Genomic DNA, 72,089 nt, shown 5'->3' with positions numbered 1-72,089 from the left:
CTAAACAACAATGTATCTCTGGTCTTGTCAGGACTGAATGTGTTGGTGACCTGTTTTGCAACAACACACAATCATTTTTTTTTAAAGCTGCAAGTCTGCTCTGGGTTTTGAAGAATAGAGGAGTTGAGTTAGTGAGGGCATTGGCGCCCGCCAATTAAGGCTATGCTTCTGCTGAAAACTCACAAAATGGTTTCCTCTCCACTGAGCCTGGCTCTGGAAATAACTAGTCATTTGCATAGCCCATGGCAAACATAATTCCCTAATAGTTGAAGTACCATTTCATTTCTATGCAGAACTGAGTACACAATAACTGCTGCCTATTGTCAGAACGAAATCCCATCATCAATACTATGTTTTCATGATAGATGAGATGTGATATATTCTATATTGTAGCCACAGTGGCTTTGAAAATAAAGAAGGTCAAATCCCAACCCTGGTGTAGAAAACCTGGATTTAAAATGTCTTGATAATTATTTTAATGGAGCAGCATCAGCTTCAGGTCAATGGATCATAGAATTGTAGAGCTGGAAAGAACCCCAAGGGTCATCTAGTCCAACCCCCTGCAATGAAGGAATCTTTCACCCAGTGTGGGGCTTGAACTCACAACCCTGAGATTAAGAGTCTCATGCTCTACCAACTGAGCACCAACTGCAGGTGCTTGTGAGATTCTCTTTACATATTGGCCACAAGTCTTCCAAAATACAAAGTGATCTGCTTGTGCTTTGGAGATAATCTAGAGGAATAAAATATATTTAAATTAGTTTTTCAGCAGATTTTTCATAGGGAAGAGGGAGCCAGAATTTTTGTGTAGCTTATATTGAGGTATGCCTGGCAACATCAGGATTGTCTGGGAATCTAATTTAAATTGGAGATTAGGGTTGTTTTTTTAAAAAACTGATCTAACAATTAAACTGGATTAAGAGCGCAACTCTAAATAGAATGGGTGTTCAGTTCTTTAAAGAGTACAGTAATGAAGCAAGTCCTGTTTTATCTTATCTATCACCCACCTTTCTGGCTAACAGGCTCCACAGCAAGGCCCTCTAGCTGAGACTAATCTATGATGGTTGACTATTCCAGATGAGGCCAGAGATGGAGACTTACAACATCTGGGAGACAATAGGTTCCTCAGCTCTGTTCTTCAAGGAGAAGGCTAACATCAAAACAATGCTAAAAGCAGCCATTAAACCAAACTATAGATTCCAAACAACCCACCATGGGCGTAGCCAAGATTTTTCTTGGGGGCGGGGCATGCCTTTTGTTAGAGGAGGCAGAGCCTCAGTTTGCTATGTATTTTATTGATGGGGGGGCACAGTTGCCCCTCCTTGCCTCCCCCTGGCTACTCCCATGCAATCCACTGAACTTAATGAATTAACCAGCAGTCAACAAAGGCAAACAAGAAGTCAGCAGAAATTTAGCAAGAAATAAAAATAAAAAAATTGAAATAACAGTGAAGAAAACCACCTCAAATTTAGGAAACCTTTCTCCTAATTTCTCTGAAGTAAAATATCTGTACTGAAATCCCAGCAAGAATGGGTTAGAGCAAACTTTCCCTGGGAGGGAAGGTGCTGTTGCACTGAAATTCTACTTGCAAGCTTCCCAAAGCAACTCGTTGGCCACTGGGAGAACAGAATCCTGAACCAGATGAGCCTTTCTTTGGTCTGATCCATCCGGATGCTTCTTACATTCTTCTGCTCCAAAGCCTTGGTGTCACTGTGGAAAAGGCCTCATCCTTGGTGACTGCAAGATGTTTGAAGGTCTCTTAAACTGTATCCAAGGAATGACCTCACCAAGTGCCAGTCTTCCCACAGAGTGTGAGCAGAGTGACTTGCCAGCAAAGTAAGCTCCACTGTTTTCGCAGAGCGACTGTATCACTGATTTTTATGAGGAACGGCTAAGGGAGCTGGGCATGTTTAGCCTGGAGAAGAGGAGGTTAAGGGGTGATATGATAGCAATGTTCAAATATATAAAAGGATGTCACATAGAGGAGGGAGAAAGGTTGTTTTCTGCTGCTCCAGAGAAGCGGACACGGAGCAATGGATCCAAACTACAAGAAAGAAGATTCCACCTAAACATTAGGAAGAACTTCCTGACAGTAAGAGCTGTTCGACAGTGGAATTTGCTGCCAAGGAGTGTGGTGGAGTCTCCTTCTTTGGAGGTCTTTAAGCAGAGGCTTGACAACCGTATGTCAGGAGTGCTCTGATGGTGTTTCCTGCTCGGCAGGGGGTTGGACTCGATGGCCCTTGTGGTCTCTTCCAACTCTATGATTCTATGATTTATTTGTCCCAATAGCACAGATTGTTCCACAGGTACAATGCTAATCTGACTTGGTATCCTGCCACTGAGAGGAGTCAAGATTCTGGGATGGTTGCTACTTACACATTGCCAAAAATGAAGAAATGCTTTACCAACATTTAGAAAAAAAAAAGATATGACAAAGAGTTGCATAAAAATTGTATATATTAATTTATGTGCATATTTACTCATTCATTGTGTTCCTGTTTTTATCTATGGTATCTAGAATATTTTTTAAAATTGTATTTTATTGACTTTTGTACAATCTGAATGGTACAATAAAGAGAACATATTGTCAAAATATGCATGATGAAGAAGGACTGTTGAGTAGAATTGCTGTTTCTCATCATTCATTCACTTTGAGCTTCGAGAAGGAGCTATACAGCAAATGTGTGCTTGACCTTATGGTGTAAAACAGTCTGAATATAAAATGAGAGTTACCTCTTTTTATAAATGTAATTTCTATTTTTCGTGTTGGCTTGCATGGATATGAAACACCATTCTTCCTGAAATGAATGGTGCTGTACATAACTGCAATGTGCTCATATTGTGATGGGGGTGGGGGAGGTTGATTGCTTACTATATACAAAATACAAAATAATTTGCAGTCAAAGGAGAATATAGATATTTTGTTGTAGTGACTGAGTTAGAACAGGGACCAGCAAACTTTTTCAGCAGGGGGCCGGTCCACTGTCCCTCAGACCTTGTGGGGGGCCGGACTATATTTTGAAACAAAACAAAAAAAATATGAACGAATTCCTATGCCCCACAAATAACCCAGAGATGCATTTTATATAAAAGCACACATTCTACTCATGTAAAAACACGCTGATTCCCGGACCATCCGTGGGCCGGACTGAGAAGGCAATTGGGCCGCATCCGGCCCCCGGGCCTTAGTTTGCCTACCCATGATGAGGTGAGTGAGGCTGAGAGTCAGTGTGGTGTAGTGGTTAAGAGTGGTAGACTCATAATCTGGTGAACCGGGTTTGCGTCCCCGCTCCTCCACATGCAGCTGCTGGGTGACCTTGGGCTAGTCACACTTCTGTGAAGTCTCTCAGCCTCACTCACCTCACAGAGTGTTTGTTGTGGGGGAGGAAGGGAAAGGAGAATGTTAGCCGCTTTGAGACTCCTTCGGGTAAAGCGGGATATCTGCTTGGCAGGGGGTTGGACTCGATGGCCCTTGTGGTCTATTCCAACTCTATGATTTTTCTGTCCTCCCCCTTGTGTGTGGGGTTGCACAATGTTTAATGAGAAAAGGTGCTTGCTTTAAGGGTTTCTGAGCAGGAATATAGAGAAGTGGGGCAAGTGACAACATGTCTACACCTAAAAGTGTGTGGGCAACATCTTGTGATCTATCGGATGTATGGCTGGAGAGACCTGGGTTCAAGATAACAAGCAGCAACAAGTCCCAGGGTATCTAGAAGGGCACAGCAGTGGGTTACATATGCTCCAAGTGTTTCTATATATCTGAGACAGTTCCTATTTCCCCCTTGTAAGCCTCTTCTAAGTTTCTCAGTATTCTGCCATTGTGGGATGTGTTATTAAAGAGTTGCAAGTGTTGTGTCATTGCTCCGGATTCGGTTTCCTTCTCAGGGTCTCTAGAAGTCACATTTCTTGAGTGGTGGTGGATGCATCTGGTGTACATGTATGATGACTAATGTACCATGCAGTGTGCAGCTGCCATATAACATGCTACAGCTGGTGAGGTTTTATTTTGAACAGTGGCTAATGGGTCGCAGGGCAATGAATCACATAGTTCTCATCTTTCACTCAAAAACACATACCAGCCTGGGTTTTCAAACAGTGCTGGGCAAGCTATTGCAGAGTTAAAATCAGGCTACAAAGGAACAGTAAATGTGTGGGGTTTTTTGTATCTGCGTGTATTTTAAAAAGGAGCTATGTGGGACCCTCACCTGGAAAGGGGCCACATTGTTGGTGGGGAGGATTGAATTGTTTCCCACTGCATGTGTGGTCTCGATTACCCCCTCTCCCCCAAACCAACAGCTTTGCTCATGGGACAAAAAACAGGTGGGAGGGGATTTCTGTTAGGACTTCACCATGGGGGGAAAACAGGCTGCAGTGTCCTGTAGAGTTCCAAGTGTGCATGAAAGTAAACAGGCCTGGACCAACTCACAGGATGCCTCTAGCAATACAGAAGGGCTCAGGTGTTTCATAAGGCAATAAAGGACCAGGACAATGTTAGGCATCTTTGCTGGTCCCATGTACCCCATCTTCCCGTACTGGATTTGGGCCTGTTGAAGAATCAGCCTTAGCTTTCAGTTTTGTGGCTTTGTAGAGCTCGTGGCAACATGAGATGGCCTTATCTCTGATCTTAAAATGCCAAGTTTTCTGATAACTGGATCAGTTAATCCTGCCAATCAATTTTATTGTGGGACACACTCACCCATCTGAATTCCAGGGTTGTGTGAGAAAGGCCCCTCCCCACCCAGTTTCCCTGCACTGTGGATGGTTGCCAAAAGTGTTTATCATGTCATCACCCCTTAATGCTGCAAGATATAATCAGTAGTTAACCAACATACAAAAGAAAGTCACACCTTTTAACTGGTGGAGATGTGAGTTGTGGACATGTTTATTTTCGTCCTGGTGCATTACCAAAGAAGAAAAAGCTGATGGTTCATAAGGGCAAATGGGACATTGTCCCAACAATTTCAGTCTGCCCTCAACCAGCCCTCACCTGCCTGCTTGCTTACAATGAGTCCAGACTGCTGGCCTTTCAGTATTGCCACCATTGATGGAGGTTAGCTTTTTTCCATTAATTTGCAAGTCACTTTGCATTTTCTTCAGTCTCTCCCAAAGGCATCTCAACTAGGATGAAGCTTTTGTGAGTAGGCAAGTATTTGACAACACGCAATATCACTGATTTGAAATCAATCAATGAATCTGTTGAAAGGCAGATGACATATCAGTTAAGTGGCTTCTTTAACAGCTTCTTCACAGCCTTGCAGGCTGAGGGGGCAGTATTTTGAATGTTCTTTATGATGGCTTGAAGCTGCTACCTTTTATTCTCTTGCTGTTTCGTGATGAGGGAAGAGAAGTAGCCGTTCCTAGATCGTGCTTTGATCTCTCTCCCTCTCTTCAAGATAATTTCTAAAGTTAATAACTTTTCTGTGAGGGGGAAAGGAGGAGAGTTGCAAGTTTGAGACAAAAGCAGATTGAAGGCAGGACCCCCTTTGGAAGGACATCAGTAGGCGACCAGGTGAGGCAAGCCATTCTGGGAGGATGCATGAACTGAATAGACAGCTGAAGACCAGTCACTGGAGACCATGAGTGGGAGAGTTCTATTGTGCTCATGTCCTCCTCCTGATTGGCCACTGTGGGAAGCGGGATGCTGCATCAGATGGAACTTTTCACCTGGTCCAGCAGGGCTCTTTTTATGTCCTCATGAGCATGTTTATGAAGTGATGAGGACAAAAGGGAATGGAGGAGGCTGTGGCGAGATGCACTTAGAGGAGAGAATGAAAGGCCTCTATTACACATCGTTGTCTCTTTCCCTTTAATCTTAATTTATGGGGAGCTGCTTGATGTCAGAGAAAAAAGGAACTGAAAAAGAAAAGAAAGATCGTTGTGCTCTTTAAAACCAGCACTTAGTCGTAATTAGACACGTCTATATTTTAGGGGTTTTAGCCTGCAATGAGCTTTTGTGGCGTTTCAGGCTTTCAAAAGTTATTACGAGAACTGCAAAGCATGGTGTAGACCAGAAAAGGGGGGGGGACCCACAGATATGGTTAAGAAGCATTTCTGCTGGTTGTGGGTTCAGTGCTATTTGGCAGAGAGGGTTGTTCCAATGGGCATCACAACCTCTGTCATTCTCGGTGGCTTAACTGCACTGAGGTCACACAGGCCCTAAGCAGCTTGGAGAGAAATGGGTGAATGTTAAAACAGGGACTTGGGAGACCTGAATATATACCGTATTTTTCGCTCTATAAGACGACCAGACCATAAGACGCACCTAGTTTTTGGAAGAGGAAAACAAGAAAAAAATATATTCTGAATCCCAGAAGCCAGAACAGCAAGAGGGATCGCAGCGCAGTGATCCCCTGTCTGTCCTGGCTTATGGGATAGCCACACACAGCCTTTCCCAGGCAAAGGGAGCCTTCATCCCCTGCCCGCAAGAGGCTGCATGTGGCTAAGCCTCCCCCAAGAGCTGCACTCCCTTTAAAGAGGACGCAGAGTGTGTGCGCGGCTCTTCGGGGCTTTTCCCTGAGGAGGGAGTCCGAAGAGCCGCACACACGGTCCACAGTGCCTCCCACCTGCATTCGCTCCACAAGACGCACACACATTTCCCCTTACTTTTTAGGAGAAAAGTGCGTCTTATAGAGCGAAAAATATGGTAAATGCCCATGCCAAGCAGAAACGTTTAGTAAATCAAACCACTCAGTATTTCATCATTTTGATTTTAAGAGCTTTTTTTTTGGGGGGGGGGTAGGTCATATTGAGCATTCATTGGAAAGGCAATGTTTGGTTAAAAATGATAAAAGTATTTTGCACCTACCTTGGGATTTTTTGAATGACACTAACACTTGTCCCTCCCCTTAGCTGTAGGAATGTTACTTTTCCCAGGCTCTAGTGAGCATCTCACGCTGAAACAGGGGTGCCAACTTGAATAAAATATTGGGGAGGGGGAGGTAAGCCCTGCCCACATAACCAGTCACATGATGTGGCACAGGCACACCATTTGAATGGCAATGCCCATCAATTTGGGGGGTGGGAAGACTGCCCTCCTCAAATATTTTACTGGGTAGGGCGGACAGAAGGGACCTTGGTCTCTAGGAGTTGGCTCTTATGTGCAGAAACATAGTAGTGAGCTCTTCCCAGCTATCAGGAGACCACCTCCTGAGCATTTGTTGAAGGAGCGTCTCCACCCCCATCATCCAGCCCGGACACTGAGATCCAGCACTGAGGGCCTTCTGGCGGTTCCCTCATTGTGAGAAGTGAGGTTCAGGGAAACAGGCAGAGGGCCTTCTCGGTAGTGGCGCCTGCCCTGTGGAATGCCCTCCCAGCAGATGTCAAGGCAAAAAACAACTATTTTACTTTTAAAAGACACCTGAAAGTGGCCCTGTTTAGGGAAGTTTTTAATGTCTGACACTGTATTGTTTCTGATATTTGGTTGGAAACCGCCCAGAGTGGCTGGTGAGACCCAGTCAGATGGGCGGGGTATAAATAATAAATTATTATTATTATTATTGTTCCTGCCATCAACCAGCAAGTCTTGATTATTAACTCGTCATCTGCCTAATACAGGCTTCCTCAACCTCGGCCCTCCAGATGTTTTTGGCCTACAACTCCCATGATTCCTAGCTAGCAGGCCAGTGGTCAGGGATGATGGGAATTGTAGTCTCAAAACATCTGGAGGGCCGAGGTTGAGGAAGCCTGGCCTAATAAAACTGCTGGCCATCACCTTTAACAAAATAATGACACATATGGCACCGCAACCATGCAATCCAGTTTTTGGCATTTCTAAGCCCAGCATTGTTTAGACCAGTCGTTGGTCCATAACTGCTGCATTGAGGCAAATATGCAAGCCTTCCTATACCTTAATGCCACAGAGAGATTTATATTTCCTCACACTACCCTTGGCAGTGTTAAGTGTCCATCTGGAAATCTTCCCACTCCTTCAACCAGCTGAACTCCAAGAACAGACTAGCTGCTAGGATTTGGAATTAATCTCTCTGCATTTCTCTTCACGAAGCAGACTCACCCTCCTTCCAAGCCCACATGTTCCTCCTGCCATGGACTGCAAAACCCCTCTGGATAAGAACAGGCAAGAGCTGGAAGCCCAGATGTGCCTGCTACAGTCAACATGTGCTGTAAATTTTCTTTTACATGTACGCAGCCCATATTATACTGCCTCCGGCGTGATTGCTGGGCAAGTAGAATCCAATTAAAAGTAAGAAAGAAAAAGTTTCATTTCCTTATGCTGAGTCGTGTAATATCAGACACCTCATCTGTACTCCTAGGTAGATTGCAGTGCTAAGCAATGTGGCTGCCTGCCTTGCTCCTTTTGCTAACCTGAAAGTGAGTGCTGGCTGCTTACATTCCATCCGTATTAGCAGCTAGATTTCCTTCTGTGCATGGCAGGGTCAGGAAGGAAAGCTCCCTCCAAGTGCTGGATTCAAGTGCATGGGAGGTGTTTGATTATGTACTTAAATATTTATAATCCACACTTTCATAAAGTATATAAATGTGGATTATAATATAGATTTATTTTCGGACTCAGATGTAATGGAGAGACATGGTTGGGTATCACCAGTGTACTGATGAAACCTTGTTCAAAATCTCCCATTGTCCGCTTGCGAAGGCTTTGTATTAAATTTGTGTTAAATGGCATTGGGGACCAGATAGTGCCCTGTGACACCCCACAGACGTAGCAGTAATAATAATAATAATAATAATAATAATAATAATAATAATATGTTTATATGCATCCCATCTGACTGGCTTGCACTACCCACTCAGGGTGGCTTCCAACAAATTAAAACATCAAACATTAAAAACCTTCCTAATTCTGGGCTGCCTTCAGATGTCTTCTAAAAGTCAAATAGTTGTTTATTTCCTTGACATCTGATGGGAGGGCATTCCACAGGGTAGGCATGACAGGGAAAGCCCTCTGCCCAGTGGCGTAGCGTGGGGGGTGCAGGGGGTGCCGGCCGCACCGGGCGCAACATCTGGGGTTAGGGTTAGGGGGCGCAAATCCACAGGTTAGGGGGCGCAAATTACTTGCCTTGCCCCGGGTGCTGACAACCCACGCTACACCACTGCCTCTGCCTGGTTCCCTGTAACCTCATTTTTCACAATGAGGGAACCGCCAGAAAGTCCTTGTAGCTGGATTTCAGTGCCTGGACTGAACAATGGGGGTGAAGATGCTCTTTCAGGTATACAGGGCCAAAGCCATTTAGGGCTTTAAAGGTCAGCACCAACACTTTGAATTGTGCTCGGAAATGTACTGGGAACTCAAGTAAATCTTTTAGGACTGGTGTTGTATTGTCCCAGCTGCCGTTCCCAGTCACCAGTCTGGCAGCTGCATTCTGGATTAGTTGTAGTTTCCAAGTCACCTTCAAAGGTAGAGTGCATTGCGGTAGTCCAAGTGGGAGATAACCAGAGCATGTACCACTCTGGTGAGACAGGGCACAGAAAGTGTAAGCACCAGGGGGGCAAACAGCACCCTCCCAATGCCACTCTCTGAATATGACCCTGCAGGCCTGACTCAGACAGGCATGGGTCCAAATAATCAGTCCCACCTAGAATGTCCACAACTATACAGCCACGGCCCTCTCAATCACCTTCCCCAGGAAGGAAGGATTTGAGACTGGGTGAAAGTTGTTGCAATCCATGTTGCATGGTTAAGGAGACCTGCCTAGCCTCCAACATTTCTCAGATGAAAATCTATACATGCTCATTGGAGCTATAGGGAATGGGCCAGGGGGCTGAGCTCTCTGTGTCTTGTTCTGGGCTTTGGACCTACTGAACTTATTTTGCTTACAGGGCAGCTGAGCATGCTGTAAACTGCAATGTTGCTGCGATGCCACTCACCCACAATCTCAATTTTCTCAGAGACCTACACCAGCATATGCAATTTATTTTGCAAATGCCATGCACCTGTGCCCTGAATTTATAAAACAGGAACATAGGAAGGTGCCTTATACTGAGTCAGAAAACCACTGGCACATTTAGTTCAGAATTGCTTGCACAGACTAGCAGTGTCTGTCCTGGATTTCAGGCAGGGGTTTCCCACAGACTTGCCTGGAGATGCCGGGGATTGAATCTGGGACCTTCTGCACTCAAAGCAGATGCCCAGCCACTGAGCTATGGCCCTTCCAGGCAACACCTCTAGGCCCACATGCAACACTATTATTTTCATGCCAAGAATGGCTGCATGAGGCCCCCTACTAGTGTTGCACACTTCTGAAAAATCGTTCTGCATTCATGTATCCCTCCTGCATTGAATAGGGAAGCTTGTGGACTTTGCCAGGTCTGAATTCCTAGACAAACCTGCCTGGCCCACATCTTCCACTCTTCCCCACTCTTGAGTCTTTTGATATTGTCGGGACTATAACTCCTGCCACCCCTGGCCATTAGCCATACCAGCAGGGTGTGGTGGGAGCTGGAGTCAAAGGTTGAAGGAAGTCTGCCATAAACTGATGTGTTGATCAGAATGGAGACAATACTAGGGCTAGATGGCCCAATACTCTGCTCTGATATGAGGCAGTTATCTGTGTTGCCCGCTAACAGGGATAGCTGGAGCATATGCAAATGTCCTGATTTTGGCATGCCTGTTACACTACCCAGCGGCTTGCCCTCCTGTCCCCGTTTGTAAAAATGGAATGTGTCCATGGGCATGTGGGTGGATGACTATATGAATGCAACCACCATGCAGAAATTGATATTCTTTGCTTTAAAGAGGTCTAAAGTAGGGAAGTGAGTCAGAAAGAGCTTACACTATATGCACATGTGCAGATGCCTCAGAGAACTTGTGGAGTAATGTGGCTATGGATATGGGCAGCATTGCTGAATGAAGTCATTTGGCAGAGGTTTTTGCATGGGCAGAAGTGAGCACAGATGGGACATGGGATCAGAGCCTGTTTTGGAGTTGATGAGCACTCAAAGCTGCTGCTTGTGGGTCAGAAAATTAGGCCCATTACACACACACACACACACACACACACACACACACACACACACACTTCATTTCATCCCGTACTCTCTCTAACTCAAGACTGGATAAGTCTTTGTTCTCACTGAAGTGGTAAACCTGCATTTGTCTTGTGCCACTTGAAACCTGGAATGCTTAAGTTATTTGCTCCTTGTAAATTCCAGTTCCAACTGACTAGATCCACACCTCAAAGACAGAAGTGAAGCTTGGAATGCAGATATCCTTCAGATTTTGCACTTCTCTGAATTTTGCAAGTTTGCAATGCAGTTCTTAATAATAATAATAAATGTACTCAAATACAAATTTTAGCATAATATACCTATAGAAATGCATGTTTTGAGAGAAAATATTGTTGTTGTTTAGTCATTTAGTCTTGTCCAACTCTTCGTGACCCCATGGACCATTGCATGCCAGGCACTCCTGACTTCCACTGCCTCCTGCAGTTTGGTCAAACTCATGCTGGTAGCTTCGAGAACACTGTCCCACCATCTCGTCCTCTGTTGTTGCCTTCTCCTTGTGCCCTCCATTTCCCCCAACATCAGGGTCTTTTCCAGGGAGTCTTCTCTTCTCATGAGGTGGCCAAAGTATTGGAACCTCAGCTTCATGATCTGTCCTTCCAGGTTTGATCTTCTTGCAGTCCAAGGGACTCTCAAGAGTCTCCTCCAGCACCATAATTCAAAGCATCAATACTTTGGCAATCAGTCTTGTTTATGGTCCAGCTCTCACTTCCATACATCACTACTGGGAAAACCATAGCTTTAACTATACGGACCTTTGTCGGCAGGGTGATGTCTCTGCTTTTTAAGATGCTGTCTAGGTTTGTCATTGCTTTTCTCCCAAGAAGCATGCGTCTTTTAATTTCGTGACGGCTGTCACCATCTGCAGTGATCATGGAGCCCAAGAAAGTAAAATCTCTCACTGCCTCCATTTCTTCCCCTTCTGTTTGCCAGGAGATGATGGGACCAGTGGCCATGATCTTAGTTTTTTTTATGATGAGCTTCAGACCATATTTTGCGCTCTCCTCTTTCACCCTCCTTAAGAGATTGAGAGAAAATACAAGTATATAAATTCTATTTCTTATTCTATTTCTTATTCACCCTTCACCATAAGGTCTCAGGGTGAGTTATAGCAGTTTAAAAACACAACATTAAAAGTTTAAAAGAAATTACAGTCACAAGAATGGATCTGCAGCAGTTGAGCTCAAGCAACCATTTTTAAGGGATAATGAACATGCAATGTGTATCACATGTGCACCTATCCAAGTGTACCTCCTTATGGCTCAAAAGGCCCCCCCTTTGCTTGCATTTTATGTATGGGCACAACAATTTCACCCGCCCTCACGACTACACATTCTAATCAGATCTCTAGGCTGTTTTGTGAATGTGCCTGAATGTCTGTGCATTTCTTATTCTACCCTTCTCCAGACAGCCTGTTAATATTCATGTTGCTTCCTCTATCCCATGATATTTAAGTAAAGTTCAGAAAGACACGACTCCTATATAAATCTCCCAAATACTGGGATGCTGAAACTCATCTGACATGATTCACTTTCCTGCAGCTTAGTTCTGGAGATATGTTGGTCCAAAGGAAGCAGTAAGAACTTTCAATCACCATAAGGAAATGACAAATGTAATATCATGCATGTCAAGTGTGTAACAAAAACAAATTGTTCACTGGCCCTCCAGGCTTCTAATCTCAATGTCCTTTTATTCGATTTACAGAGTTTAGGTGGGGGAGGAAAGGACAAATAGAGGGAAAGCCGGTATGCTCAGCACAGGGCCCCATCTGCACTATACATTTTAAACCGTATCATGCCACTTTAAACACAGCACTTTGTCTTAGAGTTGCTGCAACACAACACCCAGTCCAGACCTTGTGCAGGGTAGAAACGAATGCTCTCCACCACCAGAATGAGTTTCAAAGCTTTACTGGAAACAGTCTTAAAATAGTTACAAAATAAAGGCTGCAATTACAAAATAACACATTGCTCTTAAACAAGCAAACAACACAGTCTCTTTCTTTGGACTTAATTCAGTTCAATAACTTTCCTTTCTCTGCTCCCAGAGAGAGAGAGAGAGATTCTCAGCAACTTGCTTGTTCATCAGGTAACCCCCAGGTTTCACCTGCCTGCTGTGAGAGATCTGCAGCTCAAATTTCCAGGATGAGTAATCAGATAGCCTAAAGACTTAAATGGAAACATCCAACCTTTTCTGTCACATTTGCCAGAGTCTTCACATGCCTTATCTGCATGGTTTTCAGCATTCATGCATATCTAAACATGTGTGAACAGTTCCCAGCTCTTTTCATTAAGCTATAGACCACCTGATCAACACAATCCAGATTGAAATCTCTCTGCATTTGATGAAACCTGGCATAATTTTAACGAGTTATTCTCAAATAGTCTTTCATAACATCTGCTGCTAAGTCAAGTTTACCCAGGTTTATGCTCTTTTTTACTTGTCCCAGTGGCTGAAGATGGGTTACAAATAGAAGCTCATTTAATTCTAAGGCAACCTGAGGGTATACAATAGACTGAGACACAATAGGGAAGGACCATATAGGTATAGCTCAGTTGCATAGCACCTGATTTTCAAGTTCAGGATTTGGTTGCTGACTCCTAGCCTGAAAGCCTGGAGAGCAACATCCAGGCAATAGCAGATAGACCAGCAGATAGACCAGACTTCCTATCTTCCCAATGACTTGATCAAATACGCCTGAGGATATTTATATCTGAGCAAGGACTTGATCTTTAGAATAAGCTAACGGAACAATAAAGGAACTGAACAAAGGAAGTCCTCTCATGCCTACCAAGAAGTCAAACAAAGTCATTAAAAATGAGACCTGGACATGCCATGAAAGCTCTGTTTGAAGGACCCTGGAGTTATCGACAGGTGAAGCTGAAACCCAGGTCAGAGGTTGCAATATTTTTTAATGTGCTTCCCTCTTTCTGCAGACACCAGTCAGAATATGTCAGCATTTCAGTGTCCATTTCCCAAAGTCCCCAAGAAAGCAGCACTATGTGCCATATTCACAGTCAAAACCTATATTCTTAATATTTTCTCTGAACTATATTGCATTCCCCTTTCCTCAAATGATATTCCATTAGCAAATAAGGGCTGAGCAGGCAGCAAATGGCCAGTGAGACATTTCTAAGTAGAAGAATGACACTCAGACCATATTACCCTCTAGGAAATGATTTGCTCGGCCCAGCTAACCAGACACATCGGAAGGCAGTGCCCCCAGAGACTAAAGGAGATGTTCCAAACCCATTCTGCAAGCCAAATCACAGTGCTTCCCTAACAAAAAACCTGAATGTTGCCTTCCTGCCTCCTGAATTCCCTAAATACTTTCTGCCTGGCTTCAATTCCCTGTTAAACTTAATAATAATAATAATAATAATAATAATAATAATAATAATAATAAAGTGTCATTCTAAGGTTGCATCTGTACTGCGCACAAGTGCAGCTGAGGGCAGATTCACAACACACATTTAAAGCATATCCAATGCATGTGACCTCACCAAAGAATCCTGGGAACTGTAGTTTTCCCCTCACAGAGACACAACTCCCATCACCCTTAAACTACAGTTCCCAGCATTCTTTGGGGGAAACCATGAGCTTTAATTGTGCCTTGAATGTGCTTTAAATATGTGACATGAATCTACCTTTCCGCGCTGTGCATTTAAAGCAGTATCATACCGCTTTAAACAGTCATGGCTCCCACCCCAGGAAACCTGGGAAATGTAGCTTGTTAAGGGTGCCGAGAATTGTTAGGAGACCCCCATTTCCCTCACAGATCTACAATTCTCAGAATAGTTTAATGGTCAATCTCTCTTTCCAGGGAACTCTGGGAACTGTAATTCTGTGAGAGTACTAGGGGTCCAAAGGGTTAATGATATAAGTTTAACGAGCAAAAAATGTGGGGATGAAATGAGGGGAGAATCTTGCATGCCACCCCGATTTCCTTGGAGGAAGGCTGGAACACTACATACTTTTGCAAGTGTTACTGCTACTAATATTACTCTGCTTACTACTGTTCATGGTTGAACTATGTCACTCCCTCCCCCAAGTAATAATACCACTCTCCTCTGCCTTGATCAGACCCCACCTGGCATACTGTGTCCAGTTCTGGGCACCACAGTTTATTTTATTTATTTCACTTTATTATTTTGTTTGCTCAACACACAACAAAAAAGACAGAATAAACCATAGTGAAAGTACCATCAGTCGCACCTTACATAGAGAAATAATAAAGATTACACAATCTTCTTTATAAACCCGACTTCCCATCTACTCCATAGATCAAATTTCCATTCTTTACTCCCAATACATGTTTTTACTGACATCTCGAATCATGTTCAAAATATGTTAAATCGTATAACGAGTTAACGATATTACTGGAGTTATTCAAATGCCACTACGGATTTTAGATCAGTGTTATTAATTTTCAAATATATTTTAAATACTTCCCATTTTGATGGTACCTTGGGTTACAGATGCTTCAGGTTACAGACGCTTCAGGTTACAGACTCTGCTAACCCAGAAATAGTACCTCGGGTTAAGAACTTTGCTTCAGGATGAGAACAGAAATCGTGCGGTGGCAGCGGGAGGCCCCATTAGCTAAAGTGGTACCTCAGGTTAAGAACAGTTTCAGGTTAAGAACGGACCTCCGGAACAAATTAAGTTCTTAACCCGATGTACCACTGTAAATTCTTTCCTTGGTTTGCTCTTTAATTTTTCAGATAAACTCTGTAATTCAGCGTAATCAATCATTTTTTGGATCCACTCTTGTCTTGAGGGAACTTTATCACTTTCCCACATTGTAGCTATAAGAACCCTCACCACCACTGTTGCATAGAGAAAAATATCATTAATTTTTTTAGGAAAGTCCGTATCAGTAATACCCAGTCAATATGCCTCTGGCTTTATATTAAAGGAGATTCTTAACATCTTTTTGAGTTCTAAATGGATATCTTCCCAGAACGTTTTTATTTTATTGCATTGCCACCATACATGATAGAAGAATCCTGGTTGTGCTCCACATCTCCAACAGTTACTTTTTACTTCTTTATACATTTTGGCTAGTTTCTGAGGTGTTAAATACCACCAGTGTTGCATTTTTAGGAAGTTCTCCCTGATGGCGTAACATGTAGTAGATTTCCAATTGTTCTTCCAGAGATTTTCACTGGGCACCACAGTTTAAGAAGGATATTGACAAACTGAAAGGTGTGTGCAGAGGAGGATGAGCAAGATGATAAAGGGTTTTGGAAACCAAGCCTTCGGAGGAATGGTGGAGGGAGCTGTGGCTGTTTAACTTGGGTGACTAAAAGAAGGCACCCATAGCCACAGAGGCCCCTGAGCTGCCAGTGACAGTTGCACTACTTGTTGCAACACTCTCAACCCTAAAGCCCATCGACTGACCTTTGTGGTATGCTCTTTTTAACATGTCTTGCAGGGCTGTTGTGGGTACGAAATGTTTGGAGAATTATGCATGCCATTCTGATTTCCTTGGAGGACAGCTGGATTATTTTTTTAAAAGTAGAAAGTAAACGAAACACTTTCCTCTGCCTCTTCTCTGCCCTTCCTTGACTCTTACTGTTTCTTCCTCTTCTGTTTTTTATTATCCCTTCTCTGAGCCAAACATGGAGTAGCCTAATGGGGAATAACAGCCAAGTGTGAAAGGGGAAAGCCTCAGACTCCCATTTTCCTTGGTCTAATCCTCTGACAAATTCTACACAGCTCTCCCTTTCTGCTCTCTTGTCCCAGAGCTGCTGCTGATTTAAATGGAAATATCCTACCTCCCCTGTTAAAGGAAAAGCTGAGTTTAATCACAAAGCTGACTTTTTTTAAAAAAAACCACACGCACAACCCCCACCACCACACAATGTCTGTGTACTTTAATTGCCACCCTTCCCTAGGAATGCACTTGCCATCTCTATAGCTCCAGGAAACATAGCTGCCCATAAACCCTTTTCATTCAGAGCTTACTGACTGACTGTGTCATGAAACCCAAATACCCCTGATGGTTATCGGAGGCCCACATCAAAGCTGCTCGAGTCATAAATCTCCCAACAAATGTAACACAGAGACCTCCCCCCCCCGAAAGCAGGCTACAGAGCTAATGGGTATCCCCCACAGAGCAAACAAAGGGGGGGCAGGCTGCACATGATGGACAGAGGATCAGGAAAGGGGGGTGGGGAAGAAAACAGTATGGGTAGGAGAGTGGGAGTGAAGGGGTGGTGAATGATGGCCTGGACAGCCCAGTGAGGGAGAGGCCTACTAGTTAGATCTAGAGGCGGGCAATCATGGCTCTCCAGATGTTGCAATACTGTGGCTTCCATCATTCCTGACTGTTGGACATGTTGGCTGGGGCTGATGAGAACTGCAAATCTGGAATCCAGCAATAGCTTCAGAGAAAGTGGAAGCTGTTTTGCCCAGGATGCAGGAAGAGTCTGTGCTGTAGTGCAAGAACTCAGGTTGCTTCCATAACTTCATTGGAGGCTGGGGTGGGGAGGTACTGTATTTTTCGCTCTACAGGACACACTTTTCCCCCTCCAAAAATGAAGGGGAAATGTGTGTGTGTCCTATGGAGCGAATGCAGGGTCCTTGGCTTCAGCGATAGCAAAGCGAAGCCTCCGAAGTGCAGAGGAAGAGCTCCCCCCATGCTCCGGAGGCTTTGCGTTGCTTTCGCTGAAGCCGCCTGAAGCCCCCGGAGTGCAGGGAACTCCCACTGCGCTCCGCGGGCTTCAGGCAGCTATCTGCAAGCCTTCAGAGCACGGAAGGAGTTCCTGCTGTGCTCCGCAGGCTTGCGGATAGCCGCCTGAAGCCTGGAGAGTGAGAGGGGTCGGTGCACACCGATCACTCTTGCTCTCCAGGCTTTGCTTTGCTGGAGAGGCGCTGCACAGTTTTCCCTCTCTGCGCAGCACCCCTTCAGTGAAGCAGGAGGAGAAATGGAAGGGGCTCCGTTTCTCCTGCCGCTTCGCTGAAGGGGCACTGAGCAGAGAGGGGGAGATTCCCCTCCCCGTTCTCCCCCTCCTATGGTCCAGTGCGTCCTATAGAGCGAAAAATACGGTAATCCCATTTTGCACATGTCCAATTGATGTGTGACTGTCAACATGTGAGTCCTTTTGGACCCAGAAGAGGGCAGAACAGGGGCTTAATGGGGCGGGTTCATGCACACTCCAGTGGCGCACAGGAACAGAAACCCCCCACCCCCACGAAAGGGTTGCCGCCTGTACCGGCAAATTCACATTGCTCAATTAAAGCTGAATGAAGCTAGTGTTAGTACATGCTAGGCAGAGTTGAATGATATTTGTCTGATCACTTGCCTATGTGTGTCAGGGGAGCAGGAGAGCACCTTACCTTGTCATCCACCTGCCATGTTTGCCCTCCCCCTGAATGCCACTAGCTTGGTAAATGGATTCATACACACAATGTGATAGTTACAACCCAATTAAGCTATGCTCACATTGGATCACATCTTGCATTGTTCACCCACTTAGTAAAAAGGTAAAGGTACTCCTGCCCGTATGGGCCAGTCGTGTCCGACTCTAGGGTTGTGCGCTCATCTCATTTAAGAGGCCGGGAGCCAGCGCTGTCCGCAGACACTTCCGGGTCACGTGGCCAGCGTGACGAAGCTGCTCTGGCGAGCCAGCACCAGCGCAGCACACGGAAACGCCGTTTACCTTCCCGCTAGAAAGCGGTACCTATTTATCTACTTGCACTTAGGGGTGCTTTCGAACTGCTAGGTGGGCAGGAGCTGGGACCGAAAGACGGGAACTCACCCCGCCGCGGGGATTCGAACTGCCGACCATGTGATCGGCAAGTCCTAGGCACTGAGGTTTTACCCACAGCGCCACCTGCACCCACTTACATTTTTTTTAAAAAAAGTTGCACTAATTATATGTGCAATTATATGTGAAACTTATGCATATTATACAAACAATATGCACAACAGTTGATACCCAGGCCATACGATGCAGCTAACTGCATCAGTTGCTGATTAGTCAACGTGGCAATGATATGCAGCAACTGGAAAGGAGTCCAATGTAAGCCCAGGCTTGAGTGGCGGATGAGCTGCACTGTAACTCAAGCAGCTGATATGTCCCACTCTCAGGAGCGCATCTGCAAGGGGGGTGGGTGGAGGTGTTTAGCAGGCTGCTGTGACTTGTGAAGCGCCCTGCATGTGGCAGGCGACTCCTTTATGTGCCAGGCATGTTTTCTTTTCTTTTTTTCATTCAACATGGCAGCAAAGCTGAAATCTTGACGGTTTCAAATGCAGAAGCCTACAGGAGCTCCAGACACTAATGTAACACGCCTCTCTCTCTCTCTCCTCTTCCTCCCCTCCTTGTTGCCTCTCTTTGGTGGCTTTGATGTTCACTTCTTACACACTCTGAGATGACTGCAGGATTTGATCAACAGATCATGCATGCAAATGGAGAGGGGTGAAGGGGAGGGGAGGGATGAAGGCGCTTCTCTTTCCCCCACAAGAATGGGACACTTGTGTATTTACACCACATTTTCTCATGTCAAAAGCCATTCCCTGAGCTGGGTGCTACCAGATTATCCAATGAGGGCAAAACTAGGCGATGCATTAAGTGTGTGACCTTGAGCAGAGATGGTTCCTGTAGATCAAACAGTTGCATGGGAGAAGACATTTCATGAGATGCAGCAATGGGTCACATTCATCTGGCACTTCAAGAATGAGGGAAGATGGATGGGCAACATTCTCTGGGCTACAGAATTAAGAAAGGTATTGTATATGCCAATGGCAATCTCACTTCCACATGTGCTGGTCCTTGTATAGTTGAAAGGGCATCAACCATACACTACAGCAGGTATGGGGAAGCTTTTTAAGCCCAAGGAACCACATTTCCTCTTGGGTGACCTTCTAAGGACCACATGCTGGGGGCAGGCAGAGCCAGGGGCAAAAGTAAGCAGAGCAATGAATGGAAGTTTCACCCTTGTACAGTTGGCTAGTTTCTAGAGACATTCACCTCTCTTTCTGTTCTCCACGTAGGCAACCAAGGGGCATCAGGAAGAACTTTCTGGTGGTAAGAGCTCCTTGACAGTGGAATGGATTCCCTCATAAGGTAGTGGACTCTCTTTCCTTGGAGATTTTTAGGCAGAGGTTGGATGGCCATCTGTCCTGGATTTAGCTGAGATTCCTTCATTGCAGGGGGGTGGACTGGATGACCCTCTATGTCCTTTCCAATTCTATGATTCTATTACCAGAGTTCAAGGACACATTCCAGCCAGCAAAAGCACTCAAAGGGAGTGCAAAAGAGGATGGGCAAGAAGTGTGGCTTATGGAGAGTTCTGAGAGGCAGAAAGAGAGACTTGGAGGGCCACATTTGTCCCCTGAACCTGAGGTACCAAGAGGCCAAATTAACCAAATTATAACAGCACTTTAAATATAAGAAGAGAATATTACCTGTGCTAGAGGGGCAATGCTTAGCTGCAAGTCCCACTTGTCAGAGCCCCAAGGCCCATCAGCGTGCCCATTTCTCTGAAAGGCCTACATTTCTCTGCCTGTTTGGCATCTGAAGATGTTCCAGGAAAGTAGTTTTGAAAGTCAGTTGTTGTCTCGATGAAGATGGCCTGTAAATTATTTACATGCGCCATATTCTCTTTTCTAAAGGCACTTGTGAAAAGGTGACAGGTGACGACTCCTTGCGGCAGATGTTCATGGAGGCAGGCGAGGCAGACACAGCTCGGATGAGAAGAGAGATGTCTTCGGCTGCCGGGAAAATGACAGCGTTGCTCACGGATTGGCTCATTGAAGAGTCAAGGAAAGAAAGCAACACCAAAAAGGTTTCCTTTAGGGATGGGCTCTCTGAAGAGAGTTGACAAGTGTGTACTGACAGAAAAACAAATTAGGACTCACTGCCTTTCACACCCACCTACCCTGTCTGGATTATTATTGCTTTCAACAACTCATTGGGCAGATGTACAAGCCAGAAGATTAAATGACATATTTAGTAGCCTGGGGTGTCAACTGGTTTGGCTGCCCACCCATAATGGAGGCTGGGCCATTAAGGTGAATGGAGAAATGTCCCACCAATCTAATTCTGCCCTCCACCAGCCTGCCATCTTCCTTCCAACCAGTTCCCAGGGCGGCCTTGCCTGTCAGCTTCCTCCTCCTTAGTAATCTCAGGCTTGAAGTTGTAGAAATTACAGTGGTACCTCGGGTTACATACGCTTCAGGTTACAGACTCTTCAGGTTACAGAATCCACTAACCCAGAAATACCGTATTTTCCCCTCTATAACACGCAGATTTTTTCTCCTAAAAAGGAAGGGGAAATGTTTGTGCGTGTTATTGAGCGAATGTGTGGTCCCTGGAGCCGAAAAATCAGGCAAAAATCAAATCGCGCTTCATGGAGAAGGGAAACCTGAAAAGAGGAAGCGGCTGCTTTCCTGCATTCTGCCTCAGGGTCTTACTGCCCACCCTACTCTGTTTCGTTGCTGTGCTTGCTGAAACGGAACAAAGAGCAGGGAAAGCCCCTCCCCTCCAGGCAAGCAGAGGGGAAAGCAGAGTGTCGTTCTTCTCTGTGCTCGGGGCTGCAGGGGGAGAGGGAGAGAGAGAGGGGGAGGGAGGGAGGGAGGGAGAGAGAGAGATAGAGAGATAGATGGCTGGCTTGGGTGGGGAGAAACTTTTGCCTTTCTTTCCTCCCTCCCGTTAAATCCCTCTCCTGCATTCTTAGCCAGCTGCTTCTCTGCACACCTCTCTCATGTCCCTTCTTTGTTTTTCCTTCGCTCCCCACTTAAAATGTGGTTACAAAGCATAGATCCATATGGATCCTCAGGATCTTTGCATTGGGTCACCCCAAATTCACCATCAGATCACATAGCATGTCCATGGCTACAGCCTGCACCAAAAAAATCACGCACCCACTGTTGCCTGGGGCTGCAATGGTGCAAAAACGTGGTTACAAAGCATGGATCCACAGGAATTCTCAGGATTTTTGCATTGGGTCACCCCAAATTCACCATCAGATCACATGTCTGTGGCCACAGCATGAAGCACAAAAATGATACATCCACTGTTTCATTCAGAATGTTTTTTCCCTTGTTTTCCTCCTCTTAAAACGATGTGCGTGTTATGGTCAGGTGCGTGTTATAGACCGAAAAATACGCTAATACCTCGGGTTAAGAACTTTGCTTCAGGATGAGAATAGAAATCGTGCTCTGGCAGTGTGGCAGCAGCAGGAGCATTAGCTAAAGTGGTGCTTCAGGTTAAGAACAGACCTCCGGAACGAATTAAGTACGTAACCCAAGGTACCACTGTATCAGGAAGGAGGATGCAAACAAAACTAGAGTGAATTGGCTCTCCTTGTCGTTGGCTCTGGCTCCACCTAGCCTCCAGCCTTACATCCTACCAGGCCAATGGACTCCTGCCACCATAGTGTATTCATTCCTAATGTTGATTCCAGGTCTGCGGGAAGAGGAGCTGGATAATATGTTATCAGTGGCTTCCCTATCCAAGGCTTCCCATCTCCTTTTCCTTGCTACTACTCTTACTGCATATTTGCTCTCCTCCAGTGGTGACTGGTGCCCACTGGGAGTGGAAGGGTAGAAGGCAGGGAGACTGCCCTGAGCCAGCCTCTGCCGGCCTGCCTTCTTACTTGCAACCAGTCAGGGCTCTGGTGGCTCTACCTGTCATTGACTCTAGCAGGGCCGTGACTGGTTGTAAGTAAGAAGGCAGGCAGGTAGAGACTGGCTCAGGGCAGTCTGAAGGTGGTGGAGCAGTTCCCCATTTGTCCTCCATTTATTTCTAGGACCACCCCACAAGAAGGAAGAGCCGTATGACAATCTTGGGATTAGCAATGGTCTCCAGTTGTAACAAGGGTCTTGGCAACTGCTTGACAATGCCAACTCCTGATGCCAGCCAAGTTCCCTTTCCCAGGTTTTTTTTTATGTTAAACAACTGCTTCAGGGTGGAAGTTGGGTTAAGTGACTTCAGCTGTCACAGCCAATCAGTGAAGTGCAGGGTGACTTAAGTTGCAAACAGGGAAAACAGGTTCACCCAAGCTTGATCCAGGGGAGAAGATTGTTATCTCAAACCAAAACAGAAAGACTGTGCTTCCGTAGTGGGCTATTTGGATATACCCCTACATTTCTTGCACAGACACAGCTCTCCGTTTTGGGATGTCAGCAGTTGAATTGAATCTGGCCTGGTTTAACCTTTGCAAGTGAGTAGCACCTTTCTCTGACAGACTGCTCCTTGCTGTGTGAGACGGCATCAAAGAATGCTACAGATGGATTACCATCTGTGCCGCGCCAGGGTTGATGCAACAATTCTGGCATGTTTACATGGTTGTGACTGAGATCAAACATCAGCATTATTACAGCACTTGTTTGACCCTCTTAGGAAATAGTCCCTGCAGCATGGGGAGATTTGGCAAAGTCTGGGCAGGACTGAGACTGGAGCAATACCAGAGCAGCGATGAAGTCTAGGCATGAAAAAAGAGCACATTTACTATTTATGCATTCATTTTAAATATTTATTCCCCCACCTGCTAATCAGAAATCTTAAGGTGGCTTTCAATATATTTGAAAACATTGGCTGTTAGTGTTGATTTGACAGCATTCTGTGATTTTGCTAAGTTGCTGTTTTATTTGTTCATTGCTCAGGAAAATATTGTTACAGCAAGTCACGGATAATAGTAACAACGGCAGTGGTGGGCTTTGGGTTGTGCGATGCTAAAATTCAGCAGCCCCTGCCTCTCGTGCCCCGTTCTACAGCATTGTTGTGGTGCCCCCTGCAGTACACCACCTTATGTCACTGCAGCGGTCGTGCCACCCTAAAACCGCCTCTGATAACAGCAGCAACAACAACGGTGATGATGACAACAACAAAAATTTGAGAGGCAGTTTTCAGCCATGGGGGGACCCCCATCCTGAACATTGCTGCAAAAGCACACAGATGTGAGTGGCCTTCATGGGACGGGACTACATCAGGGTTGAAGCAACTCTGTGCCGGGGAAGCTGTACCTGTTGAATTTCTGTCTTTCATAGAGCTCTCAAAGGCACTGGAGCCCAGTGAGGGGAGTAATGACATTCCTGTTGCCATGGCAGTCTGACTTCCTCTGACAACACCTCTCTCAGCTTCCTGTAACCTCAACTTAAAGAGGGAGGTGGCCTGAGTAATACAGGATTGTGGCTTGAAAAGAATTCTATGCTGCAGAAAACCTGGGGCGCATTCCTTCCATTTTCACTTTTATTATTCTTATTCTTATTTAGATTTCGTACCTGCCTTTCATTATAAGGTGCCAAGGCAGGTTACAGCAATATTAAAAAAAGCATTAAAAAACAGTTTAAAACAAATTAAAACATTGCTTAGGGCTACTTCACACATTATGCATCAAGAAACTCTCTGGGTGAACCAGTTCCTGTAATCTTTGATCCTGTAATCCTTTGATCTTGGATCCATGTAACATTCCCCAAATAATCCTGGGAACCGTGGTTTGTTAAAGGCACTGAGAACAGTAACTCTGCGAGGGGTGAACTACAGTCCCCAAGATGCTTGGGGAAGTCACGTGCTTTAGATATAGCTTAAACATATGGTGTCTATGCAGCCTTTATTCCTTGCTTTTATTTAATAGTGAGAACCTCAGTCCTCCTTCACAATGACATAGTATGTGACTTTGGAAAACTGGCATACGTAACCATCAGAGAAGCCATGGTGGCTGCCAATATTTCAAAATCCAAAGGAAGGCAATTTTGTGTGTGGACATGCTGGTTTTCTTTTCCAGTCTCAGGAGACTTCAGCACACCTAATTCCTTCTCTGCTGCATTGCACCAAAATACTGTTTGCACCAAACTTCTTCCTGACCTCATGTAGCATTTTGTAGGGCCAGCCCAAGGCATTTGGATGGTGAAGACTAAGATGGTGGTCTCTCCCCTTCCATGCAATGCAGCCCATTGGACTGGTAGACTGGAACATAGGGACATATATTGGGTCCATCTAGCTCAGGAATGTCTACCTTGAGTGGCAACAACTCTCCAGGTTCAGAGTTCCAGACTGGGGTCTTGCCCAGGTATTGAAACTGGCATCTTCTGCATTCAGTGGAGATGTTCTGCTACATAGCTATGTCCATTCTCCTAATAGACCTACAGGAAGCTGCTTTATACAGAGTCAGACCACCTCTCCATGTAGCTCAGTACTGTCTAACCTGACTGGCAGCGGCTCACTAGGGTTTCAGGCATTTCCAGCTCTACCTGGACATGCTGGAGATAGAACATGGACCTTCTACATGCATGCAAAGCTGCTGAGCTACAACCCTTCCCAAAGAGGTATTTTCAGTAAATCGGCTGGATATTATTTCAATACTGGGAACAAAGAGGTATCTTTCTCCACATCTGATGGCAGGTAGCAGTCACCTTGTTCAGGGTATGTTGTGTGAGGTGGCTGCCAATGGTACAGCTAGTCCGGCCACTGTGGTGCAGTAGCAGCAACAGCACTAGGCTTGGGTGTGGAAAATCCCCATTCAACCTCATAAGGTAAAGGTACCCCTGACTGTTAGGTCCAGTTGCAGATGACTCTCGGGTCGCGTGCTCATCTTGCTCTATAGGCCAAGGGAGCCAGCTTTTGTCCGCAGACAGCTTCTGGGTCATGTGGCCAGCATGACTAAGCCGCTTCTGGTGAACCAAAGCAGTGCACGGAAATGCCTTTTACCTTCCCACTGGAGCGGTACCTATTTATCTACTTGCACTTTGACGTGCTTTTGAACTGCTAGGTTGGCAGGAGCTGGGACCGAACAACAGGAGCTCACCCCATTGTGGGGATTTAAACTGCTGACCTGATCGGCAAGCCCTAGGCTCTGTGGTTTAGACTACAGCGCCACCCACGTCCCTTATTCAACCTCATACAGTGGTACCTCGGGTTACATACGCTTCAGGTTACATACGCTTCAGGTTACAGACTCTGCTAACCCAGAAATAGTGCTTCAGATTAAGAACTTTGCTTCAGGATGAGAACAGAAATCGTGCTCCAGCGGTGCGGCAACAGCAGGAGGCCCCATTAGCTAAAGTGGTGTTTCAGGTTAAGAACAGTTTCAGGTTAAGAACGGACCTCCGGAATGAATTAAGTACTTAACCCGAGGTACCACTGTACTCTGAGCTTATTCAGTCCCTGCCATATTCAGTAAAGGAGCGTTAGCTAGCAGGTGAACCACTGCCAGTCAGCTCAGACAATATTCAGCTAGATGTCCAAATAGTATGACGTGGTATAAGGCGATTTCCTATATTTCAAGAGACATGTGAAAGATAGAAGGAGAAAATGGGGGTTAGAGAAATAATGACCATGAATGATGGGAGTTGTAGTCCAAAAGATCTGAAGGGCATCAAGTTGGAGAAGCATATTTGCTGGAGCCTCCAAAGAAAATAAGCACATTTGCTAGAACCTCAAATGAATAAAGTCTGTCCTTATCTGACATGCTTTGAGATCAGACAAAGAACATTCTTAGTTATGATCATACTAAGGTGTGGATCTATTGATCTATCTATTGTCCATCTCCATGTACATAGGAAACTGTTTTATACTGGGTTAGACCATTGGTCCATCTATATATCAGTACTCTATATTGACTGGCAGAAGTTCTCCAGGATTTCAGGCCAGATTCGCTCTCACTCAGTCAATCCCAAAGCAGGCATTGACTGATCACCTAACAGGTGGTGACTTCAAGCATACTGATCAGAGGCACTTCAAAGCTCCACCCTGGACTCTTCGCAAGCCCTGCATTGCCTTGATGATCCTCACTTGATGTAATTGTGAAGTCAGGTGATTGACAGCCCTGTGTGGTATAGGGCAGATATGTATCTGGCCACCTGGCCAGATCCGATTCCTTACTCTTAGGGGAAAGCATTGAGGAAAGAGGAAGATAGTCATATTCAGGTACCTCTTTCATATCATTACATAATGACTAAGGGCAATGAGCCTTCCAGGAGATACCCATGAGACATTGGCCAACCAGATACCCATGAGAAACTCATAAGCAGGACCTGAGTGAAATTTCCAGCAACTGGCATTCAGAAACATACTGCCTCCAACAGTGCAGGCAGAACACAGCTATCATGACCACTAGCCACTTGATCTATTTGATCTTCTTTCAAAAGCGTCCAAGTTGGTGGCCATTACTGCCACTTGCAGGAGCGATTTTAATCGTTTGTACTGTGTGAAGAAGTACTTTTTCTTTCCTGTCCTGAATCTTCCTGAGGAGGCTTTGATGTTTCGCCTCTTTCTCGGATGCAAGTGCACGACACCTTTCAGAGCGATGCTTTGAGATTGCTCTGAGTCAAAGTCTGGGAAGTCTCTTGGCTTCCATAGTTTTAAGTTTTCATCCACTTGTTTAAAAATCCTCATAGCAACACACCTATTTTAAAATGCAAGAGAACAGATGGGGGTCTCTTTGGGAAACCTAATATAGTTCTCAAGACATAGCCAGGAACTGATTCCAGATCTAGAGCACAACAGTGGATCCACATTGCCATCTCAAATTTGATTTTAAGCTCCCAATATGTTGTTTTGAGGTGTGTATTTTTTGGGGGGACAGGGGACAGACTCCCCATAAATGTTGGATTTAGTAAAAGTGAGGATCGCTCATGGTTTTATTAAAACTCCACCAAACACTGCTTGATTAAGTTACAGATAGGTAGCCGTGTTGGTCTGCCATAGTCAAAATAAAAAAATTCCTTCCTGTAGCACCTTAAAGACCAACTAAGACCACCAAGGAGGAGACAGGGGACTCCCCTGAGAAGGAGGATAGTTCACCAACACAGGAGCCAGATATATGGAGAAACGTGACTCAAAGAAGTAGGAGGCCCAGGGTTCACTCTGATTGTTTAGAAATACACAATCGCTTTGAGGTCCTCTCCCCTAGCATGGAAGACGAAGAGCAGACTCCATTTGAGGATCTCTCCCTCATTACAGTCGATCAGGTATATGAAGACGAGCAGCAAAGTCAGTCCTCAGGGAATGTGCAGGCGACCTTGGAACGGACAGCTCACGGAAGAACCCCGACCAAACCCAAGAGGAGGCGTGTAGTGGTGATAGGGGATTCCCTACTGAGGGGAACAGAAGCAGTGATCTGTGGGCCTGACAAGATGTCTCGGGAAGTGTGCTGTCTCCCCGGGGCTAAGATCCAAGATGTAACTGAACGACTGCAAGGAATCATAAAACCCACTGACAAATACCCCTTCCTCTTGATTCATGTGGGAACCAATGACACTGCAAGCAATAGCCTCCAGAAGATCAAAAGAGACTACGAGGCTCTTGGCAGGAAATTGAAGCAACTAAATGCACAAATTGTCATCTCGTCTGTCCTCCCAGTTGAACGACGTGGCCCAGGGAGAGAGGGGAAAATAGTGGAAGTGAACAGCTGGCTTCGCAAATGGTGTAAACAGGAACGGTTTGGATTCTTAGATCACGGACTGCAGTTTCTTGCAGATGGACTTCTGGCAAGTGATGGGCTGCACCTCACAACAATTGGGAGAAATGTTTTTGCCAAAAATCTCAGAAACCTCATCAGGAGGGCTTTAAACTGACTAATATGGGGGAGGGAGACAGTGCTCCTGAAGGTAGGAGTCTATCAATTAATGAAGATGATCATCCAAATGTCATAGTCCAAATGGAGCAAACAGCACGCGGACCTAGTGGTGGGAGGAAAAAATCCTTATATAAGAGACACGGGGGAATGATTAATGGACTTCAATGTCTGTACACTAATGCGCAAAGCATGGGAAATAAACAAGATGAGCTTGAGCTCTTGGTACAGCAAACTAAATATGACATAATAGGCATCACTGAAACCTGGTGGGATAAGTCCCACGATTGGAATGTAATAATGGGGGGATACAATCTATTTCAGAGAAACAGACCAGACAAGAAAGGAGGAGGAGTGGCGTTATATGTCAGGGATGTGTATACCTGTGAAGAGATCCAAGATTTAGAACCTCAAAGCCAAAGTGAGAGCATTTGGGTCAAAATTAAGGGAGAGAAGAATAACAGAGACATCATTGTGGGAGTTTACTATAGATCCCCAAGCCAAACGGAGGACATAGATGATGCCTTCCTGGAACAGATGGCCAAGCATGCAAAAGGAAGGGAGATAGTAGTAATGGGGGACTTCAATTACCCGGATATTTGTTGGACGTCAAACTCAGCCAAGAGCATAAGGTCAAACAGATTCCTCACTGGCCTTGCAGACAACTTCATTGTCCAGAAAGTGGGAGAAGCAACAAGAGGAACAGCCATTTTAGATCTGGTCCTAACCAATGTTGATGACCTGGTTAGTGGGGTAGATGTGGATGGATCATTAGGCGCGAGTGATCATGCTCTTCTGAAGTTTACTATACAGCGGAAAGGAGCAGCCAAGCATACTAGGACTCAATTTCTTGACTTTAAGAAAGCCGACTTCATAAAACTTAGGGAAGTGCTGGGTGAGATCCCATGGACAGCAATACTAAAAGGAAAGGGAGTTCATGATGGCTGGGAGTTTGTTAAGAGGGAGATAGTAAAAGCACAACGTCAGGCAATACCAATGAGACGGAAACATGGAAGGTGCCTAAAGAAGCCAGGGTGGCTATCTAAAGAACTTTTAACTGAATTAAGATTAAAAAAGGATGTGTACAAAAAATGGAAAAGGGGGGAAACCACCAAAGAGGAATTCAAACAAATAGCCAGCACGTGTAGACACAAAGTCAGAAAAGCTAAAGCACAGAATGAACTCAGGCTTGCTAGAGAGGTTAAAAGCAACAAAAAAGGCTTTTATGGGTATGTTCGTAGCAAAAGGAAGAACAAAGAAACAGTGGGGTCACTCAGAGGAGAAGATGGTGAAATGCAAACAGGGGACACAGAAAGGGCTGAACTCCTCAATGCCTTCTTTGCCTCAGTCTTCTCCGATAAAGAAAACAATGCCCGACCTGAAGAATTTGGAGCAAATGATTCAGCAAAGGAAACACAGCCCAGAATAACTAAGGAGATAGTACAAGAATACTTGGCTAGTTTAGATGTATTCAAGTCTCCAGGGCCAGATGAACTGCATCCAAGAGTATTAAAAGAACTGGCAGATGTGATCTCAGAACCACTGGCAGTCATCTTTGAGAACTCCTGGAGAACAGGCGAAGTCCCGGCAGACTGGAGGAGGGCAAATGTTGTCCCTATTTTCAAAAAGGGGAAAAGAGAGGACCCAAATAATTACCGCCCAGTCAGTCTGACATCAATAGCAGGGAAGATTCTGGAGCAGATCATTAAGCAAACAGTCTGTGAGCACCTAGAAAGGAATGCTGTGATCACCAATAGTCAGCATGGATTTCTGAAAAATAAGTCATGTCAGACTAACCTGATCTCGTTTTTTGACAGAATTACAAGCCTGGTAGATGAAGGGAACGCAGTGGATGTAGCCTACCTTGATTTCAGTAAGGCATTTGACAAGGTGCCCCATGATATTCTTGTAAAGAAGTTGGTAAAATGCGGTCTTGACTATGCTACCACTCAGTGGATTTGTAACTGGCTGACTGACCAAACCCAAAGGGTGCTCATCAATGGTTCCTCTTCATCCTGGAGAAGAGTGACTAGTGGGGTGCCACAGGGTTCTGTCCTGGGCCCGGTCTTATTCAACATCTTTATCAACGACTTGGATGATGGACTCAAGGGCATCCTGATCAAATTTGCAGATGACACCAAACTGGGAGGGGTGGCTAACACCCCAGAGGACAGGATCACACTTCAAAACGACCTTGACAGATTAGAGAACTGGGGAAAAACAAACAAGATGAATTTTAACAGGGAGAAATGTAAAGTATTGCACTTGGGCAAAAAAAATGAGAGGCACAAATACAAGATGGGTGACACCTGGCTTGAGAGCAGTACATGTGAAAAGGATCTAGGAGTCTTGGTTGACCACAAACTTGACATGAGCCAACAGTGTGACGCGGCAGCTAAAAAAGCCAATGCAATTCTGGGCTGCATCAATAGGAGTATAGCATCTAGATCAAGGGAAGTAATAGTGCCACTGTATTCTGCTCTGGTCAGACCACACCTGGAGTACTGTGTCCAGTTCTGGGCACCACAATTCAAGAAGGACACTGACAAACTGGAACGTGTCCAGAGGAGGGCAACCAAAATGGTCAAAGGCCTGGAAACGATGCCTTATGAGGAACAGCTAAGGGAGCTGGGCATGTTTAGCCTGGAGAAGAGGAGGTTAAGGGGTGATATGATAGCCATGTTCAAATATATAAAAGGATGTCACATAGAGGAGGGAGAAAGGTTGTTTTCTGCTGCTCCAGAGAAGCGGACACGGAGCAATGGATCCAAACTACAAGAAAGAAGATTCCACCTAAACATTAGGAAGAACTTCCTGACAGTAAGAGCTGTTCGACAGTGGAATTTGCTGCCAAGGAGTGTGGTGGAGTCTCCTACTTTGGAGGTCTTTAAGCAGAGGCTTGACAACCATATGTCAGGAGTGCTCTAATGGTGTTTCCTGCTTGGCAGGGGGTTGGACTCGATGGCCCTTGTGGTCTCTTCCAACTCTATGATTCTATGATTCTATGATTCTATGATTCTATGATTCTATGATTCTATGATTCTAAGTTAGTTCTTGGTATAAGCTTTCGTGTGCATGCACACTTCTTCAGATACAGATTCTTCAGATTAAGTTTAGGATAACAAGCTAGCCCAGCTTGACGTAGTTGGCTCAGCACAAGCCATTAACAAAGGCTGAAATGGCCAGTCATCAATCCATTAAAAGAAGCCATCACAAGTCTGGAGACTGCCAGGCACACAGGGGGAGGTTGCCAAGGGGCAATGATGTAAGCAGAAGAGGAAGTCACATTTGGCAAGGGTTTCTGGGAAGAAAAAGGAGGAGGGTAGGCAGAAGCCATGCAGGTGACTGGAGCAGGCTGATGGCACAGAGATGGCTGCTTGGCTGCCTTTGAATCTAACGTTGCACTTCTGCAGGAAGCAAGCCCCTCTTGAGATGTGAATGTTCTGAACTTTCTCACAGTAGACTCAACTGTACATATGTGTAAATAAAACCATATACAGTCGTAACTTGGTTGCTGGACATCTTCGAGCTTGTACGTTTCGGCTCCTAAAAGATCAAAACCCGGAAGTGAATGTCCTGGCTTTTGAACGATTTTCAGAAGCCAAATATCTGGCATGGCTTCTGCAGCTTCTGATTGAGTGCAGGAAGCTCCTGCACCTAAGCGGAAGCTGCGCCTTGGTTTTCAAACCATTCTGTTTGAGAACCAAAGTATGACTGTTTGAGAACCAAAGTATGACTGTATCTTAAAGATGCTACAGTTTCCACTGTGCCTGATTTCCAATGGAAACACAAACTGTGGCTAATATTGGGGGTGGCAGGTAACAATATTAAGGACAGAGAGAAGAGCTCACGCCCTGTATTCGCTGTAACTCATTGGGGTGCCCATTCACACATTGCTGAAAAAGAGGAAATGTATCAGCTCCCCCCGCCCCCAGGAAGAAAAGAAAAAAGTCATAGGGGTTTGCATAACATTTGTGCATACTAACTTACACATAAAGAAACACACTTAGAAATAGTTATTATAATTAATAATATAGAAATGTAACACATCTCACCATATTGGAGAAGACTGTGCATGTTCAGTTTGCTGTTCAGGTGCCAGCTGCTCTCAAGATTATGGTTTGAAGGCACACGAGGCCAACACCTTGCTGAAGAACAGCTGGCCTGTATCTGGTCAGTATCTGGATAGATGACCACCTGTGAATCACAGGTACACCACTTTGTGTCCTGTGATGGAAGAAAGGTGGGATATAAATGCATGAAACTTTTTTTAAAAAAAACTATTGATGGGGAACTTCAAGGGCCCTGCTCTTCCTTCTTATTGTCCTTTATTTTTAAACTGGACTGGGGCAAGACAGCCCTTCAAACAGAGGACTCTTTCCAATACAGGACTGTCCTCTGTAAAACAGGACTCAGGGCTGGTGTAGAGTTCAGGGATGTTTTGGGCAGTGTGTTAACTCATAAACTGGTAATGAATATGCCTTCACCCAGTGCTTGGAATGAGTCAGACAGTTGCTCCATCTAACTCAGTGTAACTTGTCTACACTGACTGACAGCAGCTCTCCAGGATACAAGGCAGGAGTATCTCCCAACCATACATGGAGATGCCAGATATTGAAGCTGAGACCATCTGCTTGCAAGGCAGGTGCTCCACCACAGAGCTATGGCCCTTCCCAAGCTCTCATTTTTCCTAATTCCATTGCCGAGAATAACGACCTCCAGGAAACAAGAGAATTGGACTTGTTGAACAATATCATGACCATCAGCGTCCCAGGCATGGGGAAGTTCTTATTTTTTAAATAATCAGAAACAACAGCCTTTGTTTTATCATAATTAATACCCAGCTGTTCAGACTTAGAAAAGTTTCTCAAAGCTGATAAGAGATGCCTCAAGCCAATTTGTGCATAAGAACAGAAGATCATATCACTGGCATACAACAAAAGTGAAAATTTCCTGCTGGTGGCAGAGGCAGGTGGGTGTAGGAATCCCGTTCCTGCTGTGTTCACAAAATGCTCCCCCTGTCTGCCTCAGAGAGAGGGGTCCGGCAGTGCGGACCCCCTCCATCAACGTGGTGGCTACGTGTGGCCTTTGGCTCTCTCCAGTTCCAGAACCATCTCATGCAATAGCCATTGTACTTCTATTTTCCTTATTTTTTTCTCCCACTCTCTTTCTCATAATGCACTGCTTCTGTTAATTTGGCACTGATGTGAAATTCATAGCCTTCAAAATGTTTTTAGACTCAAGCTCCCATCAGCCCTGGTCATCATGGCCAAGAGTCAGGGTTGATAGGCGCTGTAGTCCAAATCCAGCAACATGCAAAGAGCCACAGGTTTCCCAGCCCTGTTATAAGCCATTATTATAAATGGTGAACTGGTTTGAGAGCATTGGTAGAAACTAGATTATGGAACTGTAACAGGTAAACAGCCAAACTAACAATTGCAGTAGGTAAATTGCCTGCCATCATGTGCACCTGCCTGTATCTGAGATCATCATCTAAGAACCTTCTCTGGGTTTCCTTACCGTTTGCGGTATGACTGGTAATAATCAAGGAGAGCACCTTTCCATGGTGGCATCCTGACTTTTGAATGCTCTCTACACTGATGTTTGCAGGGACAACATCAAGGGTTGGCATGGGTGGGCCCATGTTGAGGGTCCTCAACCCAGCAGCAGACCCACTGACAAGAAAGAGACCACCGAAAGTGCTCCTCTTCCTCACAACTGCAACCTGCTTGAATGAACTTCCCCCCATACCTGGCATCAGTAAAATTGACAGAAAACACGGTGAGACGGAGTGTTCAAGATGTTCCTATAGTCTAAGTTCTTATCAGAAATAGGAAAGACTGTAGCTCAGTGGTAGAGTACCTGCTTTGCATACATAAAGTCCCTGGGTCAATTCCTGGCATCTCCAGGTAGCAGTGAGAGACATTCTTGCCTGAAATGCTGAAGATTCTCTGCCAGACAGTGTGGTCAATACGGAGCCAGATGGACCAATAGTCATTCAGGATAAGGGAGAGAAGGATATTCCTAAAATCCTGTGATCAAGGTTCTTTGCAATTTAGCTTATTACCTGCCTATGGAACAGAACAGTCTTGTAAGAAGCCCACACAAGAATGTCTGTTAGCTTTCTGCGACTGGCAGGGATAAGTGTTTTCCTAGGAACACAAAATGACTGAGGGCACAGGCCCATAAGACATATAAGTGCATATGCTAATTTAGCTGTATAGGTGCAAAATTCAGGTTGACCAGTCCTGGGGGCCACATAGAGGCTTAGATGGTCACATTTGGCCCCTCAGTCCTGAGCTCCCTAGAATGAGAACATGTTTATGCTATATACATAGGTATACCCCTGCCAAAAATGTTGTGCATAAACAGGAAATGGCGCACAAATTTCCATGCTCCAGGTCCAGTGTTCTGGCCATTACAGGACTAGCCCCTCAGTTAGTAGAATAATAGAACAGCACATTTAGAAGGGACCCTGAGGATCATCTAGTCCAACTGCCTGAATCTCAACTAAATCAATTTTTGGGGTGTGTGTGTAATACAATTCAGCAATTGTTTATCTGAAATATTTGCATCTACCTGGGCTGGAAGCATGACACCAACACATATCTTCCCATACATATGTGATGCTTTCTGCTCTCTTCCCCATCACCCACACCCAGGGATTTTCAACTAGGTGATAAGCTGGAGGCTCATTGTTCCTGTGTTCAAGGAACACCTCCTCTTGCTTCATAATTTGGGTGTGTTGCTTTCTTTTTGCAGCTGGCTGGCAGGATGATATAAGATCCTCATTGTTGATTCCCCAGAGAGGATTAGTTTGATATGACTTTCAGGTTGATTGATGGCTGGAGGTGAGGCCAGGCAAAATCTGCCACATGGATGAGAAGTTTGGGGTGCACTTGTGAGAATGGGGAAAATCAGCATCCAGGGACAGTTCTCTTCTAGGTTGCAAAGCCAGGGTAGGACCCTGTATCTGACTGAAGACTCTCATCTAAGTAAGAAATTGCCTGAAAAAGAACCAGAGAGAAACGGATAAAATGCTACCTGGACACAGGAATTGTGTGACTCTCAAATAGGAAAGTAAGAAGGCATCATTTTCATAGAATCATGGAATTGTAGAGTTGGAAGGGAACATGAGGGTAACTTAGTCCAGCTCCCGGCAATGCAATTTCCATTCTGCCCTGTATTTGTCATATCGAGCATTGTTTCCATTTTGCTGCAATTCGTCTTCTGCAAACACTGCATTGTTCTTCCCGCTGTCCATTGTAATGAAATCACATTATTTACATTAAGTTACACTGTCATTACATCATTCTACCCCATTCATTTCAATGCAAAGGCAATGCAAATGGGAGGGAAATGCAACCAATTACATATCCCAAAGCAACAATGACAGCAACTGCTGATTGTATTCAGAGGGCTGATTTCCATTCCAGATATGGGAGAAATAAGCGAACACTGGCAATTTCCACTCCCATTTTCATTTTTGTCAGAATTCTCCAACATCCCAACTCTCAAATGCTGCAATTCTCCATAAAAGGAAACCTAGCCCATAAGTGTTCAGTAACGGTAATTCATTGTATGTACTGGGGCTGCCTCTGAAAGATATCTAGAATCTTCAGCTGGTGCAAAATATTGGTTTTCATTTATATATCAGAGCATGTGGCTACTTACAGAGTACAAGAGGGCAGATTTCGGCCCCAGGGGAACTTACAATCTAAAATTCACCACTAAAGTGTTCTTCCCTGAGCCATAAATCATGGGCATATGCTGGCATTTAGTGAGGTGGCTCTGGAACTATGGATATGGAGCATGAGGTTTCTGCTTTTCTGAGAAAGGAATACTGCGTGATGAACATGTGTGAGTTCCAGGACATAGGAACAGGGCATGGATGGTTTGATGGGATGAAACAGGTTGATCTAGCATTGTTATAAAGGATCTACAACCACCACTGACCATAATAAGGGTCACAATAAAAGCTAAGAGAGCAAAATAATAGCAATAATTTATTATTTGCACCCCACCCATCCGACTGGGTTGCCCCAGCCACTCTGGGTGGCTTCCAGACAATGGAAGTGTTTGGAACTTCCATTGTCTGGAAGCCACCCACCCATCCAAAGTGGCAAGGAATCACCAAGAGAAAAAGCAAGGAGATCCATTCTCCAAGGGACTAGAGGAAAATGAGATGAGAGGTGCAGTGAAGAGGAAACAGAGCTAGGAACAGAAAATCAAAGGCCCCCCAGTTCAATGGAAGAGGATGTGCTTTGCATGCAGAAGGTATCAGGTGCAATCCCTGGCTTCTCCAGGTAAGAGACGTTTTCATGTCTGAACCCCTGGAGAGCTGCAGGCAGCATATGCAGTACTGAGTTAGATGGACCAGCAGTCTGACCCTGTACAGTGGTACCTTGGGTTAAGAACTTAATTTGTTCCGGAGGTCCGTTCTTAACCTGAAACTGTTCTTAACCTGAAGACCACTTTAGCTAATGGGGCCTCCTGCTGCTGCGCCGCCACCGCACGATTTCTGTTCTCATCCTGAAGCAAAGTTCTTAACCTGAGGTAGTATTTCTGGGTTAGCGGAGTCTGTAACCTGAAGCGTCTGTAACCCGAGGTACCACTGTATAAGACAGCTTCCTATGCTCATAAATCTAAAACAATGTAATTGATACTGTAAATCACTTTGATATGCCTCATGGGAAGCAATGCATACATGATGATGATGATGATGATGAATAGGCAAGGAAAGAACCAAATCTACCAAGGCAATTAAGTTGTTGGCTTGCCCAGACAAGAGATCTATATGGGATGCAGAAATTAAGCAGAGGGTGCTATCTAAGCAATTTACAAAGCCAGACAGTACCGGCCATTGACTGAGTCCTGGCATTAGTACAGAAAGGAGTTCAAGGCCTATGCTTTGATAGCTTGCAGGTCAAAGAGACCACCCGGATAGTGGCAGATGTGCTTCTGAGCCACTTTGCTTCTGACCGCATTGTTCGAGTGTGAATGAAAGCCTCCACCACCACCCCAGCTTGCCAGTAGAAGCGGCATGCTTATTTGGTTGGGTGTGTTTCAGTAATGAACTCCTCAATCCCTTCTGGCTCTCTTGTCAATTTCAGGCATGACACAGACACAAAGGTACCTTTTTATAGGTAGGAAATTATAGGTGCTGGTACTTCAAAGGCTTTTTGCACCAAGAGCTTTCCCCTTTGATAAATGACAGCATTGTTAATGATGATTTATTGCAGAGGCCAGCTCAACAAACCAAAATAACTTGTTTCCATGCATTGGCTTCAGAGTAGGTTAATTCCGCCCCCCTGCTTTGGACTATCCATCGCCAGGAGGTAGCTGGTTAACAGCTGTTTAAGTACTGGTGAAACATCTCATTTATTAACTTGTCATCACCTGTCATAAAGTTTAGCCAAATGCAAAGTGATTGTGCACTTAAGTCTGAGTAATTACCCTGTTATTAAAGCAGGCTTACTTCATCTAGCCTCGTGAAGGCTTACCTTACCTTTGTTCCATTTATTTTGAAACCAAATAAGTGCCGAACTGAATGTATTCACCTTGCCTCTGTTCTGAAAAAGATCACACCTACACCATGCAATTAAAGTACATTTCCACAGCCATGGCTCTCTCCGCAAGAATCCTGGGCACTTCAGTTTTGTGAGGGGGGTCTCCTAACAACTCTCAGCCCCCTTAAGAAGTTACACTTCCCAGAATTCTTGGGGAGAAGCCATGACTGCTAAAGTGGTACAAGAGTACTTTCAATGGATGGTGCAGATATGGGCAAACTATATGTTTACATGTGAATGTGTGTAATAACAATGGCCCTCCCTCCAACAGCTGCTTTCTCCTCTTGAGAGCCACAGCCTTCTGGGGACTGCATGGGAGTGCTGGGTGGAGTCAGGGCCAAAGGTAGCCAAAGTCAGATGTGGCAGCCAGACTAGTGACTGGGAATGGCCGCCAGGACCATATAACACCCATCCTAAACGAGCTACACTGGCTCCCGGTACATTTCCAAGCACAATTCAAAGTTGGTGCTGACCTTTAAAGCCTTAAACGGCCTTGTCCCTGTATACCTGAAGGAGCCAAAAGCCTATCGTTCAGCTGGGACACTGAGGTCTATTCAAGGGCCTTCTGGCTGTTCGCTAACTGCAAGAAGTGAAGTTACAGGGAACCAGGGAGAGGGCCTTCTCGGTAGTGGCGCCCACACTGTGGAACGCCCTCCCATCAGATGATGCCAAATAGATAAACAACTGCACAACTTTCTGAGGACATCCGTATCAGGAAGTTTTTAATGTTTGATTTATCATTATGTTGTTATATTCTCTTGGACGCTGCGGGTCAGATGGGCAGGCAATAATAATAATAATAATAATAATAATAATAATAATAATAATAATTAGAGAGAAGGTGCACGTCTCTTGTTTGATCAGTGTCTTAGCTTTCATGTAAACCAAGTGTCTAAACCACTTATATACCTGGTGCATCTTGTAACCTGTGCCTTGCCTATGTACTGATCTTTTATGCATTGAAGTCTCTGGCAGAAAGACAGATGGGAGTCTGAGTTCTTCATCTGGCAGGGAGGGCCAGGATCTACAGTTGGTTCCATTCCAGTCACACAAAAGCCAGAAGTTTCTACATTCTCCCCTCCCCCAGTTCTCTTCCTAGGCAAGCAAGAGACATTATGGAAGGACACCTTCCAGGGGACTGCAGGGCCATTTCTGGTCTACAGGTCACAGGTTTTCCACCCTGTTCTAGGCTAACAATCTTCTGGAGCAATTTGGAAGTGTGTGTGTGTGTGTGTGTGTGTGTGTGTGTGTGTGTGTGTACACACGACCCTTCCTCTTCCTCTGTTTTTGGAAACATAATAGGCTCCAGTCATTTTCCTTTCCCCCAATTCCAAATGAAATATTTACCATATGAAAGCTCTATTCATGTGCTACTCATGTGTAGGGCACATTGAGTACATTGAGGCTGGATTGGGGCTGTGCTGTTAGACCTACCACTGAGTCTTTGGCTTGTTCTTTGCTCAGCGATTTCTACCCTCACATCTCCTTAAAAGCAGTGGGTAACTTCTTCAAAAACCTAAAAATAAAAAAATAAAACTCCCCTCAAGCGTAGTGCAGATTTGGCAAAGTTCCAGGGAAAAAAGTCTCCTCCAGACTGAAGCACCTCCTCTTCCCCCCAGATTTTCCAAGGTCAGTAAAAATGAGAACAATTGCAAATATTAATTAAAAACAACACCTCTGCTCCACAGATTTCTCTCCAGCATTCATGTGTAAGTTGATAAGGGAATTTGAGCCAATCATAAATCTATCTCAGATGCAGCAAGAGATTTTCTTTTGCAATTAAGAAGCTGGGTGTGTTGTGCAGTCATTACAAACAAGGTAAAACATTCCTTTGCATGTCTTCTCTGTGGAGGCTAGTGGAAAATGTGGAGGCCAGCAGGCATGCTAAGAGGATTCTGTGTGATTCTATGCCCCAGGAATACAGAAAAACTCAGGCGGTTGGATCCAGACTAGGGATGGACACATCTCACAGTTTTGTATCTCATTTCCCCCCAATACTTGAGTTCACTTCTCTACATTTCTAACAGTAGAAGCAGAACACAGTCTTCATGGTTTGTAGCTGCTGCTGGCTTTATCCACCAAGAATTTGTCCAATCCTCTTCTAAAGTCATCATGTTGGTGGCCATCATTACACCTTATGAGACTGGATTCCATAGTTTAACTATGCACTGGGTATAGAAGTACGTTCTTTTGTCTGTCCTGAATTTTCATAGAATTGTAGAGTTGGACGGGACCTCAAGGGTCATCAAGTCCAATCCGCTGCAATGCAGGAATCTCAACTCAAGCATCCATGACAGATGGCCATCCAACCTCTGCTTAAAAACCTCCAGTGAAGGAGAGTCCACAACTTCCTGATGAACAGCTCTTACTGTCTGAAAGTTCTTCTAGCATTCAGCGTCACTGGAGGTCCACGAGTTCTAGCACTATGATAGAGGGAGGAAAAACTTTTTCCTGTCCACTTCCTCCACTCTTCCCAGTATTAACTAACCCAAATTGTACCTCCCAAGTCGTGTGCTGATTGGACTGCAGTTGTCCATCACATGTCAGCTTTCTCTGAATGTTGTGACATGGTTCTCAGCTCATTAAAAAGTATCAATATCAAAAATGAATTTTCAAATGGAAATGAAAGGCATATGATATTGAGAAATGTGAACTCAAGAGGAAATATGTTCAAATGCACATAAAAAAGGTAAAGGGACCCCTGACCATTAGGTCCAGTCATGGCCGACTCTGGGGTTGCGGCGCTCATCTCGCTTTACTGGCCGAGGGAGCCGGTGTACAGCTTCCGGGTCATGTGGCCAGCATGACTAACCAGCTTGTGGCGAACCAGAGCAGCGCACGGAAACGCCGTTTACCTTTCCGCTGGAGCGGTACCTATTTATCTACTTGCACTTTGACGTGCTTTCGAACTGTTAGGTTGGCAGGACAAATGTACATATTTTAGTATTATTTATATGCATTTCCCCCCTCAGGAAAATCATTTTTTTAAATTGCAGATTAATACGAGTGAAAATGATGTTGACTGGAACTAGACTGATTTTCCCATCCCTACAAATGCACAAGGCCAAACCTGAGGACATTCAGGGTCAATGTGGTATAGAGGTTGGAGCGTAGGACTAGGACCTGGGAGACTAGGGTTCAAATCTCCTCAGCCATGAAGCTTGCTGGGTGACCAAGGCCATTTGCTGACTCTTAGCCTAGCCTGCCTCACAGGGCTGTCGCAAACATAAAATGGAAGGGGAGGGTACATTACATTAAGCTCCTTGGATGACATATGAGATACAAACAAATGAATAAGGTTTGTGTATGTGTGTGTGTGTGCCAATTATCATCCAATAGCTAATTGGCATGTGCACGCACGCATGCACACACGCACAATGTTAGCTACTCCCTGCGACAAAGTACCCAATTTTGCTCTGCTTTATGTATAGACCACAAAATAAAGATGGAATTTGCATTGGTTTTATTCTTTCTTGTAGATTGATACTTGCAAGAGAAAAGAAGAAGGAGAAAAGGGTAACATTTTGTGCTCTGGGTTGAATGTATAATTTTTTTGATTTGTGTATGCTATCTCATTTGAATTGTTTGCTAGTGTTACCACATGGTCTTTTGTGATCTTTATGTGTAAAGGCCACTGAGTACATTGCTAATGAATTTGACCCTACCCTACCTGACTTACTCCTAATTTGTCTTCTGGGTTTTCGTTGAACCTAGTTCATTTGGAACTCATTATGAATAGTGTGATTTTGACAGCAGGTAACAGGGCTGGTAATTAAGGAATCATTGGATATGACTTGGAATACTCTGCGTTCAGATTAGGGTTATGTTTGGTAGTTAGTCAAACAGAAGTACTTCAGTTAGCTAACCAAAGTACTGTCTAAACTGACTGTCAGCAGCTTCTCAGGGTTTCAGGCAAGAGCCTTTCCCAGACCAACTAGGAGGTGCCAGGGACTGTATGCGAGACCTTTTGCTTGCAGGACAGTTGCTCCGCCTCTAGGCTATGGCCCTTCCCCATTTAGCTGGGTGGGACAAAACTTCCCTGAGAGTCAACACGGCAGTCCTGTTCTGTGTGGTGTTGAAACCTCCTCAGTTCTCACTTTGCTTAGGAGCAAAGGCACAGCGGTGCGGATGCTGAGTGAGTGAGCCCCAGATCCGTCCTCCCTCTGTCAACAGCAAAATAATGGGCGTGGCACAAGCCTGGAGGAAATCTGTGTCAGGCTGGTGATGGGAAAATACGGCAGCTTGTCAAAGCAGCTTGGCCTGCAGCAGAGAGACGAGTGAGATTAGTAGGCATTGTCTCACCTGTCGGCAGCCTCTTCAAGGCCTGTTCCTTTTGACAGGGCGGAGGTGTGAGAAGGATTCTCTCTTGATCCCACCCAGGGCTGCACAGGGTGGTGGTGTGTGCATGGGGAGGGAAAGAGAGCTCAGAGGGAATGACTGATATGATATTGCTTTCTTATGTGTTGTGGCTAGAGAGAAGCATCGTTGCCTTAAACCACAGCGGTTGCACGGGCACATGCACACAAAAAAGAAGGAGCTGCCTTGCTTAGAACTGCAGATCTTTTTAGCACGCTTCTGTGAACACAGTGCTGGCTCTGAGCTTGAGAAGCTCATAGGCAAACTGCCCTCTGATGAGTTCCCTCCTCTACTGTTGGGACTTGGTGGCCTTTTTTGTTGTTTAGTCATTTAGTCGTGTCCGACTCTTCGTGACCCCATGGACCAGAGCACACCAGGCACTTCTGTCCTCCACTGCCTCCCTCAGTTTGGTCAAACTCATGCTGGTAGCTTCGAGAACACTATCCAACCATTTCCCCCAACATCAGGGTCTTTTCCAGGGAGTCTTCTCTTCTCATGAGGTGGCCAAAGTATTGGAGCCTCAGCTTCAGGATCTGTCCTTCCAGTGAGCACTCAGGGCTGATTTCCTTCAGAATGGATAGGTTTGATCTTCTTGCAGTCCATGAGACTCTCAAGAGTCTCCCCCAGCACCATAATTCAAAAGCATCAATTCTTCGGCAATCAGCCTTCTTTATGGTCCAGCTCTCACTTCCATACATCACTACTGGGAAAACCATAGCTTTTACTATACGGACCTTTGTTGGCAAGGTGATGTCTCTACTTTTTAAGATGCTGTCTAGGTTTGTCATTGCTTTTCTCCCAAGAATCAGGCGTCTTTTAATTTCGTCTTAAAACATGTTTAGGGGTACTCTCATTTTAATTCAAGAAAATCACCATTTCATAGTTCAAATTGGGAAAAATAAATACAGTACATGGACAAAAGTACAAAGATTCACAAAATGTTTAGGAGGATTTGTACCCCTACGTCCCCCCAGAAAAAAAAGCAATGGCCTTACCTCAGAGGCAGCAGAAGGATCTTTTCAGCCTGTGGGCCACATTCACTTTTGGAAATGTCCCAGGGGCCACACATAGGCAATAGGTGGGGCTAACCCATAAACAGCAGTAGTATGAAAGTGTCCTGGGATGATCCCCTTGCTTGGGTACAGCTGAAATTCTGTATTAATGTGTGCGGTTTTTTCTTATGCATTAGGAATTAATTGTTCCATCACGATCTGCTCTGATTTGGAGGATAAATTAGTGTAGAACAACAAATTAAACTGGCAGGGATTAGTTGTTTTCTCAATAGTGGTGGTCAAATCTGGGCAAAGTCAATTTAGCATAGCAAGACTGGAAGCACATTGCAAAGACCCAAGATCATAAAACCTTCAGAAGGAATTTGAATCAAGGGATCTCCAGAGCTGGACAACAACACAGAGACTTTGTTTTGTCTCTGTAAGAGTTGCATGACGTACTTGCTGAAAAAGGGAGTGCCAGAGCCAAGTACATAGACATTCTTGATTATTGTGAACTACTGTTGATTAGTAATAGGTCAGACCCAAACACCCCCAGGGACCAGTTTCTACTTGATGAACCAATACACAATTCTGGATGAAGGACATTTCAGGGCAATGCTTGCCTTCTCACAGGAGCACTTCTGAGTGCGGCTTTCATTACGATGCTTTTTATGTCGATTGAAAACTGGGCCAGCATTGCAAAGCTTTCAGAACATCAGGCCATCAAAATGATGATCTGATTTGCAACCACTTGACCCCAATTTTCCACGCACAGAGCAGAACCTCCCCTTTGAAACTCTGATTCTAGGAAAAGAGCCGGAAAGCATGTGGTTTTTGAAAACAGTGTTGTTGAAAGTTTCTGGAGATCCTTTTGGCTGGCATGCCATCTCTGATTACATCCGTCGAGTCGCATTATGCTGCTGATACTATCTAATAAGAAGTGATGGATGTGACTGGGATTGGGAAGCTTAAAGAGTGACACTGCAGCCTCAGGAGACCTGGAGAATCCCTCCCATTCCTTGCTTTAGCTTTCTTCTGCAAAGGGAGTTTTAAAGGCTGTGTCGCAAAAGAGGATATGTTTTTATCTTCCACCCCATAACACTAGAACTTACTTGGAGGGGGTCACCCAATGACCATGATTGGCTATAGAGCTGGTGGCATATATTGGTCAGGGCGTTGGGACTAGCACCTCAGAGACCAAGCTAACAAGTCAGAATAACAGAACTATATTTCAAATATAAAACAATCCCCAACCTAAATACAGTGCAGTTATAAAAACAAAACAAAGACATGGTTAAAAACTACTAAACAAGGTGGTGGTGGGGAATCAGCTAAAGGCCTTTTGAACAGTCATGTCTGCTAACTGGCTGAAACCACGCAGTGATAGCGTTGGCAGCCCACATGGGGTGGGGGGCAGCACCACAGAAAATGCCTGAGCCCTGTTTGCCATCAGCCATGGATCAAGGGGTTGAAGGGCTTGGAGCAGGACCTCTGATGATGATCAGAGCATGTGAGAAGGAACATATGGAAGAATGTGGACCTTAGGATACCCAGGTCCCAACCTGTTTACATTAATGGGTGAATGGACCTCACTTGGCAAGGTGTTCTGTTGGGTGGGCACCACTACAGAGCATGGCCTAGCCTTGGTTGCCATCAGCCATGCCTTGTGAGATTGAGGGATCTGGAGTAGGATGTCAGCTGATGATCTGAGATTGGAAGGGGAGGGCGGGATGTATGGAAGAAGAGTGGTCTTAAGAATTTACGAGAGAAGGTGGTCCTTAAGATACAAATGGATGAGGGGTTCACCACGAGCAAACAAGCCCCTGGCTACTTCAGCTGGCTAAAAGGGTTAGATGACTCATGAATGAAAGGGCATGAAAGCAAAAAGATACTTGTTTTGCATATTCCGTCCAGGCTGGGGATGTCTTGGGTTCCGGCTTGCCTTGAACCTTGAATGCTCAGAGGATCCCTTAGGAAGTGTATCGTTCACCTCCTGCCCCTTTGTTGAAAACCTTTGAAAGGAAGAGGCCACCCAACAAAGCCTTCAAAGGGGAATGGTGTTTACAAAGAAAAAGGAACCAGGAGTACATGGTGGAAAGTGCAACCCTATTCCCCTGCTAAAACACCCCTTTTGCTGTTTCTGTGGCTGGCAAGATCCTGCTTAGCAACTTGGAGACGAGTCTACAGGTCTCTGCTCGCTCCTCTTTCCCTGCGCCCATCTAAAGGGAAGACAAGGCAGGGGGAGGAGAGACGAAGGTGCGTTTGACAGCTGAAGAAAAGGGTGTGACAGCCGGAGCTGTGATCACTCAACAGAGCGGCCTGTCAGCTTCCCTTATTGAGTTGTACTTGAAGAGCTGAATAGGAAACAGACCGGGATGCTTTTGAAGTCACATTTCTTTGTTGTGATTCTGTCGCTGCAAAGCCGACGGAAATCTGGCAGGGCAATAATTGTTGTTGGTGCTATGTTTTATATGCAGACGCATTGTTGGGTGCCAGAGGGAGGGGGGAGGAGTGGAGAAAGGAGGGAAGCTTTAAAAAGAGGGCAAAATAGCTGCAGTTGATGATGATAATGATAGATAACAATGTTGAGATTTGGCAGACTTTTTCCAGCCCATAACAACAGTTACAGAGGTTGTCCACACCCGGGGTTCTGTTTGCTTTTCCATTATGGTGTGGGTGGGTGAGACATCAGCTTGTGCTTCCATCCAACTCGTGCAATCTGCTTTACGCTGCTTATTATGGACTTATTAAGGGATTATTATGGACTGCTTGAGCCCTGCCTATGAGTTTCCTGGGTGTGTGTGGCCGGCCACCGGGACAGAATACTGGACTAGCAGGTCTGATCCTGCAGACATTTCAGCTATTAGATCTATATCTCATGTGCTAGCAGATCTGAGGCTGAAACAACAACAAGTCCCTCTAATCAGGGCGCTGGAGGATCAGGCCAAAGGTCTCTCTAGTCATCCTTTCCCCCACAGGGGTCAATCAGTTTCCTCCAGGATTCCCACAAATAGGAAATCATAGCTTCCAACATTCCTCAGATGAAAATAGGGACATTTCTCACTTTCCTCCAGCTAAGATTTCTCAACCCCCCCATTTTTTCCTGTCCCCCCATAGAGCATTTCCATTGCCACTATGCAAACAGGCCACAGTAGGCACACCATCCCAAGAAAATTTCTCAATCCCAATTTTATTTTATTGTATTTTTCTTTGGTAGGTTTACAAAAAGAAAAACACACACCAATAAATAAATTTTAGAAAGGGGCACACAAAGCATTTTTCCCCTTCCCACCCAGGGTAGCCCTACCCTCTGCCTACACCTCAGAGACCCACAGCGGGACCTCAGCAGTGGCAGCCTCTCCTCATCCTTGCCTGCTCTCCAGCAGCTGCTACGAGATACCCATGGGAAGAAGCCAGCAGTGGCAGCCATGGGAGGCAAAAGAATGCTCCCTTGCAGCTGCCACTGCTGCCATCGCCACCACCCAGGACAAGTGCTGGCCCATCCTCCCCTCTGAGCTCAGTGGTGGTGGCACCGTCAGGGGGAATTAGGGATGTTCTAGGATCAATTCAGAAGCTGGGATGGCTTTCATAATTCTGGGATTGTCCCTGGAAAATAGGGGCACCTGGAAGGTATGGGAAATGGAGGCAATAGCTTTCTCCTGCTGATGCAACCTAGCGATTGGTGCTTAGAGGCTTACTTCCTCGGATTCTAGTCGTTCCATACAGCCAGGGTTAGGCCCATGCTGCTCAAAGGTAGGATCAGTATTTTTCTCTTGTGATGTTAACTCAAATTCTGTGTCGATTTATTCTATTACCCCCTACTTATGCATATACAGTGGGTGGGAGGAGGAAGAGGGGAGAGTTTAGTCTTCTGCAACTGGTAGAAATTATTCCAATATATGAAAGTCTATTTAATTTTCAGAAATTGATTCTGTTCTGACAGACATGGAGAGGGGTTTTAGAGTTCTCTGTGCATTGCTCAGAACATTTGAAGTCTATCATGCTGATAATGAGGTCTAGAAACTTACTTTCCTTTTTCAATGAAAACTGAGATTCTTGGGTTGCAAAGATCCCTGCCAAATAATTACTTCTCCAGTTTTGCTGCATGTTGCCTTCTAAAGGCAGCCTCCATTCTTATTTGGTATCACGCTTCCCTGACCTTCAAGGTCTGTGGTTATTGACATTTTGCTCCGGCTGAGTCAATATTAACTTCTTAGGCCAATGGATAATAAATAGAAAAAGAGAAAAAAATAAGCAATGCACAGTTAATATTGATTTATGATTATTTGGGCCCTTTGCATGACTTTCCCACGCACAAGCCAACTTTCAACAAGCAGGGATTAAATGCTTCTTAGTGCCAAGAGGCGAAACAAATAGGGAAGAAGGTCTGTTCCAAGGTTAAAAATACAGTCAGATCCTTTAGAGTAATTGTTTATGGTGAGTAAGCTTTCAAGCATGGTTTATATGAGAAACTGGCTGGTCTTGTAGCTGATTCACAAAGTTTTGGGGGAAGGCTGCAGCTCAGACATACAGTAGAGCACAAGGCTTGCATGGAGAAAGTCCTGAGTTCAGATCTCATGCAAAGAAGGGCTGGAGAACAATATACAGAAGTTGTTGGGCTCCAAGTCCCATAATTCTTGACCATTGGCCATGCTGGCTGCAGCTCGTGGGAGTTGGAATCAGACTTCTGGAGGGCTGTCCCTGGCTTAAAGGTCTCTCAAGTAGCCATACCAGAAATATCTTTGTTTACATCTTTAGCAAGTAGGAATGGACCAATCAGCCTGCTTCAGTTCCCTTAGCTTCTCATTCTTCCATTCTTAAACTCATTTCTCCACATTTCTGCAGCAATTTGTGATTTATTTATTTTTAAAAAAGAAGTCCTCATGCAAGTTCACCAGCAATTTGATGTGCATTTCTCCAGATAAACATAATTTTATATGTAGCTTTGACTAACATGCACACTTTTGCAAGCAATACCCCCTAATGCAATCCCTACTTGTACATTATTTTCACCAATTTAGGTATTTTAATGCATATTTTACTCTAGTATGCTCCTTTTTGTTTTTTTTTTTATAATAATTTTTATTGCGTTTTTTCCAAATTACAGATAGAAAAGAAAGAACATAAACAGTAAAAAGAAAGAAAAAGACAGAGAATCTCGACCATTTCATCAACTTATTTCAGAATTCCATCGAACTTCCCCACATCTCCCGCATAATGCATTCTTAATAAAATTTATCAGCAAATTATAACCTTGTTTCATGTGTTTCTTTTTTACTTTCAATTGCAGTTTAAGTTTAAATCTCTTACTTTCTATTTACTCTTAAAATATAGCATATTGTCATTTTTACCCATTTAAACCTTAATTCTTTCATAAAAGTTATCCAATTTCTTATATAATCCACTTTTGTTGCTGGGGCTAACATTCCAAATCATACGGCATCTTAAAGTTCATATAGCTTATAATACTTTTGCAAATAATCCTTAAATTTTTTCCAGTCCTCCTCCATAGCTTCTTCTCCCAGATCTCGGATCCTTGCAGTCATCTCGGCTAGTTCCATGTAGTTCATCAGTTGCGTCTGCCAGTCCTCCAGTGTGGGCAAATCTTGAGTCTTCCAATGCTTAGCGATAAGAATCCTTGCTGCAGTAGTAGCGTACATGAAAAGAGTTCTATCCTTCTTTGACACCTTCTGGCCGACAATGCCCAAGAGGAATGCCTCCGGTTTCTTAGGGAAGGTGTATTTAAACACCTTTTTTAACTCGTTATATATCATTTCCCAGAAGGCCTTCACTCTTGGGCAGGTCCACCAGAGGTGAAAGAATGTCCCTTCAGCCTCCTTACATTTCCAGCATTTATTATCGGACAAATGGTAAATCTTAGCAAGCTTGACTGGGGTCATGTACCACCTGTATACCATTTTCATAATGTTTTCTTTCAAGGCATTACATGCCGTAAACTTCATACCGGTGGTCCATAACCTTTCCCAGTCCTCAGACATGATGTTATAACCAATGTCCTGAGCCCATTTTATCATGGCTGATTTAACTGTCTCGTCCTGTGTGTTCCATTTAAGCAGCAAGTTATACATTCTCGATAATAGCTTGGTCTTTGGTTCTAACAATTCTGTCTCAAGTTTCGATTTTTCCACCTGGAATCCTGTTTTTTTATCTAGCTTAAAAACCTCATTAATTTGGGCATAGTGAAACCAATCTTGCACCTTACCCTTTAACCTTTCAAAGCTCTGCAACCTCCAATTGTCTCCAATGATCTCTATTATTTCCCAATATTTCGGCCATCCGGCCTCCATATTGGGTTTTTTCCGAGCCTTGGCCTCTATTGGTGATACCCACCTCGGAGTTTTGCTTTCTAATAAGTCTTTGTATTTTTTCCAGACCATAAATATTGCTCTCCTGACAATATGGTTTTTAAACATTCCATGTGTTTTTGCCTTGTCATACCACAAATACGCATGCCAACCTAACGAGTTATTAAAGCCTTCCAGATCCAGGACATCAGTGTTTTCCAACAAAATCCAATCTCTCAACCAGCAGAAGGCTGCAGCTTCGTAATATATCCTTAAGTCCGGCAGGGCAAATCCCCCTCTCTCCTTTGCATCAGTTAGTATTTTAAACTTTATTCGGGGCTTTTTGCCCTGCCAGACAAATTTAGAGATATCCTTCTGCCACTTTCCAAAACATTCCACTCTGTCCACAATCTGTAAGGCCTGAAACAAAAACAACATCTTTGGCAAAACGTTCATTTTTATAGCTGCAATTCGGCCTAACAAGGATAACTTCAGTCTTGACCAAATTTCTAAATCTTTTTTAACTTCTAACCAACATTTCTCATAATTATCTTTAAATAGGTTCAAGTTCTTGGAAGAGAGATTAACCCCCAGGTATTTCACTTTTTTAACAATGTTTAGTTCTGTTTCCTTCTGAAACTCTTCTGTTTCAGTAGGTGTCAAATTTTTCCCTAGCACCTTAGTTTTTTGTTTGTTCAACTTGAAACCCGCCACCCGACCAAATTTCTGTATCAGTTCTAAAACTCTTTTTGTACTAGATTCTGGCTCCTGTAATGTTAAAACCAAGTCATCTGCAAATGCTTTCAGTTTATATTGTTTCACTCCGACCCGTATTCCTTGTACCTGCCGATCCTTCCTTATCATGTTCAGCAAAACCTCCAGGACTGAAATAAACAATAAAGGGGACAGGGGGCACCCCTGGCGTGTTCCTTTTTCAATCTGAAGTTCTTCTATCACCACATTGTTCACTATCAACTTAGCTTTTTGTTCGGAATAGATTGCTTCTATTCCGTTCTCAAACCCCCTTCCCACTCCCATCCCTTCCAAGTTTCTCTTCATAAATTTCCAAGAAATATTGTCAAAGGCTTTCGCCGCATCAATAAAAATTAACACTGCTTTAGTGTTAATATTTGTTTGTAAAAGTTCCAGAATGTCAATAATGTTCCTGGTGTTATCAAACAAATGTCTACCAGGGAGAAAGCCTGCTTGGTCCTTATGAATTACTTCATTTAAGACCCTTTTAAGTCTATTTGCCAAAATGTCTGCAAATATTTTGTAATCCACGTTCAGGAGTGAGATGGGACGGTAATTCTTAAGTTGAGTCTTTTCAGTTTCCACTTTAGGTATCAGAGTGATGAATGCTTCTTTCCACGTATCTGGTGCCCTCCCTCCCCCCATAATCTGGTTGCAAACCTCCACTAATGGTTGTGTCAAGTAGTCCTTTAACATCCTGTAGTACTTGGAGGTAAGTCCATCAGGGCCTGGGGATTTGCCTAACTGCATGTTCTGTATGGCAACCTCAATTTCCTGTTGTGTTATTTTACAATTCAAGATTGATCTCTTCTCTTGAGATAATTCTGGTAGGCCATTATCTTTCAGAAATTGTTCTATCTCAGCCACTTCCTCAGGCCCTTGGGTGTACAGTTTTTTGAAATATTTCTGGAAGCACTTTCTAATTTCTCCTGGTTTCTGAATATTTTTTCCTTCCACTTCTAGATTGGTAACATAGTTTAATTTTTGTCTCTTTTTCAACTGCCAAGCTAACAGCTTCCCACATTTATTCGCAGATTCAAAAGATCTTTGGTTCATTTGTTTAATTTTCCATTCCACTTCTTGGTTGATCAGTTTCATATATTGTGACTGGTGAAATTTAATTTCTCTTAAAGTCTCTTTTGATTTTGGATTTAGTCTTAATTTTTTCTCTCCGGCTGTTATCTTCTCTAATATCTTATCCTTTTTCCCATTCCAAAGTTTTTTCTTGATCGTATTTTGTTGTATCAGAAACCCTCTCATAACAGCTTTACTTGCGTCCCAGATTATTCTTTTTTCCACCGAGGTGTTGAGGTTAATTTCAAAGTAGTCCTTTAAAGTTTTTTGGGCCTTCTTTACAATCTCTTGATCTCTTAGCAGGTTGTCATTCATTTTCCATCTGAAGGAATCGGCAGTAGTAAATCTCATTTCTATTTTCATAGCGTTATGGTCGGAGCATGTCTTTGGGCAGATTTCTACTCTTGTGGTCTTAGGTGCCAGACCTCTAGTTGTCCAGATTTGGTCGATTCTTGTCCATGACAGATGGGCCTCAGAAAAGAAAGTTCCTTCTTTACCTAGGGGGTTTCTCGTCCTCCATAGATCAATCAAATCCATATTGTCAGTTAGTTCGAAAAAAGTCTTTGGTAGTCTTCCATCTTTGGTCAGGTTCTAGTTCTGTGACTTGTCCATGTAGGTAGAGACCACCCCATTCATGTCTCCCATCATAATGATGTTAGAATAGTCCAGATAATCCAGTAATGTCTCATGAAGCTTCTTGTAGAATTCTGATTTCCCCTCATTTGGTGCGTAAATTCCTAATATCAAAACTTTTTCTCCTTGGATTTGTATTTCAATTGCCAGGATTCTTCCTTGTTCATCTTTAAACAAAAATTTTGGTGATAAATTCTCTTTTGCATAGATCACCACTCCTCTCTTTTTAACTCTGTCTGATGAGATAAATTCTTGGCCTAGTCTTTTGTTTATTAACACTTTCCTGTGGAGCCTGGTCTAGTATGCTCCTTTTTGTACCCATTACTTGGCTGGAGAACTGCACTGCAAAATTCAGAGAAGTGCGAACTGAAGGATGGCCGTGTTTCAGTTTGCATATTCTATCATTTTAACAGTCCTAGCTTCCCCCAAAGACTCCTGGGGGCTGTAGTTTGTTAAGGGTACTGAGAGTTGTTTGGAGACCCCCTGTTCCTCTCACAGAACTACAGTCCCCAGAGTGCCCAGGAAAGAGATGTTGATTGTTAAATTACACTGAGAATTGTAGCTCTGTGCGGTGAACAGTGGTCTCCTAACAACTCTTAACAGACTACATAGGACTCTTTGAGTAGTACAGTGGTGCCTCGCAAGACGAAAAGAATCCGTTCTGTGATTCTCTTCGTCTAGCGGTTTTTTCGTCTTGTAAAGCAAGCCCATTGACGGATTAGCGGATTAGCGCTATTAGCGGCTTTTAGCGGCTTATTGGATCAGCTGATAAGCGGCTTAGCGGCTTAGAAAAAGGGGGGAAGGAAAAAAACTCGCAGGAACTCGCAAGACATTTTCGTCTTGCGAAGCAAGCCCATAGGAGATTCGTTTTGCGAAGCACCTCCAAAACGGAAAACTCTTTCGTCTAGCGAGTTTTCCATCTTGCGAGGCATTCGTCTTGCGGGGCACCACTGTATAAGATGTTCTTCAAATGTTTCGTGTGGATGTGGTCTAAGATATGATGTGAAAAGACCTGTGTGCTTAAAAAAGCAAAAGCCACAATTGTATCAAAGCAGGATTTTTTTTTGGGGGGGGGGGGGCTCTGATTTTAGGGAAAAAAGTGGTGCTTGCATGAGGAGTGCAGAACTCTCCCTGTGACACAATCTCAAGTCTAGGCACTTCCTTCCCAGGTGGGCCATTGATGCTGGAGATAAATCCACTTGAGAGATGAGTTATTTGGGTGAGGGGCTGCACAGAGGTAAGTCGTGGGAGAAGGAACAGGCTTGGTCAGCTCACCATACCCACAGCCTTTTGTTTGCTCCTGAAATCAAACCCAACCCACTTTCTAGGTTATCAGTGATCAGCCCTTGACCCTTAGACACCTGGATGGGCTGTTGGCATATCAAGTTTTTGTCTGGCATCAGCTTTTGGAAGAAAGCAAGAGGAACTTATATTTCCTGTCACAGTACTCAGCAGTGAGCCAGACTGAGAAAACCTTGCTGAAGAATCTCTCTCTCCTTCTCTCTCTCTCTCTCTCTCTCTCTCTCTCCACCCCCCATTCTCCCCCCTTCTCAGTCTTGACATCAGGATGTTTCGAAAACTCCAAATCAATTTGAAGCCTCCCGATTTTCAGCCAAGGAAGCAACGTGCTGATAGGGTCAAAAGGCCTGTCGCCAATATGGATCATAGAATTTGACATATTAATTCAAGCTGTCAGAACCAATATGTGTAACTGTGCTTTGCAGAGGCGCAGGCCCCACTTCCCCAAAACAGGGACAAGGATAACATTTCACAGATTCCTGTGCAACCAATTGGAGAGCATGTGACCTTAGAGTTCCCTTTCCCTTCCTGGGGGGAGGGGGCAGAGAAGGGAGAGGAGAGGCTTTAGGGATGTATTTCAGAAGTTCATAATGGGATGCTAATTAGCTGGATGAATGTGATTGAATCTTTTTCTCCCTCTTATACATAACCAACCACTCTACAAAAACTTTGCGTCAGTTTATACAAACTTGGATGCTCATTCGCCTGCGCTGGACGCCCAGAGTTTCACAGCTCCCTTATTGGCACCCAAACTAATCTGCAAAGTGGCAGGAAACACATTAGGAATTCTTTGATATTCTACATGTGAAATGTTGGAAACCTCAAGCAGTTTCAGGCAACTGGCAGGAAATCGTTCCAAGGTTCAGGCTGTGAGTGCCGGCGTCTATGCAGCCAAAACAGCACCACCCGCGCATGCAAGGAAGGATCGGCAGACACAGGGAAAGCTTGAAGAGTGGAGAATTACAACAATATTTAAGAGAAAAGCCCTTTAAATGGGTGGGGAGGGGAAACCCCCCAAATGGCCCAATAAGGCCTGAACTTGCTCGTGGGCATGTGAGGTTGACTGAATGTGGGCAGAAACCGGGGGGTAGAGAAGGATGGAATTGAGTTTCTGGAAGAAGCCATGGCTGACTGGAAGCAGAACACACCTCACTAAGCTTGTTACCATGAGTTCTCTTTCTTTTAATGGTCACATAGCGCAGGTGTTATGGGTTTTCCCCAACACAGGGACACCCATAAAATCAAAACATTACCTTTTCCATCCCTTATCGTCCCTTGATTTCCCCATCTCACCTAAACTAAAGATAGCTAACCCTTGGCTATGTATTGATTCAAGTTTTTTTTTGGGGGGGGGGAGGAGCAAGGATCCTTTAAGTTCCTGGGTGCTAGATCCTTCCCAAAGTATTTGGATTTAGTAAAAGTTAGAATTCATAGAATTGTAGAGTTGAAAAAGACCCAAAGGATCATCTAGTCAAACCCCTGCAATACAGTAATCTCTTTTTAAAAAATAATTTTTATTGGAGTTTTTATCTCTACAAAATAACAGAAATAAAGAAAGGTTTACACATATGTACATGTTAGTAACACAAAGCATCCCCCCACTGGTTCAACATAACTCGAAATGCGAGTTAAAATCTGACTTTCTCCCGTCGTTGGTTGACCTTAATTCTGTAACTTATCTTTACAGTTGTGTTGTACAAATACATATTGTATTTGACAAATAATCTGATTTTACTTGCATTTGTAACCTTTTCCGCTTACAAACTTTGTTGTTTACATATCAATATTTCTGTACCGGAGCAGTGTTTTTTCATATATTCATTCACGCAACTCCATTCTTTTATTAAATTTTGATTTGTTTGACCTCTGATAGCTGCCGTCATTTTGGCCAATTCAACAAATTCAGCAAGTTTGATTTGCCAGGCTATTATTGTGGGTATTTTGTCTCCCTTCCAGTTCTTTGCTATAAGAACTCTTGTGGCAGCGGATGCTTATAAGAATATCCTTTTCTTATTTATGGGGATGTCATTTGTTATTAATCCCAATACAGTAATCTCAACTAAAGCATCCATGACAGATGGCTATCCAACCTCTGCTTAAAAACCTCCAAAAAGGAGAGTCCACCACCTCTGGTGGGAGTCTGTGCCACTGCAGAACAGCTCTTACTGTCAGAAAGTTCTTCCTGAAGTTTATTTGGAATCTCCTTCCCTGTAACCTGAATCTATTGGTTCAGGTCCTACCCTCCAGAGGAGGAGAAAACAAGCTTGCTCCATCTTCCATGTGGAAGCCCTTTAGATATTTGAAGATGGCTATCCTATCTCCTCTCAGCCTCTTTTCCAGGTTAAACATAACCAGCTCCCTCAACCGTTCCTCTTAAGACTTGGTTTCCAAACCCTTGATCATATTGGTCACACTCCTCTGCACACGTTCCTGCTTGTCAATAACCTTCTTAAATTCTGGTGCCTAGAACTGGACACAGGGAGGGGAAAAGGGAGCAGCTGATCTGAAGAGAGACCTTAACAAAGTGAGGGGGTGACATTCAGCTTGGTTCACACATTGCAATGTGAACCGTCCTAATTTGCTCTTCATGAAAGGATACACATGCACCAAAGCATAGCTATCTTTCAAAATTCACACATTTTTGCAATAATATTTCCCCAACCAAAGATGTTTACTAAAATGTGTGTGTGTTAGAGCAAAGTGTGCATAAGTTGCATAAATTAGCGAAAACAGCATATAAAATTAATTATATTAGGGGGAAATTGCATGCCAAAAACAGGCATACGCAGAAGAAAGCTGCAGTGAAACATTTCAACGAAGCTGAAAGAGGAAAGGCCGAGGTCCCCTCCACACCCATACCAGCCAGCAAGGTGTAGCTCCCTAGGATCACACCATTCACATGTCTGTGCCCAGCAATGTGGGATTGCACACCATACTAATGTAGCTTCTGTGCTTGTGAAGGGCTCACTCCCCACACAGAGAGGCTTTCAGAAAAGTCTTGGGCTTGGCCAGGGCCTTCTCTGCAGTGTGTTTTGCATAAAGCTTCATCTAGCAGCCCTTCAGAACTCTGTCACCAGGGGCTTTAGGAGGCTCACCGGAGCCAAGACCAAGCTATTCCCTGAGCAAACTCTTTTCATGTATGGTTTAGGTTGGCAGAAACGTGTAATTTATTAGTTCTTTTATATCCTGCACAGATTCATAAATCAGGCCAATTCATGTGCAGAGCTGTGGTGTGTCTTACAGATTCTTATTTCCCTGGGTTAGTTTCACATACAGCCTTCCGTGACTAATGCAGATGGAAAGCAGCTACTGACTTATATTACACCTCAATCCCACCTCCCCCTGCTTTTTGTCTAGACAACAATGCCCTCTAATGTACCAAGAAAGATGGGGGCTGTTGGTATTTTTCTGTCTTCCCCTCCTCATCCCTCTTCCTCAATTTGGTGCCCTCCAGATGATGCTGGACTACAATTCCCACCATCCTTGACCATTGGCCATGCTGGCTGGAGTACAGCAACATCTGGGAGGCATCTGGAAGGAGGAGGATGCTTTATGTCATGGTTCCCACAACCCCTTTAGAAGCTTTTGTTCCCCAAGTATTTCCAAGATTTAGCTTGAAGTATAAATAGTGTGATTTTCCTGGCTCTGCTTGCCCTCTTGGGGACTGATTCCATTGATAGTAGTAGCTCTAGGTTCTGGGGTGCCCTTGGCAAGATGCCCTCAGGGGGACCCTGTGTGGTTCCAACTCTTCCTCACTGTTGTCAACATTGCCCATTCACTTACCCTCTCTGTTTGGAAGCAGTCCACAGAAACCACACAAGTGGAAGATGTTTCATCTCCTCACTTTTCTCACTGCTCAGTTGCTTAGATGGAACTCATCAACAGGCTCTGAAGTGAGTATTAGGGGACTCCTGGTGTTGGCCCTAGCCTCCCTGCTGTGGTGTGGGCCCTTACAGGTGCCCAGCAATGCCTACATCTGATGCAAGCTATTTGTCTTACGTCACCAAGCTCTGGAGCTTTTCTCTGATGGCCACAGCCGTTCTGATGAGGCAACGGTAGGCTGGAGAGATGCCTTTTTACGCTGCTGCTCTGTCAGTGATGCCAACAGTGCCACCACCGTGGGTTCTGAGTTGTTACCATCTGCCTGGTGAGGCCTACATGGAAGGGAAGATAGGAAAGTGCTCCAATTCTAGGTGAGACTGGAATCATTTTGTCTATTTTAGCTGGCAGTGCCTCTTCAGGGTCACTTCTCATTGCTTGCTATCAGGGTTCCTGTAATGGGAGATGCCAGGGATGGAAACTGAGAAATAGCTGCAGAACCAAGGCCATCCAGTGCGTTTCAGGAAATCACACCTTGATTTCCAGTCCAGAATACACTTACACAGGTTCTGAAACTGGTTTTGGAGCCCACTTAGGGAGATGACCCTTTAACAATTATGGTGGAGCAAGGAAGAATCACCAGCTGTGGGAAGGGGTTAACCAATTCACAATTTTCTTCATACAAATGTCCTTCAGGTCTCATCTGCAGTATACAATTCAAGAAGCATCATGCCACCTTAAGCAGGTATGGCTTCCCCCGAAGAATCATGGGAAGTGTAGTTTGTTAAGGGTGCTCAGAATGGCTAGGAGACCCCTATTCTCCTCCCAGAGCTACACTTCTCAGAGTGGTTTAACCATCAATCCCTCTTCTCAGGGAACTCTTCTCAGTGGTATAATATTGCTTGAAACGTATAGTGCAGATGGTCTAATAGTCTCTGACGTAATGTTTCAAAAACTTACTTTTTATATTAAAAAGTATTATATTATGAAAAATTATTCAAATAGCATGTATTAGGCAAAACTTAATTGAAAAATGTGTCTATTGTATTAGGTAAAATGTACACAAAAATGTCAACAAAATTTCACAAGGACTTCTTTATTATTTTAAAAAATCACAAACTGATGTGGAAATGTGGTAAATTGAATTTTGAGTTTGGGAAGAATGGAGTGAAACTGGAATTGATAGATTCATTTATCCCTAACAAGGGACAGGGGAAGTCTTTCTTTCTGGCTCATAAACCTGGATCCCAAGAGCTCAGGAGCCTTACCAGCTAACTAAAGAGCAACGGTTTACTCACATTACAAACACTTAGATTTTGGAATTTCAGTATGCTTTAAGAAATCCCCAGAGAACTCCCCGCTTCTTCTTGCCAATTTTTCACCAAGATCAATGAAGTTATGATTTAGCAATTGCGTTGCAGACAAAGCTGAAGATCTGAGACACTCATGCCGCCTCCCACCTTGTCTTCCCCCTCTTCAACAAACATTTTAATATTTAAACAGCCAGATACAAGCAAAGGAAGTGCCCTCTCGTTTAAAAGCTGCGTATTTATAGTTTCTTCTTCCCAAAGGATCATCTCAGTGTCTGTGGTTGATTAATTTTAATTAATATTTCATCTAATCTGGTAATATATTGCAAATGCTCAGTGTAAGTGCGCTTCCAAGTGGGTATAATTGAAATTTACACCCACTTTAAGTGCTATTTATGCCGCCCGTTCTGTGTAAAGTGGTTTCCAGGCCAGCTTATCTAGGAACAGAAGTTTGCAAGCCAGTTTTGTAAATGAAACCTGTGTTTTCCATATAGGGCTGACCTGCATGGATTATTTACCACCTATCCACGTTGATTTTATGCTCTTAACACAAATGCACCTGTCCATTATCACATATGGACTTGTTTGGCCACCTGGCATTCAGGGAATTCAAAGTGTGGAAATGACACACCCTATCTCAGTCTAATTTGCACCCTTCCACAGAGGCTGTAGCCTCCCCCCCCCAAAAAAAATCTGCTGCAAATCCAGACACCATCTCATCTACCTAGACAAGAAGTTCAAGAGAATGAAATGGATTGTGGCCTTGTTGGATTCTAGGTCTTTTACTAATAAAAGTGCCTCTGTTTTGGCACTAGCACTGCCTGTTCTGGACTCTGAGGTCCAATTATTGGTCTTCAGTCCAAACATCTGCAAATAAATAAATCTACATGTCTCTGCTGTAGGGACAGAGGAATCCTTCAATTTCACGTTCTCATTTTTGCGATCTTAAGTTCGGTTCTCTATGTTTCCACATCAGCATGCATTTTATTTTTAAAGTTCTGGTCAGCTATGTTTCAGGTCATGTAATGTTTCAGAAAGTGCAAATTAGGAAGGTTCACCTTCAAATGTGAACTGGACTGAATTTGTCCACCATGCTTCTTCTTGAGAAGAAACACACCAGACTTAGGTTGTTGTAAACTTTGCTTCATTTATGGAATGCAGAGTCATAGCTGTCAACTTACAGATTTGAAAATAAGGGACCAGCAGCCCTGAAAATAAGGGACCAGCAGCCAAAATAAGGGACCTGCAGCCTCACCTGTTCCAGGCACTCCAGTCTTCCTGTCCTCCTGCAGTCTGGTCAAACTCATGCTGGTAGCTTCGAGAACACTGTCCAACCAACTTTGTAACCAGAGCTTCAACTGAATAGAATCTGAATCACATGCACCACAAGGCCTATGCAGCCTCAACTTAAGATGGCTCCCTGGCCTGGCTTTGCACTGCAAAGTTTGCAGCAGCACGTGCAACAAAATGGCGTCCAGCATTCAAAAAACCCCTCAGCTTGCATTAACTAGCCACACACAAGGCATGCAAGCTCCATCCCCCCAGTCGTTCTTAGACTTCTTATTGGGTGAGCAACACAGCCAAGCAACACAGTTGGAGCCTCCCTACTCCCTGGCTGGCAGGGAGGGAGGGAGAGGAGCTGCTTCCTTTGAAATTTAAGGGACATTTAAGGGACATCCATCAATAAGGGACAGCAGCGGGACATGGCGCTGGAATAAGGGACTGTCCCTTCAAATAAGGGACACTTGACAGCTATGTGCAGAGTACAGGTTATTGAATGGAAATTGAGACACAAAGATCAAAAGAGCCTTGTCCAATATTAACAAGGGAGAGATCCTAGCATCCTATTCTCTCAGCTTGTCTTTAAGATGCCATTCCCACAGGGTGTTCTCATTGTGTTTATTACTCAACTCTTCTAAGCACCGATGTTTCAAGAGAAAGCTTGTTGGCTTGTTGGCTGGTTTGCTGTTTTTGTTTTTTTGTCTTAGCAATATTCAAGCCCATTTTCTAGCGAGGCAGCTCTGAAGAGCTTGGCTGAAGTTCTAAGGAGAGGTGCACCCATCAGCCGTCTTAACTACAGCCACACCACAAACACTAAAGTCTCAGCTTCAAACTGGATTTTCATGTTGCTTCCTGTTAAAAGCAACCTCACTTTTTGATTTATGGTTTTAATCAGGCGGCTGTCAGTTAGCCTCATTCCATATCACTCACCATAAACATAGGCCTTGCCAACAAAATTATGACTGTATTAAATGATTTTATTACAGTAAACTGAAGATTGAAGAGCGCAAATACAGGTGCTGCAAGAGACAGTTCTCTTTTAACTCCATCCAAACCTGCTGAGACAATGTAGGAAGCAGCCAATGGTGTACACACAAGGAAAGCGGCTCAGCATCAGAAGGCTCAGGACAAAAAAAGAGAATAACCCAGGTGGTACAGTTCAATCTATCTATTTCAGAATGCAGGTAAGGGACACCAGTCTTTTTCCTCTCAACAAAAAGCAACATGCTACATGCATTCTGAAGTGGTACAGTCCTACCAACTCCACCTGGTACACAGGCTGAGACCCTACCTGCCCGCGGACTGTCTCGCCAGAGTGGTGCATGTTCTGGTTATCTCCCACTTGGACTACTGCAATGCGCTCTACATGGGGCTACCTTTGAAGGTGACTCGGAAACTACAACTAATCCAGAATGCAGCAGCTAGACTGGTGACTGGGGGCGGCCGCCGAGACCACATAACACCGGTCTTGAAAGACCTACATTGGCTCCCAGTACATTTCCGAGCACAATTCAAGGTGCTGGTGTTGACCTTTAAAGCCCTAAACGGCCTCGGCCCAGTATACCTGAAGGAGCGTCTCCACCCCCATCGTTCTGCCCGGACGCTGAGGTCCAGCGCCGAGGGCCTTCTGGTGGTTCCCTCATTGCGAGAAGCAAAGCTACAGGGAACCAGGCAGAGGGCCTTCTTGGTAGTGGCGCCCGCCCTGTGGAACGCCCTCCCATCAGATGTCAAAGCGATAAATAACTACCTGACATTTAAAAGACATCTTAAGGCAGCCCTGTTCAGGGAAGTTTTTAATCTGTGATATTTTACTGTATTTTTGGAAGCCGCCCAGAGTGGCTGGGGAAACCCAGCCAGATGGGCGGGGTACAAATAATAAATTATTATTATTATTATTATTATTATTATTATTATTATTATTATTATTATTATTATTATTAACAAGGCCGTACAGCTTCAACCATCTTCATGTCCTTTGTCCAGGAACTCAGTCATAGTCACTAGTCCTGACCTGGCACAATTGCTGGGACTGATGTTGAAACAGGGCTCAACATTAGGCAGAATGAGGCAGTTGACTCAGGCGGCTGATTCCAGGGGGCCGTAGCAGTTCCACTACCATGCCTCTTGAATCTCCAAAGCTAGCTTCCTCTGGAGGAAGTGGTCCCATCACCTGCCTTGAAAAAAGTTTCAACTACCATCTGGTCAGATTCTGTCTGTGTAATTGGACTTCTCCTACATTTCAGATAGGAAAACATCTTGGGCTAACCCTGTGTTGAAAGGTTCTTAGGAGTATCCATCCTGTTGCAGCAGGCACAATTTCTTGGGGAAACTGTTCTGACTTAACAGGAACATTTTTCTTTTATTTTCTGGTCCTTCAGAACTTTCCCCAGGTCTGGCATTGGTTTGCACCCCAAGTATATATGCTTGGATGGAATGTGTCCTAGAAACCTGCATACAGGTATGAGTGTGTGCAGAAACCAACCTACTGTACAAAAGTAAATGTTACATTTGTGGCCTCACCCATCAGGACAAGTGGTCCCCAGAAAGATTCTCCAAAGGGAATGAACCCCTTGGGCTGAAAAAAGGTTCAACACCCTATGTATCAGAGCTGCTGTTCTTCCTATCTCTCTCCCTGCTGTTAAACCTCTCAGAGCCATGTGCAGTTTGGCTAGAGGCTGGTGCACATGCATAGGAATGTATGTACATCAGCACTAAGGCAGCATGTGGTGGACAAGGTGTCATCAGGATCCGGTGGCCACCCTTGATGTGAAATGAGAGATGCTGTAAGCAAACAAGGACACCCCTATTTCCATTGCCTTTTAACGCCTGCTGCTTCCTTTCCCTGTACTATCAGAAGTGTGGCAGGGAGGCACGTGTACCTTCTCTGGTACGGGGCCATACCTATCCAAGAACTATGCAGTTCTCTATCTGATCATTTACCAGCGGACAAGAAGAACACACCTCTTTTCAGCAGGATTTCATTGAGAGGGCCTCCTGCTGCATTTTAACAACAGTTTGCTGATGCTGCTATGTAGCTTACATGTTTGATTATTGATGGGTCTATAAACATTGCCATACTGTTTATATATAGTGTTCTGTAGTGGTTGAAGTGTCTGACTCATAGGCGCCGACTCCATGGGGCTTGAGGGGGCTCGAGCCCCCTCAAAAATTTTTTTGGGGGGGCTCAGCCCCCCCAATAATCTCGGGCGGGCGCCCTTCCAGCAGAGCGCTGCCGCCGTCCCCCGCCGCCTCCTCCTCCTCCTCACCTGCTCCTTCGCCAGCCAGCCAGCCGCGCGCCCTAATCGGAGGCACTGCCGGAAATCCCGCGAGAACAGGGGAATCCCGACTGGCCACACCTCCCAGCCAGCCAATCGGCTGGCTGGGGGGGCGTGGCTTGCCCTATTTAGGGCCGGAGCCACTTTATTTGCATATTCATGAGCTTATTTATTATTCATGAGCTTTCCCGGGCCCCCCCAATATTTTTTCTAAGTCCGCGTCCCTGGTCTGACTAGGAACGGGGAAACCCAGGTTAAACATTTCATTCAGCCATGAAGCCAGGGGGCAGACTTGCCCCCTACATTGAGGGGGCCCAGCGTCACGTGATGCGTCCTGTCCCCACCTGGTGGCACTGGGGGATTGGGAACTCCATGCATCCTGCCCCCGGCCACTGCGCGACTGCTCACCTGGTGGCGCCGGGGGATGGGGGCCCTCTCACCATTGGGGAGGGGCTCAGCCCCCTTCCCCACAAATATTGAGGGGGCCAAAGCCCCTTCTGCCCCTATACTTGGCACTTCTGCATGAAGCTCATTAGATATCTCTTAGTCTAACCCAGGGGTTGGCAAGGTTTACCAGCCATGGGCTGGAACACTCCCAAGGAGATCGTCCGTGGGCCGGACCGCCGCAGTGTGATGCCAGATATCGCATCTGCGCATGTCCGCAGCACTGGAAATCGCTTCTGTGCATGCCCAGACACCAAAAATTGTGCCTGCGCAGAAGTGATTTTCGGCATCTGGACATGAGCAGATGTGATTTCCAGCACCGCTCAGTGAGTCCCCGCACCACACTGCACCAGTTTAGCGCAGCACGTAGGGGACTCGCTGAGCGGGTGGCTCGGTTCGGGGGTGGCTCGTGGGCTGGTAAAACGGTCTTTGTGGGCTGCATCCGGCCCATGGGCCTTACATTGCCGACTCCTGGTCTAGCCTGACTTCACAACAGGGTTGTGTTGTGAGGATAAAGTGAAGGGGGGAAATGAGCCATGCATGTCACCTTAAGAGCATAAGAATAGCTCCAATGGATCCGGCCAATAGCCCATCTAATCCAGGATCCTGTTCTCCCAGAGGCCAGTCAGATGCCTTTGGGAAGCCTTGAGCCCTTTTGATGAAAGTCAGGAGATAGGCAGTCAGATATTGGTGATATACAGTTGTGGGATTTATTTTTATTTGGTTAGATGCTTCAGTATTTTCTCTGAAATAGAATGGCGGGATTAAAGAAATTACCATACTTTGGATTTTGGAATGCCTTTTAAAAATCATCTCATCACAAGTATAGTAACTCAAGCCACACCTGCACCATACATTTAATGCACTCTTATGCCACTTTAAAAACCATAGGGAATCCTGACAGCTGTAGTTCGCTAAGAATGCTGGGAATTTTGCTTGGCGACGTCAGCACCCTTAACAAACTACCATTCCCAGGATTAATTGGGGGAAGCAGTGAAAGTGGTATACTAGCCCTTTGAAAATATGGTGTGGATATGATCTTAATATCAGGAATGGTGTGTGTGTGTGGGGGGGGGGGAAACCCTGCAGTGGCAAGAAGTAGAATTAGATGACCTTCTAAGTCCCCTCCAACACTGTGATTCTGTAGCCAAGGCACAAACATCTGGGGCAAGCACTTCCAGAGTAGAGGGAACCTTAGCACCCTCAATTTCAAAAATTACCGTAGCATTGCAACACTGGAGGCCAACATCTGTACAAGGGTTGTAAAAAATAAATCTGACTTTTCTTTTTTTTTTTTGCAAACGTTTCTAAAGACTAGCAAGGTAGGAGAAAGGCAGAGAATTCCAGGTGAAGCCACCCATCAAGGACAAAAAAAGAAAGCACCATCTTAATTTTATGTCTCTGTGTATGTGTGTTGAAGCCCTGGGACTTCAGAAAGGCAAGAAAGAACAGAGTCCATCTGTTCAAGAGCCAACACCGAGGCCCTCTTTAACAAATAAATCTTCACTTTTAACTTTGCAGATAAAAATAGTGTAGAAAGGACGGTCCTTAATCTCTGTCTTCTCCTAAAATGCTTTGGAGCTGAAGCTTCTCCCCTCCTCCCTCTCTCCCTTTTACAGGTTTCATTCTGGCTTTGATTCCTGTGAGTTTACTGACAGATTACTTCATTTTAACTCTATGGCTTTTCTGTCTTGTGGGAGGCATATTTCTAAGTATCATATTTATCAAAGGAGCAGTGCAAAAGCAAGGGCCAGAATGAGGCTTTTGATGATTCCCCCAGTAACTACAACCACAATAAATTTTGCAAGAAAGAAAACACAACTGGGGACCTTTTATGTTAAAGCTTGGAAACAAGGTTCCGCCATTGTCACTCGGAAACCTTTAGCATTTAGGCTAATCTTTTTCTCTCTCTCTTTCTCTCTCTCTCTCTTTCTCTCTCGTCCCTGCTCCCTCCTCCCTCCCTCCCTCCTCACCAATGCAGAAAGAACACATCTGGACTCACTTGCAAAGCCGGTCTTCAAACTCCCAAGGGCGACATTCCCCCCAATCCCATAACTTTAAATCAGACCAGCATTTCAATAAATCACAGGGAACACTTATTTATTGGACATAGTTTTGGGTCTCTTAAAGCACGGAAAATAAATTTAATGGAGCGTTTGGAGCATTTCCCCAATCTTTTGAGGGATTACTCCGGGAATTTGTCAACCACGCCAAGCACGGCAGCTTGATCCAGAGAGATGGGAAAGAAATTATGGGAGATACTCTACAAAGGCCCAGGTGTACCTTAAATCACATCAAAAAAGATTAATGTCAAAGGATTGCTTGCCAGCAGACTTGATTGGCAGCACTGCAGTTTACTTAATAAACTATCACTTTAGCCAGAGGGTGACTTTAATCTGAATTACATTTTCTTGTTTTGTCATACGCCTTGCCAAGCGATTTATTGAATACTGTAGCATACTTCTTAACCTCAAACACTAGAGAAAGTGGGGGAGGGAGAGAGAATAAGGCAACTCTTAAGAGCCCCAGGAAAACCTTGAGACAGCAGAACCTGCTTTGAGAACAAAGGAGAGGCTTGGCTCCTCAGGCAGAAGGCTGCATTCTTTAAGCTCCGATGGGAACGTGTGGGAGTGGGAACACTCCTAATACATGCAGGCTGCAAAGATTTGGATCTTAGTAATGGACATAGTGCACTTCAAGAGGCGTTTGATTTGGGGTCATGAGCTCATAGGGAATAAGCCTGCATTCGAGTTGCAAAAACCTTTCCTGGTTTAGCTGCATGGCATGTGCACAAAAGGCTATGGTATGATTTGGCACACAGTGCTTACCATGCTTAGAGTATGTCTGGCTCATATTTTGTTTAAGTTCCCATGATTCATGTGCCAGATCTGCAGCATGTTCACTTTTTTTGGGCGGGGTGGGGGTGGGGGAGGGAGAGGCAGTGGTGGAGGAGATGGGATTGTGATTGACTTATAAAGCACCAAGGAAATTCCCTATGGTAGATCACCGCAGGCATAGAATGATTCTCAACTGTAGATCTGACTCTTCCAGCCTGGCCTGACAATGACGAGAAAGGCATCAGTCCCAATCAATCAAATCCTCAGAAGGCATGCAGAAATTGTGGGGAGATAGGAAACTGCCTTATACCAGGTCAGACAACTGGTGTGTCTGCGGAGAAAATTGCAACAAGTGTATTAAAATGCAAAAGAAAAACGGTTATTGAAAGAGCATACTGTGTTTGGCTTGGCAAATGTAGCAAGGTATACTAACCCATCTATGGGAAATGGCGCAGACTGTAACCAGTGGAGAATCAAGTTTTAGAAGCAAAGTTTTTTCTGCATAGGCCAGGCCCTGGCACCTAGAAGCAGCATTTCTGCTGGTTTCTAAAAGTGATTCTTACCTGCTCTTGGGTTTAGCAATAGAGAGGTCTCTGATGCTTAATAGGTGTCTGGGAACTGATTAAACAGGGCAGGGGTGGGTAACCTGTCACCCTGTGGATGTTGTCAGATTCCAGCTGGTTAGCATGTCCAGTGGTCAGGGATGTTGAGAGATTTAAAGCAGATTGCCTATCCTTGCCATATGAACTGGCCGGTGGCAAGTGCAAGACAATGTCCACGTCTCTTGTGTGAGTCCTTTTGATGGCTATTGAGGGATTACTCCGGGAAGAACATGTAGAATGGGATGTATCCAAGGAAGTCACTAAGTGAGTGGAAAAAGTTCTGTGAATGCAACAGAAGCAGCAAGTAATGTTTTGTTGATTGCACAAAGGCAGGATAAACTCTGAGTGTTTATATTGTTTGGGCAGGAGGTGGGCTGCATGCTCAAGTCCCTTCTAATTCTTGGCTCTAGCAAGGATTCAATTGTTGAATTAGCCAGGCAAGGGCCATAATGGTCCCCTAAGAATGCAAGTGATTCTGCGCCAGAAAACAAATGTGTGAGCCCCCCTCCCTCACCTGGCTGTTAGTTAGAAGGACAAAGGCCTTCTAGCTAAAAGCTAGAAACACACTTCAAGCTGGGCAGCTGAGAGACAGAGCCATGCCTGATTTCTGCTGGAACCCAAGACTGTGGCTATGGGAGAAGCAGGACCTTATTGGCGTGTTAACACTGTGAGCCCCTCCATCGTAGGCTCAGGTTGTGTATATGTGTCAATAAACCACATGTCCTAGACACCACAATCTCTGCTATTCCTCATTCTGAGGAAACCAACCTCTGGGGAAGTGCCTGGAACCCCTGGAATCTTACACCGCTCTGAGATTTGGGTGGTGTGTAACAATACCATGCCTGCCCTATAGACAGTGCTTGACAGTCACAAGGGCCATTTTACACATAAAGACCCCCTTCTTCATCTGAACAAGGGTGGGGAACCTATGGTCATCCAGAGGTTGGATTACAATTCTCACCATCCCTGCACATTGACCACAGTGGCTGATCCTGATGGGAGTGAAAGAACATCACTCTGAGGATCACAGGTTGACTGTTCTGACTCCTACTGGATAAACCTGCTTTGTCTAATGTTCTTCATTGGGCGAGCTCCCAGACTCATGCGCAGAGTAGAATAAGAGAACTGTTTCTTCTTGCCTCCGAATAAGGAATCAATCAGATCCTGAGCAGTATCACTCCCCTTTACTGAGCCACTCCAAAGGGAAGTTTATTCAGCACATTATGAAACCCCTTGAGGGCTATTGCTGGCTATTTTTGGTCAAGGTCCTCCAAGGCTAGAACCACAAATCTCTAATTGTTCAGTATTTCTACAATGACTGGCAGTCCATGGCAATGTCTCTCCAGGGTTTCAGAAAGGGTTTCAGAAAAGGTCTTTCTCCCAGCCCTACCTGGAAGCTCCAGGGATTGAATCTAAGATCTGCATGCTCTTCCTCTGAGCCATGGCCCTTCCCCCAAAGTTGTAATCCAAGAACATCTGGAGGGCACCAGGTTGGCAAAGACCGCTGAAGGACGGTTCTGTCTGAGGCAGAGGATTGGATAGATGAGTTTTAAGATCCAGGCTCTCGGAGGTTGCCTCTAGTGTCATTGGCTATGTCTTGTGGAACACCCTGCCTATAGAGATTCAAAAGGCATCCTGGGAAAGAAGGGTTAATTGTTAACCTACTCTGAGAATTGTAGTTGTGTGAGGTGAATGGTGTCCCCTAAGAACTTAACAAACTACAGTTCCCAGGAGTCTTGGGGGAAAGCTATGACAAAGTTGTGGAAGACTACTTTAAGTGTATAGTGCAGATGGGACTTTAGTATTGTCTACACTGATTGGTGGTTGCTCCCCAGGATTTCAGAAAAGAGTCAAACCTAGCCATAACTGGGAATTGCCGGAGATTGAACCAGGGGTTGTCTGAACACAGAGCACCTGCTGTACCATGGAGTTATTGTCCTGCAATGGTTGTCTGTATGAAGAAAGAAATCATGCATTGCTTCTTCACATTGTGCCACTTGGCTTTCATAAACCACCCAACAAGGCATTTTTGTAGACAGCTGAAGACCCGAGAAGCCACAGCCTGGTTCTTTGTGACCGTATTTGTGTAAACAAAGAACTCGCAACTAATAATAATCTGTTTTGCAAGATTATGATTTGAGTTTCTCTTCCCCCCATTCTGCTTGATACTTTTTTTTTTTTTGCCAAAGAAATAAAATTCTTGGTGATGTCTAGCGGGAAATCCAATAAAAATTCTTCAAAAGATGGGCCTGACGTTGAAAAATAGCAAAATTATAAAAGTAGTCCTCAGAAAAGAAAAGGGGAGAGTTATTACATCTGGCACAGAGCAAAGGCCCAGAGCTCCTTCTCCAAATGAGCCATCACGGATTGAAAGTGTTTAGCTTCCCGTTGATTAAATATGGTGAGGGACCTGAGGCATGCCAAGCCTCAGGGATCGAAAGTTTGTTTTCAGTCAGAATGTGTTTTCAGTCAATGGAAAAAATGGCCAGCCTGTGCGGGGCTATGTAACTGAGAAGCCTCAGGTTTGGAGTGAGTAATGGCTGGGATGCTGAAATGCAGGAAGATGGTTAATCATCCAACCTTCATCTCTGTAATTCGGCTCAGTAACTTCTATAGGTCTGGGGATGCAAAAGTGGGGGGGGGGGAGGGAGGGAAGGAGTGTTGGTTGTTCTACCCGCTTTCTTTTCCCTCCCTTTTCTTTCCAAAAGGAAATATGGGTGGTATATCCTGCTCTTGTTATTCCATTTCAGACAAAGGAAATGATAATTCAGCAATGACACACACACAGAGGAGCCTTGAAGGAATCTCGTAAGTGGGCCGTGCACCATTTGGTTACAAGCTGTTTGAGAGCCAAAGTAGACCCTGAATGTTTCTTTTTGTTTAATGTGCAGATTTGTAAAATAATAATAATAATAATAATGCAACTAGCTGTGTGGGTGCACTAATTTTCAGGGTCACCGTAGGCAGGCAGGCAGATTGGTTGGGGTGTGTGTGTGTTAACCACTTCCTATCTAGCTGTGGATCCAAGGAAAACCATAGGAACATAGGAAGCTGCCTTTTACCGAATCAGACCATTGGCCCAACTAGCTCAGTAATGTCTACAGTGACAGTCAACAGATCTTGAGGGTATCAGATAGGAGACTCTCCCAATCCTACCGGGAGGTGATGGGGACAAAATCTAGGACTTTCTGCAAGCAAAGCAGTTTCGTTACCACTGACCTATCACTGTCCTCCCCCAATTTCCCCTCTTTTGAAGTAGAAATTTGCTTTGGTGAAAACAAAATCCCCATTTCCCACTGGCCAGAGGAGAAAAACCATCTGGGTTCCAGCCCAGGGTCCTCACCCATGATTCAAAGATGTCATAGAATCGGGGGTAAACAATGGTGTGGCACCCACTTGAAGTTGTGGACCACAACTCTCACTCCTAACTATTGGTTATGGCAGCTTGGGCTGATGGGAGTTGGAGTGACCAACATCTGTGTTGGGTACCCCAGAGACAGAATGTACTGCTGGTTTTGAGCCATTGCTGCCCAATTCCAAACCTCTTTTCACCACTCTGACATGAATTTCTCAACAAGATAGGTCTTATGTCCAGATGTGATAGATGCCACCATGCTGGGCACTGCACTGATCCCTAAAAAATAAAGGAATCAAAGCATTTGAAACAAAAAAGGCTCATTTGAAATGAAAAGTTGCATCCTTATCCATTGAGAGATCAGGGGTAAAGCAGAGACACAGGGTCACTGGAAGGTCACTAGGAGACCTCTACAGTACCCTCTGCTGTCACTGGCTTGCTCAGTGGAAGAATGATCTTCTTGGCCTGCTGATCAATCAATTGGGTCTTACTCACCTGCCAGTTGTTTTTGTCTCTGAGCAACGCAAAGGGATGGTGGCATTCAAATGTGCCACGGAAATGAGGTAAGCAGAGTTTTCTAATACCGTATGGAAGCTGGCATGGTGTAGGGCTCAGAGTGCTGGAGTGGGACCTGGGAGACCAGGGTTTAAATCTCCACTCAACTATGACGCCCACTGGGTGACCTTGGGCCAGCCTTAAATGTAAAATGTATGGTGATCTCCGCCAACAATTTCTAGACCATCTATGTATTCCAACATGGAAACCAGAGATGGAGGTTATGTGCTTCTTATTACAGGGGAGAGACCAGGAGCTCATCTAGACAGTAGCTAAGTTCCTTTATTTGATTTTTTGTTGCCAAAGTATGCTACAGGATCCTGCCCTTGCTGGAAACCCACAGAGATGAGGCGGATTGCTTGCCTCTTCTGCCCTTTGGCGGGTGACTGTGCCGTTGGGGTGGTAACGAGATCGCACTGGCCTATCTATTATGAATGTATTCTGAATGTTCTAATGTGATGCCAATAAAGGTTACTTGTCTTGGCTTGACTTGACCTTGGGCCAGTCACTGTCTCCCAGCCTAACCTATCTCACAGGTTGGTGTGAGGATAAAATGGATTTTTCTAACACAGCTTCCTATGCAAGAGGACCGTGTTCAGGCCTAGCCCTAGCTATTCCACCCCCTGAAGGGATCCCTCTATACTGCTTCACAATTTCTTCGGAGGCTAAGCGTAGGGCCTTTACCTGTGCCCGTCTCAACTGTTTTCCTACAGCAGTTCTGTCGGGTCGTTATTCCAGAGTTCCCATTGCAAATAGAACATGCTCTTGTAATGACACGGCCCTGGAGACTATGGACCATGTAATGCTCTTCTGTCCCAACTGGACAGATGAAAGATCTCGTTTTTTAACCCCCCTAGTGAATAAGCTTCATCTCCCAATCCAGCCTTGGATAGTGTCCCTCTTTCTGCAGGATTCTGATTGTTGGATTACCGAGATGACAGCAAACTTCCTGCTTAGTGTGATGAAGAGGAAAGCGGCACCAACATCTTCTTTAACACCACAGCTGCAGTCGATACGCCGCACAACCGAACGAAGTCCCAAGTAGCCTTATTGTACAAGGACAATCGAACTAGGACATATCTGAGGAGCTGAAGGACCCTTTAACGGTCCTCCTCCAGCCTCAA

At 44.7% G+C, this 72,089-nt stretch overlaps 1 long non-coding RNA gene across 1 annotated transcript; it reads left to right on the top strand.

The window, feature by feature from the left end:
• Positions 1–26,774: 26,774 nt before the first annotated feature.
• LOC308574301 lies at positions 26,775–62,437 on the top strand. Its single transcript, XR_014002463.1, has 3 exons — positions 26,775–26,858; positions 60,884–61,081; positions 61,881–62,437. It is a non-coding gene; the product is annotated as an uncharacterized lncRNA (long non-coding RNA).
• The last annotated feature ends 9,652 nt before the right edge of the window (positions 62,438–72,089 follow it).

This window comes from Podarcis bocagei (genome assembly GCF_964188305.1).
Source record: "Podarcis bocagei genome assembly, chromosome: 15".
Classification (NCBI taxonomy): domain Eukaryota; kingdom Metazoa; phylum Chordata; class Lepidosauria; order Squamata; family Lacertidae; genus Podarcis; species Podarcis bocagei.
Note: the sequence above shows the minus strand (reverse complement) of the source record. Positions and strands in the feature narration are given on the sequence as shown.